At 41.3% G+C, this 71,064-nt stretch overlaps 6 protein-coding genes across 8 annotated transcripts; 4 read left to right on the top strand and 2 right to left on the bottom strand.

Annotated features, from left to right (window-relative positions):
• Positions 1-22,552: 22,552 nt before the first annotated feature.
• adora1b (adenosine A1 receptor b) lies at positions 22,553-25,165 on the top strand (the record flags this gene model as incomplete). Its single annotated transcript, XM_080031725.1, has 2 exons — positions 22,553-22,893; positions 24,367-25,165. The coding sequence occupies 2 exons, from the start codon at positions 22,553-22,555 to the stop codon at positions 25,163-25,165; spliced, it is 1,140 nt and encodes a 379-aa protein (XP_079887851.1).
• A 12,351-nt stretch (positions 25,166-37,516) lies between these two features.
• mmp9 (matrix metallopeptidase 9) lies at positions 37,517-41,952 on the top strand. Its single transcript, XM_080030519.1, has 13 exons — positions 37,517-37,843; positions 38,100-38,338; positions 38,498-38,646; positions 38,767-38,895; positions 39,015-39,188; positions 39,317-39,490; positions 39,581-39,754; positions 39,862-40,017; positions 40,115-40,319; positions 40,420-40,559; positions 40,650-40,800; positions 40,988-41,091; positions 41,209-41,952. Exons 1-13 carry the CDS (start codon positions 37,706-37,708, stop codon positions 41,331-41,333), a joined length of 2,058 nt encoding a protein of 685 aa, XP_079886645.1. The 5' UTR covers positions 37,517-37,705; the 3' UTR covers positions 41,334-41,952.
• Positions 41,953-42,981: 1,029 nt separating this feature from the next.
• LOC307253273 (zinc finger protein 335-like) lies at positions 42,982-54,076 on the top strand. 2 transcript variants are annotated; one of them, XM_080031248.1, is made up of 28 exons: positions 42,982-43,082; positions 44,647-44,842; positions 44,994-45,267; positions 45,380-45,457; positions 45,761-46,909; positions 46,991-47,182; positions 47,301-47,465; positions 47,581-47,839; positions 47,931-48,108; positions 48,219-48,331; positions 48,456-48,474; positions 48,640-48,756; positions 49,007-49,083; positions 49,279-49,439; positions 49,552-49,772; positions 49,866-49,965; positions 50,063-50,151; positions 50,273-50,529; positions 50,674-50,779; positions 50,877-51,074; positions 51,271-51,413; positions 51,558-51,697; positions 51,852-51,946; positions 52,060-52,146; positions 52,281-52,364; positions 52,471-52,530; positions 52,679-52,784; positions 53,313-54,076. In XM_080031248.1, exons 2-28 carry the CDS (start codon positions 44,651-44,653, stop codon positions 53,432-53,434), a joined length of 4,782 nt encoding a protein of 1,593 aa, XP_079887374.1. In that variant the 5' UTR covers positions 42,982-43,082; positions 44,647-44,650; the 3' UTR covers positions 53,435-54,076. The 2 variants fall into 2 exon arrangements, with proteins under 2 accessions (XP_079887374.1, XP_079887375.1); XM_080031249.1 differs by lacking the exon at positions 42,982-43,082 and adding an exon at positions 43,280-43,400.
• A 3,306-nt stretch (positions 54,077-57,382) lies between these two features.
• On the top strand, positions 57,383-59,233 carry LOC307252782 (uncharacterized protein). Of its 2 annotated transcripts, none has more exons than XM_080030568.1 (6): positions 57,383-57,463; positions 57,555-57,866; positions 58,105-58,228; positions 58,349-58,455; positions 58,589-58,635; positions 58,744-59,233. In XM_080030568.1, exons 1-6 carry the CDS (start codon positions 57,430-57,432, stop codon positions 58,906-58,908), a joined length of 789 nt encoding a protein of 262 aa, XP_079886694.1. In that variant the 5' UTR covers positions 57,383-57,429; the 3' UTR covers positions 58,909-59,233. The 2 variants fall into 2 exon arrangements, with proteins under 2 accessions (XP_079886694.1, XP_079886693.1); XM_080030567.1 differs by having other exon boundaries at positions 58,349-58,467.
• A 1,871-nt stretch (positions 59,234-61,104) lies between these two features.
• LOC307252765 (pepsin A-like) lies at positions 61,105-63,833 on the bottom strand (the record flags this gene model as incomplete). Its single annotated transcript, XM_080030542.1, has 9 exons — positions 61,105-61,242; positions 61,343-61,441; positions 61,657-61,801; positions 61,890-62,006; positions 62,100-62,296; positions 62,412-62,530; positions 63,098-63,215; positions 63,385-63,526; positions 63,775-63,833. The coding sequence occupies 9 exons, from the start codon at positions 63,831-63,833 to the stop codon at positions 61,105-61,107; spliced, it is 1,134 nt and encodes a 377-aa protein (XP_079886668.1).
• Positions 63,834-65,672: 1,839 nt separating this feature from the next.
• Positions 65,673-67,507, bottom strand: prok1 (prokineticin 1; the record flags this gene model as incomplete). Its single annotated transcript, XM_080031865.1, has 3 exons — positions 65,673-65,799; positions 66,236-66,361; positions 67,433-67,507. The coding sequence occupies 3 exons, from the start codon at positions 67,505-67,507 to the stop codon at positions 65,680-65,682; spliced, it is 321 nt and encodes a 106-aa protein (XP_079887991.1). The 3' UTR covers positions 65,673-65,679.
• Positions 67,508-71,064: the final 3,557 nt, after the last annotated feature.

Genomic DNA, 71,064 nt, shown 5'->3' with positions numbered 1-71,064 from the left:
GGCACCATCCTGATTTATAGCTTAAAGGGAAGAGAGCACTTCCTTCCTTGCATCTTGCTGCACAAGGCTGTGAGCTGATTTTTTCATTCCCCACTCAAAAATATTTGAATCCAAGTTCATCTCCTCCCATCTGTTGTGTCTGCTGCCCCTTTAAATAAACACTCTCCCTCAGTTTGAAGGCCTTTAAAGTTTCATCTTATGTAAGGGGGGGGGGGGGTTAAATATTAATACCCTCAGATGCCCCCAGAGGGTTGAGGTCTTACACAGAGGTCTTACTCCGAGTGTTAACAGAAGATTGCTATTCATTTACCGGGGGCGTGGGGGCGCACACTTTGGAGCTCACTTCATTGGAGCTAACGGAGTTTTTTAGAACTCAATCCCAAAATAGGCAGGTTATGATGAACCGATTTACTGCTTTGATGTTGCTCCCATTGAATATGAAAAATTCTCAGTGATGACGGAGAAGGTTGGGCGCACGGTTCTATCATTTACCAGACCGTGGCGCTCAGTTCAGCAGAAGAAACCACTCAAATGTCAGTGGATGAGTATTTTTTTTTCCTATGGCAGATATTGAGCCAGAGAAACACACTATCATAAATACATTGTCACAGCCAATTCTACATTTCCAGTCTCCTGCATTTTCCCAACAGTCAAACAAGCAGCCAATCTCAATCTGCTGCCAGTGCGAGCTGTGTTAGCTGTGCAATGCGTCTATCTCATTGTCAGCAGACAGCAGTGTTCTCATTACCATTTTATGAGGCCTGGTTGGCAGAGAGACTTTGGCAGAGTGCTGTGCGCCTCAAACTCTGTTGGAGTAAATCAACTTAAAGCAGGATTCAGACATTTGCCCTGGATATTTTTAGTATCTTCTTCTCAGACTGAGACTGCAGGGACTGAATGTCCAGAGCTCAGACTAAATCTGTGCTGGGACTTCTCCTGCAGGGCTGATGGTAGTTCAGTGTGAAGGAGTTGAAGTCTGTAGATTATTGGACTTTAACTTTAATGCACTTCTCTCAACAGTTCAATTCCACATTCACAGCGTCTGATTCCCGAACAGGATATTGCTAAAGCAATAAAGACCGTAAATGTTGCTATTGGTTGCTGCAGGATAAATCTATACGAGTGAGAAATTGTAGCCCGTTTTAAATGCATTAGCTCAGTGTATCTCCTTAATTAAAAAATATTGTTCCTTCATGTAATTGAGTTTTACAAGACAACTACAGTAAGTACTGGCATGCTCCCGTTTTAATGTTCTTCAGTATCAAGTTATAGCTGAGAGTCTTTATGATCCTGTTGTACGTGTTCACCTGTGAGACAACTCATGCTGTAGTTACTCTATACAAATCATCTGCAGGTTTCAGTGTGTCACTGTAGACCACTGGGAGGTGACTGTTCATCTTGCAGGGATAGATAAGCCCACTGAACAAAGGGGAAGGATGGGGGGGAGGGAGGGGGTAAAGTCAGCACTTCAGCATTCTAGGGGCTCTCAACCTTCTCTCCGTGCCAGAGGATGTCTGTGGATGGTTCAACATTCATTGAGCCAGTTATGATGCAGACAGACAGAGGTTGTGGTTTGCGTGCAAACAAAAAAGTCGGTAAGCTTTTTTTTAAGGAAGGGGTTATCCAGCCGTGCAGAACCAACATTTTCAAATATGACCGCATTCCCTGCCAAGTGATGAGCAGGAACCCCTTAGATCTTTACTTCCTTCACCAATTTTCAGTCAAATGATACATTGTGTGGAGCAACCCTTGATAGGGTTCTGCTAAAGGAAAAAATATAACTGTCCCAAAAAATCCCTTACACCATTTGACTGGTCTTCTTGCACAATTAATGTAACAAAAAGGCGAGCCCATGAGGGAGAACTGCAGTCGTGCTTTATCAGAAATCTGCCTACGCTTCAATGCTTTCCTTAAGGCCCGAATTTCTCATAGTGAGTTAAGAGCTACACAGAGCAGTGAGATAGCAGAAACACTTAGGGCTGCAATAAATAGATAAAATAATGACTACGTGTTTATCCCTTTTTGTTTTCCTTTCTTCATCATTTTGTTTGCTTCCACGTTAGGTCATCGAGTTATTCAGTTTGAGAGGTTAATTTCACCTATGCAGTCGACAGTTTGACCAAGAGTTGGAAGGTGCACTCCGGTAACCGTGAATATCCTCGTCATTTTCGTGCATCACATTCTTAGACAGAACAGATGTTGACCTGCCACCTATTGATGGTAGCAATCAGGCAATCCAATATTCAGTGTCCTTTTGCTGTCAAGCAAGGCAGCCATTTACAGTGGACTATTTCGAGAGCAGCGTAAGTGAACATGCATTATTAATGTGATCAGGAGCACCAGCTGTATGTTTGTATTTTATCTAGATTTCCAATGTATGTCGCTGTGCAGCATGTGTTGCATTTTTTTGAAATCATAAATCATTGCATAAGAAATGGAGATTACACATTTTACTTCAAACCCTACTGCTGACTTTCTCTTGCTTATTTACTGGCTGTGTGTGTGTGTGTGTGTGTGTGTGTGTGTGTGTGTGTGTGTGCTGTGCTCCTGCCATAGCAAAGTTTTAAAACACTCAAGTACCCTTTCAGTTCAGAAACTTTATTCAAACCTTCTCAACTGCAACTGCTGGTCACCTCAACCATTAGCGGATAACCTGCGCCGGTAAAGGGAGCAGCAGAGCAAGGCGATTGAACGCTGTCAGCCCTGACATGTCTCCCCCTCCCTTCTGGAGAGAGCGAGCAAGTATTTGTAAGACAAGCTTCTGGGCGACTCTTAGAGCTGTTAGTGAAGGAGCCGAGACAGGAAACAGTCTCTGGGGGAATACTGCTGCTTGTTACACATGCCACCATGTCAGGGTTCAAAATGTTAACGGTGGCCCATCTAACTCCAGTGAGCATGTAACATGACATGTTGTGTGCAAATGTTGGCTATGAGGAATTTATTTAAAAAAAGATACACACTCATTCATATTCACACACAGCATTGTAAGCACATAGAAATAACGTGGCAATTTGAAATGGGGTCTCCAAAAGGATCCGTGGTTGAAATTCCACTATCACCATTAAATTAGCTTTTCTATCATAGCATATCAGGGATTAGCTTTGACATTCATGACATGGCTAAGTGTCATCTTTGATTGTACTGTGATTGAAGGGGGCGCTTAGCCTCCTGTGGAGAGCACCCCAGAGTATTTGCATTACAGTTCTCTTCTAATTCAGAACGCCCTCATTGTCAGTGTGAGCCTTGCACCGGGTGGCAGCAGCTGGTGAAATATAAAACACAGGCTTACAAGTGAGCAGAAACTGTGGGTGGCTGGCATGGTAGGCGGCGTGCTGTATAAGTATTAATGCAGCTATGGAGTGATGGAGAGCAAAAGCCAAGAAGAATGGTCATTGAAGTGGGAGATCTGAGGCAGAAATATTTGAGTTACATCACACAGCTGGACAGGTGAAGCAAGAGAAGAAGAAGTTATACGCTGGATGTGAGAGAAAAAAAAGCAAAGTTTTATGGTGTGATAAAAAGAAACTGTAAGACTAGTTGGCAAGAGAAATCTCCACTGTGCGGAATCTGAATTTCAACTGGCTTGCTGTCAGCACAGGGCAGCCATGACTAGAAGACAGGCGTGACCCGTGATTGGTCTCGGTGGGAGCCAGGGAGCTGAGATTGAGGCTGTGGCCAAGGCCGTGAAACGCCTCAGCAAAAGGCGGACACTCGAGCAGAACTTGTCTTGTCAGAACGATAAAGAAAGATGGAGGGAGTGTAGATGCAGGGAGAGAAGGATAAAATATTCATCCACACCCACCTCTCTCCACTAAGGTATACCAGAGCTTGTTTTTTTCTTTTTAAGGGAGCCTTCTCTCTCTCTCTCTCTCTCTCTCTCTCTCTCTCTCTCTCTCTCTCCCCATCTCTAAGTGTTGCTTAAAAAGTTTTCCATTAAGAGGACTTGCACTTTCAGTTGTCCAGGTCATCTATAATTTAGCAGGTTTGTCCCAAAGTAAGGAGTTGCTTACTTTGGAGCGTAGTTGTGCTCTCACCATTATCTTTGTCCACAAGGAAACATGCCGAGTGCTGTTGTTTTGATTTTAGATCAGGTGTTCCCTCAAATGCTCCGTGGTCGAGTGTTTAATTAACAAAATTTTACCTTTGGGTATCTTAGGCAAACCTTTGTATAAGACAGAAGAGGATCAGAGTACTGATATTAATATTGAATAAATGTTAAAGATATTTCCTGTCAAGCTATGAATTGGAAATGGAAAACAATCATTGTGCTGAATAAAAAATGCATTTGTTAAATAATGGTAGGACAGTACAATTTTTCACTCGTCACAAAAAACACCTGGACAGCGATAGTGGTCACTGTTGCAACATGTTAGCAATGAGGCTGTACAGAGGCAACATGCTAACATCCGCTTCCCAGGTTGATGTTTTGCAGGTACAATGTTTACCACGTTCACCATCCTAGTTCAACCCATTAGCATGCTTACATTCGCTAATTAGCATATAACAAAAAGTACGGCTGAGGCTTTTTGGAGTGTCATTAGTTTTGCAGTTTTGCCGGTATTTGGTCATCAACCAAAAATTATGAAGAATAGGGAAATTAGGATGTGCCGAAACAATTTGCTGCTCTGCTTTTACCCTTGAAATTAAACATGGCAGGTATAGTGCAGAGAATTTGGTTAATCTAATAAAATGTCTGTGTTTTACAGTTTCCTTTACATTTTGATACAACAAATTGAGAGATGAGAATCTCAAATACTAGGTTATATGAAACCTCAAATCGTCATGTCACCTTGAGATATGAGAATCTATCTTCATGTCACTGGGTTTGTTTCTGTAAATTATTTACTGGAAGTCATCAGTATGCACAAGGACAGTAAAGACAATTGACAGGAGACCTTGATCATGACATGTGTTATTCATGAACAATGACAACAAGGTAATGAATTTGCAAAACTAAATACAGTCAGATTTGAATATCGGATGTAATAAAAGCATGTCGTATGCTAGGAAGAATGTAAGATACTAAAAATTCCAGTATTTGCTCACTTTTCTTAAACTTCAATTAAATAAAACTGGATGATGTTGAGGCTGAGACAGCTTGTGTCGACTTGATCACATCAAAGAATCTCAACTGCTACCTTACTGATACATTGGGATTACAAACATTGGGATTATCTGTATCCCAGTATTTTAATCTGTGCCCTCATTTGTCAGTAAACCACGTAACATAAATTCAGGCGAGAGAGACAGACTCAATACGCCTGACAGGGCACTGCACAATGTGCCACGCCAGGAGACTTTTATGTTTGATAATAACAAAATACTGTATATGAAGGCAATATATCACACAGTGTGTGCTGGTTCATATGATTCCCATGAGAGAAATGGGCATCTATAAAAGAAAAAGCATCTTTTGTTGTACTTTTTTTGACAGAAATATGGCAAATGAATACCTATAAAACAAAATAAACAAGCAAACAAACAAGGGATGGCAGTTGCCTCGGGATACGAGGTAGAGATCAACAAAGAAAATTCAACTCAACTGATGCAAGTGAACAAGAGCAGTGTTAAGCCCCGCCGTTGGCTCCTAGATGCTGCAATATTTATTACGCAAAAGTATAAAAAAGGCTTTGTAAATCAACAAAATATGTCAGCGAAAAATGAACATCAACATTTTCCACAAAGCTATTGCAATAGTATCCTGTATTACAGTAGATTATCGCTGCTTCTTCGACATGACGTAAAGTTTTGAAACAGTGACCTTTATGTTTACATGTTTTCTATTATTTTACTTATATCTTAAAAGATAACATTCTAGTATCATAAATATATATGTTCACTGTCTTGTACACAGACTTGTTCCATTCCTGCAGAAAAAAATAGAGTGTAAAATGTAAAAAAAATCAGAGCCAATTTTCACACTACCCCCTGGAATTAATTTCTGATGGCGCAATGCAATTCAGTGCAGCACAAGTGAATCAAGGGAAAGTAAGGACATGGGGAAACTGAATAACAGCTTGTGTCATGAATATTTATTTCGGTGCACATTGTAGGGCTACATTTGTAGGAATACTGCCTCCGTGAACCATAACTGCAAGCCACCATAACAGAAAGGAAATGCATTCATGAAATATGATTTAAATTTTGCAACATTACATTAAATATCAGTATATTCATCCCGGACTTGGAAGAATTGAAGATGACACAGGACAGAGTCAATATACAACCATAGCAAGTGATAATCAGTCAGCACATGCTGGATCCTGAACATGCAGTTAGGGATCAACCAAGCCCCAACCTCAGCGATTTTTACCGGCATCCAATAAGGAAGTGACCACAGCTGTAGTAACCAGGAAGTGCCACTGGGGGCTGGGAGCAGAAGACAGCCATCTCTCATTGACTCCAATGTTAAACATGCCGTTTTCACAGCATTATTAAACCTATTTACAGCCTGGGCCACAAAACCATTTTAGTCTGTATGTTTAGGTCATATCTCCATGACAACACTGAGGGGGGTGAATTTTTTTGGACCACGCTAGTTTTTATTCTTTTGGAGGTTAAAATGGATCGACGCGATCTCTTGAGTGACAGCTCTCCGCCCGTTGTCCCTCACTTTGCCTCGGAGGTATACGTCAGCTATCTCCCTCCCCCTCACAAAATGGCGACGTGCACAAACCAGGATTATTGGATGCCGTGTGAATAACTGAGGTCAGCCAGAATGCTACATCCATATTATTTACTATCTATGGGATCAACACCAAAATCCGTACATCTGCAAACTGAGCTCTGCTTGGTCCTGCAGGAAATCAGTGACCTTTATAATCTCAAAACAGCCATACATCTCTGGTACTTACTCTCTCCTCTCTCTTGCTCTGATCTCAGAGAAGACAAAAAAAAACCTGCTATGAGTTTGAAGTTTCTGGCTTATAAAAAGTTTTCCAGCTAATTTTCGAATTGACTCCAAGGTTTTGATAACATTACCTTGAAGAAAAAAGGTGTGTGCTACGTTGCTAGACTTCCATTTCACTATGAACAAATATATGATCTCAGATCCACAGACAAAGCTTTTCTGTCACTGGACAGAGGCCAAAATGTAAGAGATTACCAAATAGATTTACAGCTTGTGCTTTGGGACTTGAGGCTAAAAAATGTATTTCTTCTAACTAGGCTTTGTTTGTTTGTTTGTTTGATGATTTTGTTACTGTTTTTGAGGAGAGAGTGTGAAACTTTGTTTTCCCAGGGTGATGGGATTAAAGCTTGTTAGTGCATGTGTGTGTCTCTTAGACCCTGTTTCCACCTGGCATTAATATGTGGTTCTGAGGAATCCGATCGTTATATGTAAATGTAATATGCTTGTTCACACCTGGCCTTAACAATGCGTCTTCTATGCGCGTTTGCGATCCAGATTCGAATTCCCCGCGCTGTATGGAAATCAGCTTGTACATCATTTCCGCTTATACACTCCATCTTCAATGTTTTCTGTTTTCTGTTGTCTGTTTACCCATAGACATTATAAAGTCTATGTGTTTACCTGCAACGGTGCGCTTTTATGACGTGAATTGTCGCGTGAATGAGTATGCGTTTCCGCCCAGTCACTCGCCGCAGTTGAGTGGGCGGGGCCTAATGTGTATGAGATGCGCATACGCGTTTCCACTGTTAATGGGTATGTGGATAAGTGGTCTCAAACCACCTCCGAATGTGGATAATTTCAATGCGCATTCAATGCGCATTGAGCGTGTTTCCACCTGTAGTTAGCGCGATCGGATCCTAAAAACCACATATTAATGCCAGATGGAAACAGGGTCTTAGCTATTAGCACACAGAGTGGAGATTTTCAACCCAAAGCATCACCCTGAACCGAGCTGTAATTCATGTGTGGTGACATAGCCACTCTGTGATTGAGGGGTTCAGTTTAAGCCAGGCCGCAGAGCCTTTATCTTGATGAAAAGGATCTGGCAGTTTAAATTGTACTGCATAAAGATGTATTGCATGAGTGAACAAATACATAGAGAGTATTTTACATTGGCACCCAAGAAACAAGTTTGCCACGCTTATACTGTACATGAAGTTGTTTTCATGGTGTCCTCATTTAGTGAGAAAATGAAAAAGTCTGTGTTTCTCTAAAGACGTATTTCAGCATTTCTGGGACATCTCTTCCTGTTAAATAATTGAAAATATCATATAAGGTAACACAAAGCCTGAGGTTGCATCTGCAGCAGGAGCGTGTGTGTGCGTCAGAGTGGTGTCGGACAGAATCAATTCTTGCGCATGAATATGTTAATAGGGGAGGAAGATGCCACTGGCTATTTCCTAGTTTTGTAACACCTCAGCTTCAGAAACACTGAGTCAGTCAGAAGTTTGTCCTCTGCCAGCAATGACAGGGATTGGTTTTTCAGTCCAGTATGTGTCCATAATGCGTTTCAGTTAAACTTTGAGGTGACTGATAGACCGTTTCTCTCCCTCTCCTGAGCGCTTCAATAGCCACCGGAGAAGCAGCAGTCACTTAAACAAAATGCCAACGTTATTCCTCCAAGGGACAAATGTTATCCTCTGCTTTTAAACACCTTGCTTTCTTTCCACATCTGTTCCCAATTACTACCAAATAGTTTGTTTTTATCCGGGAAGCCAACTGTCCTCAAATGAGTTTAATTCTTTTTCGACCACATATGCAACCTCGTAAAAGATCTTGTGATGGCCGAAAGCAGGAGAAAACATATGAAACTACAATAAAAGAGAGTAAAAATTTATGAATACACTTAAAAAACTCTGGCCTGACCAAGCTGTCCTAGGTTGTCCTGGTTTTATCCATGATCCATACACTGATCTGATTAGATATGTCCCCTTTTTTCCTCTGAGATGATGCTAGATAACTCGCTGCTTGAAGACCGCAGTGCATTAATGTGGTAACGCAGGGACGAGGGAGGAGACTGCTAACTGCAGTCACTGACAGGAAGTTAGCTAAAATAACCATTTCGCTTACAGCACCTTTAATCCTCATTTTTGTCGTTGTGTTACTCGCTCTTGTCATGTCATGCGGTTTCTTCATTCCTCAACCCCTTTGACCTTATTCCTATGTGGTCCTTAATAGAACCATATACAACTGCAGATAGGAGGTACTACCCCCGAGGACCACCCTCCTTTTCCCGTTATTGATTTTCACAGGAAACTCATTCTCTCCACTGCTGTGTGAATAGACTTGGTTGGCCCATGCATAAAACATCTAGGTGTTTTGTAGCCATGGCCCAGCTGCCTGGGTTCAAATAATTGGGGCCAATGAGGGTTAAAATGCACATTGTTCGTTTTGCAAAAGCAGTCTCATCTATGTGTCTAGGTGTTTAACTCCTCTGACAATTCCACCGTATCTAAAACACTCAGCTTGACTTGACTTCAAAGGTTGTCCCCACTGAAAATGTTAAAATGCATTAATTAATGCATAATGCCATAGAAACAAACATGATTCCCATATGGTTGGTGGTGGATAATGGAGGGTACATACATCAGTGCAGAGGGAATGCATCTGTCCCTGAAAAAAGCATTTCATTAAGAGCTTCTGCATGGTCACTGAGTCGGAGTCCAGAAGTAATCAGAGTGAATTTCTCATGAACATGCAAAGCCATGAAGCAATCTCCCTATGTAAATAGAGCATACAAAAGAACAACTCATATAGTATGCATCCTCTAAACCCTGACTGGGAAGTAGAATCCCGTCAATCTATCCTGGTGTCAAATGTGTCAGTAAATATTCATGGTTACTGACAGATTTAGGAATAGAGTAATGTCTGACATAACTCCCAATTTGTGAACAAATCAGCCAGAATAACTTTCAGAGCCAATCAGAAACACTTGATGAAGGATAGATGGATGGTGTGATTGATTCATTGATGAATTGATTGATTGTTCAATAGATAGAAGTAATGGATGGGTTGGTGATTGGATATATGGTTGAATGGTAGATGGATGCAAGTAAGTCAAAATTGAACTCAAGCTCAGGGAAATGAGGATAAAAATAACATGACAGTTTACTTGACTGTTTACACCCTAATCTCCAATATTGCACTCGAGTCTCTTACATTAAAATTCAATCATTGCCAGTCTCATCGATTAAACTGTTCTGTGATTTAAACGCTCATAAAAACCTGCTTACATTAAATCAATCAAAGCTAAACCCAGTTAAGTCCATTTCAGTCTAAAGGTGCAGGGCACAGTGCACGCTCATGCTGGCCTTGATAATTTAATTATGACATTTCAAATGACAAATTAAACTGGTGCCTAATGCCTATACTTAATCTCGTCTGAATGTTAATAACACATCCCTCATATCTCACTGGGATTGTATCTCTTGCCCAGTGACAGTGTTCACAATACAATTTTTTTTTTAATTCCCTGGCGCTTTACACTTTACATTGCTGAAAGTCAAGTCTTAGTTCCACACACACACACACCCACCCACCCACCCACAAACACACACACACACACACACACACACACACACACACACACACACACACACACCACACACACACACACACACACACACACACACACGCACGCACACGCACACACACACATACACTACTCCAAATGGTGCTTTATAATACAAGATCTTTTTACAATGTCCTACATTGCTCTTGAATTGAAATTGGAACTGGCCATAGAGTGCTTGAAATTACCTCATTAATACACTATTGTGTTATGGGCTGAACTATGGATGGCAAGAGGCTAAGGATCCTTTAAAATCAATTTTCAGTTTATCTTTCTGCGAGAACAAAGAGGGTGAACATGTTATAAAAAACAACAGTGAAGAAATATGTCTGTGGGTTAAACCATTTGCACAAATCCCTCCTACTAATTTTTTCTGACTAGGGCGGTTGTTTATTTTCAAGTATTACAGATAGATAGTATTATATTTTTCAAGGAGGCTAACCAGTTTTAATGGGGATACCAAAGACAAAATTGGTTTCTGAAGTGTCTACATGTCAACTGGGACTGCCAAAATGAGGAAAAATTAAGGATATAATATAGTGTGACCAACAGCCAATCTAAGCGTGTACCTATTTTCAATTTCTCTAGTTTTATCTGGATTACAGGAACAACAAAAGTGTGTGTTTCTCATTGATGGAGGAAGAACAGGTAAAAAAAATATGGTGTTTTAACCATTTTCTGGCTATTTCAAAAGCTTCAGAGGACCCATTTTACTTGCTGTTATATAGTGCTACACATTTAAGTCTGGGGATTTGTATGACTGAGAGGTGGAGAATAGGAAAACGTTGCAGCAAGTCACGCGCCCTGGAAGGCAGTGTAAATGCAGCACACATCCATTGAAGCAAAAGTTTCCTGCCTCATTTATTCTGTGGGAGGATCTGATGTTGGCCTCATGTTAATGTTCCTCATGCTGTGTTTGACAAATCCATCCATTCGTTCATTAGCTATATTCACTTATCCTATAGAGCTGTTAAGCGGAAGTCCCTTACTTCCGGGGCATGGGGCCTATCGTCTCGAAAAATTACAACGGTAGTCAATGGAAAGAAATGTATTATTTTCTGGTCCCAGTCATGTGTTTTGTATGGATTTAGATGGTATTTTTTCGTGCAAAGAATGGAACAATTTAGCGAGTAGAAGCTGGATACGGTCAGGTTTTGTGCAGAGCGCTTTTGTGGACTACAGCTCTTCGCTGCTCTTGACGCTTATGATATACGTCACTACCAATCGCACCCGTTTAGCTCAGAAACATGGCTGTGTCTTTAATGCACTTTACTGCCTTCTTTCAAGGACAAGACAAAAGTCTTCAGCGTGGCGAAAACCACTACACAAGTGGACATGTGGAGAGTTTCAATTTCTCGAGTGGGGAGATTGTTGGCGTTGTCCACGCCAGCCATTAGCATTAGCATTAGCACTGTCAGTCGAGAAGTGGAGGGAATGTGTTGAGGTGACGTCACAGAGGCGACAAGACTTGTAGTTGTTCTCGTAACATTTTTTCAAAAGCCGTTAGGGGTGTCAAACTCATTTTGGTTCGAGGGCCACATACAGCCTCTCTGATTTCAAGTGGGCCGGACCAGTAAAATAATGGCAACATAACATACATATGTCAACTCCAAATCTCTAGCTTTGTTTTTCAGTAATATGCTTTATCACTCAGCCTACATTTGTAACCTACATTATCATGGATCACAAGGGATCTCTGTACCCCCCAGGAAATGTCTTAGTAAAGGTTGCTGCTGGCCATGGGAATAGGAGGTGCGGCGCGCAGCGCCGCAGAACATTTTTTGGGGGTATTTTGCTCAAAGATGCCAATATACGCACTAATGAAATACACAACTGTTTATTTGAATACACAAATACAACAGGCACTGACGTTACAGTTGTCCAATTTTGTTTACTATATGTACAGGGACACATTTTGTGCAAACATGCAGACAGTACAAAATTAAATTAAATAAAAGTGCAACTTCTACTGTTTTGATTTATTTTTAAATACAGAGGTTATTGGTTATTTTGGAATTCGTTTTTCCCAATTTAAAACATAAAAATAAAGCAGCATGGAAAATTAGGAAATAAATCTTGTAGGCCTACACTAGCATGCTCCTGCTCGTTTCGCGCGTGCAGAGCCGCGGACACATCGCGCTTGCTAGTACATTAATTGTTCAGCACTAAAAATATTTATATATTTATTTTTTTTGGTTTTTACTTTGCCATAAAGCACTGGAGGAAACATTAATAGCGGTGAAGCAAGATTGCCATTTACCATTTCCCACGTTGCTAAAATGTGCTTTTTTAAATTTTGGCTGCCCCCTAGCGGCTGGAGTGAGCATTTTGGTTATTTCTTTAAAAATTCATATCTCCTCACAGGAATGGGCTAGAGACTTACTTTTTTTTTTTAAATGCTCATAAATGTGTGCTCTACAAGTCGCGGGCCGGATTAAATCATCTCGCGGGCCGGATCCGGCCCGCGGGCCGTATGTTTGACACCACTGCGTTAGACGAATAATCATACAACATACCGCCAAACTCTTCACATGAAAAATGATCATTTAGACCCATACAAAACATATATGTAATCCAAGGCATTTAATGACTGGGACCAGAAAATAGTAGATTACTTTCCATAGACTCCCATAATTTTTTTTTCAGCCGATAGGCCCCATGCCCCGTAATTCTGCCACTTCCGCTTAACAGCTCTATAGGGTCACAGGGGGCTGGAACCAATCCCAGCTGACACTGGGTCGAGCACATGGCTGACACATAGAAACAAACAATCATGCATTGCGTGCTCACATTCACAGCTACGGGGAAGTTAAAAGTAGCAAATTAACCGAACCTGCGTGTTTTACAGACTGTGGGTGGACAAACACCACATAGACACAAGTAGAACATTCATACACTTTGTTACAAATACACTAACAATTAAGCTACGCATCAGCCATCTTGCACACATACAAATGATACAAGAGCTTTAGTGGAATTTGCAGAACAAGTAGAAAACATGTTTCTGAGATTGCACATTGCATAGAAAGGGGGAAAGGGAAGGATTCAATACAAGGTATTGATTCACAGAATCCAAGGAATACTTACTATGCCATTTGTACAACCACTGGACCTGGTAGTTGACAGAATAGTTGTACAAGCTAGAAAAAATATTGTTCTGGGAGGCATTAGCTTCATGTACTTAGGCAACCGCATGAGATCCTTCCCAGAGCTCATTTAACAAACACTGCGGTGCATGCATTTGGCCAATAAATGCAGTTTTGAGGCATAGTAGGACCCAGTAATGAGTTGCATTCACTACATTATATGAGATGCAGGTTACGGACAATTAGACAAACACTGCGGCACACACGTTTGAGAAATGATAAAATGCCTCCTACCAATCTAATCAGCAGCATCTTCAACATTTGTGTATGATGCATAATATATCAGCGCTTAATTAGAGCATCCGTAGTGCTGTGGTAGATAGACAAAAAACAGTCCACAGTCCCAGCCCAATTTCATTGTGTTCCATGGTGTATGAGGATCCAGAATTCTACACACTCTTCAGTATGCAGACTCTGCATACTGGAGCTTCCTGATGTTTCTTGCCATGGAATAAGGCTTTATTTTTTTTATTCCCCCTACAACACCTGCTCCTGACAGCCCCCAATATCACCCAGCAAAGATCAAAGAAGCTGAGGCTGTAGCACAATGTCTTCTTCCACTGAGAGCCAAACTGCACGTTTGACCCAGTTTTTTTTGAACACGTTAGGACCTGCTTTCCCAAAGCATCCTTTCAAAGGAACATCATAGCAAGTGGGCCAACAATAGCCATACGACACATTCTAAAGAGATAAATGCACCAGAGGCCACGTCTAGTGCTTTGATTCTCCATTGACCAAACACACCTCTTGAATTGATTATATTTAGGATATTTGTTTATACGCACACATCTCTTCCACCTCTCCCTTCCTTTGTTTCATCTCCTCATCTTACTATTCACTGTGCAGAGCCCCCACTGATGCCTCTCTCCTATTCTATCTAATTATATTCCCCATCCCTTTTGCTTATCAACCAGTTTTCCCTGTGTTGCCTTCATGAGCTGCGCTGCGAGAGTTCTGTACGATTGAGGCAAGAACAAGGGCGTGATTTCAAAGAGAAGTGCTGACATGTGTTTTGAAAGCTGTATTTGTTCAGGTCTGGCTATAGGGTTCTTCTCACTTCTTCTGAAAACGGAGTGATCTAATTGTGTAGATTGAGACTTGTTTATGCAGTAATAAGCACATTCACAGATCATGCCATTATACATTTCACTCCCCTAATTATCAACTTCCTAGACAAATTACAATTGACAGATTATATAGAGCATCAATATTTAATGTGCAAACTGTAATATGGAATTCATGTTATTGTACATGCCAATAGTTATGCAGCATTAATAGAAGCACATATTGGGGGGGAACACTGAATATTCCCTCTCATTAGCCTTTCAATCTGCGCAACCACAAAGAAAAATTGAGACCAATAATGAATATTTTCAACATTGTTAGCATCCCACATGCTAGGCTCATATTGGCCAATTTAGGTGACGTGGAAAAGAGCATCAAGCAGCACAACACAAGGTAAAGCCAACAAGACACCCACCTGCATGAAAACAGGATGTGGGTTTTTCATTTGCATGTCCTTTTATATAGTTTTCTATAAATAGCTTTGCATTTAATATACGTACTTTATCATTGGTGTGTGAGTAAGCTGCTGGAGAGACATCTGTGGGAGCAGCGTTAATATTTCCCCCCCAAATGAATAGCTCATCAGTGGGCAGGGTGGGCGGTTTCGACTGAATTTGAATATGCAAGGTGTGAATTATGTATTCAACCTTGATATTCTCTGAGAAGCAGAGGGGAAGCACATTGCTGCTGCTGCTGCTGCTGTAAAGATGGATGGAGTGACGCGCTGCGGGAGATACAGTATTTTCTGCACAGTAATCTTATTTGAGGGTGTTGTTGGATGACATGGAGGCGCTATCCCAAGAGAGCTTTGCTAGGGAGGCCTGTGGATTGGAGTTAGCTTCTGTGTCCCTCCTCAGAAGGAGTGGACCTCCTCTTTACATTTCATGACCTCCTCTTTACATTTCAGCACACATACATAAAAACACTATTACACATACAGAGAAAAAACACACTTGGGAATCCCCTCAACTATTTGGGGAACCACTGAAAAGAGAAAATATAATCAAATAGCAACCTAGCTAAAAACATACAGCCATGATGTCTATTACTTTTACATATGTTTGCAATATGATAATAATTTCGGAAATATGTGTATTGGTTTTCATGTTGGGAGTTAAATGAGAAGATACCACTCTTCTTTGTACAGTAAATATTAAGCTCCAGATGTTTGTTTTAAACCTTTATTTATACAGGTAAATCCCATTGAGACTGGAGACTTTTTTTCAAGGTAGACCTGTTCCCATTTCCCTTTACTGGCTTAGAGTAAAGAGGCTATAAAGGCTACATCCCCCTGTAGTCACAGTAGACATTGTTTACAAGCAGGGTCCATTTGGATAATGGTATTTGTCTGGGTAATATTGTGTGCCTCATTAGTAGCTTGTTGAGTCATTCCTAGTCCTATTTTGGTGGGTATGGTTTTACAAGTTATAATGGGTAGCTGCTTTTTTTGGATTGGAATTTTTTTTTTGTAATCAAAAAGTTAGTTTACAATTTGGAAATGTATGGAGGATGGCAACACTTGATGACTTTTGCACTATTAGTGCACCCTCAGAGGAGTTGCTTAATCAATTTACGGAGCTCCTTAACTTTGCCAACTATTATGACATTGAAATTACCGGCAGAGAAACACCTGAAATACAGAATTAAGCTCCTAAAGCTATTCTAATTGAAAATGGAATCCTGAAGCCTGCACCTCCATCAGCATCTCAAAAAAAGTAAATGATGCATGATGCATGTAACTCTACTGACCTGCACTAATGTTGGGCCATCTGGGTTTGATACAATTAGAACCATTAGATTAGTTCCGCCCTTTATAGGGAAAGATGTTGAAAAATACTTCCCTAATTTTGGACCTGTGGCTACAATATCAAAGTGGTCTAAGTCTGCTTGGACGTTGCATTTGCAAAGCGTTTTACCTGTGACTAAATGTGAATTATGTTGGTATGTGAAATGCACCAGCCACATTACTGCAAATGTTAAAAAAACATGGTAATGGAAAGGAGCTACTGATTGTGAGGCTTATCTTGATGATGAGGGGCTCTACTGGTCTCACAACGCTGCTCGGCTGGAGGAGATATTCCATAGGCTTGTTGTTGCCAATTTAGCCTCGAACCTGGCTAAGTGTGAAATTGGACAGGCATCACTAACATTCTTGGGGAGTTTTGTTGGACATGGAAAAGTGTGTCCCATTGGAGCTAAAGTAGAAGCTGAACTTTGGCGTTCCTATTCCTCGTCATCCGAACATTTTAGTTTATATTCCCTTCAAAGTAGCTATTGGTGCAAATGATGCTGGTGTTGGGCTGCTCTTCTTCAAGAGGAATCAACAGGGGTTGAGCATCCAATGTGCTATTTTTATGCCTCCACGCCGGCGATAGCCAAAGGCCTGAGGCATTATATTTTCGGGTTGTCCGTACATCCTGGCCATTCTTGTGAGCGCAATATCTCATGACCGCTTTGAGGGATTTTCTTCAAACTTTGCACACATGTTCACTCTAACTCCAGAATTAAGTGGAGGTCAAAGGTCAAGGTCACTGTGACCTCATGCTTGGAGGAGGGATATTCGTCAAATTTGGCACAAAATCACACTTGGACTCAAAGATTAACTGATTAGAACTTGGAGGTCCAAGGTAAAATGATGCTGCAACCTCACATATTTTCAGGTCTAATGGCGCTTTTCCACCGCACATGTAGCTGTACTCGACTCAACTCGACTCAGCTCAACTCGGTTTTGGTAGCAACACGGGTTGTTTTCCACTGCGAATAGTACGAGTGGGGTTGTTATACAAAGGGGCAGAAAGCAGACTTCGGAGCCAAGTAGCAAAGCACAAATTATGAGAAGTTGTTGTGCTATTAACTGAACCAACCGCCAAAAAATTTTAAGAAATTCCCCCCTTGTATCTGTTTGCTAAAATAAGTAGAAGAATATTGTTACGGCCATTAAAAGGGAGGATTGGTGTCCCGATGTGTGACTCTGCCACTCAGTCAGCTGTAGGGATGCGTCACGTACATCCCTATGCACGTAAACACGGGCATGATAAAGTTGACTGTTTTGTGCTTGTTTCAGGATACGTGTTTTCAAATGTAAGCCGTGTCTCAGCCTGAATAATTTATTGAGGTAATCAGTGCAGTCCGAGGCTTACAAGTAATGTAATCGGTCGCTATCATTTCTGTCCCAGCTGGCTACTATAGGCTAGCTGCTAGGTGCCCTACATTATTCCTCTCGTGTTGTGTACAGTATGTTGAAAATAACATCCCTAACAACCAACACAACTGGGTGAGCTTAGCAAATATATGGACATTTCATAACTTTTTTCGGATCTGTAATGCAAATCAAATGAAAGAGAGCCAGACAAGGCTGCACGCGGCAAGACAAAATACACACGAAAAGTCCTGGAGAGTTTGGGAGTATATACATGGACCTATAACAGAAAGAAGCCAGTAGTCTCTGGCCAACAGTGGTCGGCAGTCTGCCGATGTCACCCTTTAGGATTGGCTCAGCTCGCTTGGAACCTAAAGTGAGGCGATACCAAATGTTTTTGCGGTGGAAACGCTAAAAAATGCGAGTCGAGTCGAGTCGAGTCGAGTTCAGCTGATACCAAGCAGTGGAAAAGCGCCATATGTGAGCTTGTACCATATTGTAGCTTCCTAAGAGCTTTACCTTCTTTAAAGCATTGCCCACCACCACTGTACTTACACCGTTCTGCAATTGTATGCCTTGTGGAGGCATATGACCGTCAAGCGGTAGTTTAAGTTCTAAAAAGTTTCACTTGCATACGTTGAAACATTGTTCCCCCATAGAGAAAGAGGCCTTGGCCCCTTATTCTTACTCTGGACCACTTTGATGTATATGTCTCTTCCAGTCGGGGCTGCTCCGACCGTAACCCTCTTGTTTCTCTCAGTATAGGACGAAAAACTACAACCGCTGTCTCATGCAATGGAGTTTATTTTTGCGAGGCTTTAACCTATTCTAGCACATTCATGGGGAGGAAAATGTGCTTGTGGATACCCTTTCAATTGCAGCCTTTACTCATTGTAGTCCATGTTCTATTTCGGTAACTGGGAATAACCTGCTTGAGGGAGAAGGTGTTATGTCCAAAGCTGCTCTGTTTTGTTTTGCTGGTAACCTGGAACTCAGCCCTCCATCATTTCTGGCACCTGCTGGTCATGCTCCAGCCACAATTCTCTCTCTTATTGCAGCCAAAATCAGCAACATTGAAACAACCCACAACCTTTTCTTTGTTTTCTTTGGTTGTAACACAATTTGCTTTGCAAATCATATGTGTTGTTTGAATCTTTTGTTGCTCTATTTGAGCAAGGGTCATTGCACCTGGATAGTGCAAAATAATATTAATGACAAATGTGTTTGTCCTGAAAGCAAATCTGCTTTATTTCTATTCACTAAGTCACCTTTTAAATGCAATGAAATATTTAATTCTGATGTAATAAATTCTGCCTTCTGTTGGTAACATGTATTGTATATTAATTGTGTAGAGGAACGAATCTGAGTTAATTGCTGTGTTTGTGTGGGAGCAAATCATTGCTATGGACGTGATTCGTATGCTTGAGTGTTCATATCTTTTTTTCTTTTTCTTTGTGGAGAATTTCCATGTCAATTACAGACGGACAGATCCAGTCCCAGCGGCCAGAAGAGTTTAGAGGCTGTTTGAGGGCTTGCTTGATTATCCAGGGGATACATGTCATTGCTTGCATGGTCTCATATTACATCCTATCTGAGATTTTCATTTAAGGACTGAGCGAAAGAGCCAAGGCCATCCATCTTGTGCTGTTTTTACTGGAATGTCACTTCAAATAATAACACTGCAATTGTTCCCTGGTGGCCGCAGTCTTGTTTGAAATAGCTAAACTGGTTTCATAGAAGGGGTCCTGGCTAATAAGACAAGGCCTACATCTTTGTCAGTTTTAATAACCTTGTTGCTGTCTGGTTAAGCAGTTAGCTGAAAACCCCACTGCAGTTCATTGCCTGGGATTTTTTTTCTGAAACGACTGAGCAATATTGTTTTCTAACAGTTCAGCATACAAGACCCTAGGGAGGAAGATGCTACATGATCTTTTTATCATTTGAATATGGACATGGCTTGGTGGTTGCATGCAGTTGAAGCTTTCAAATTAATAGTGCTATTTAAGAACAAAAAGATTGACATGCTTTAGAAGCTGTGAAGGCGTCACACTGTGCCTGTGCCCATTAATGGGTTTCTCTTTGTCATCTGTCAGGATCAGGAAATCTACGTTCAATAAAGAGGTTTCACTAAAAGCAGTCAACTTCTCAACTGAATAACTTCCTTTTTACCAGTCAAAAAACTCTGAGCTTGGGGTTTTAAAGGCCACGTACGAACTGTCCACATTTGTAACTGCTGAAATATCTTTGATCCTGAACAGAGCAGAAAAAAGAGCATACTACTGTAGAATCCGTCTCGTAAAACTAAAGCACACTGCACTTCACTGGTCACAAGTCCTCAAATGGCAAAATCTGACAATGCTTACTGAAGCATTTCCTCATTTTCTTACTCCATGGACATGGATTGAATTGTTAGTCACTTAAGTGCTTTAGGCTTGTTCAAATCCATCCCCGAATGGCCTTAGTAGGAAAAGTGAATCTATTCCATTCTATGTGAGATGAAGTGAATGTTTGACATCTCACACATTGTTGGGTTGCAGTGATAAGAACAAACAGCATTACGAGGCTGTGTTTAGCATGATTGTGTTAACAGCTCAGCGTATCTCTAAGCTGCTGAAAGGGGAAACCCAATTATAAAACAGCAGCCTGAAATGGTTGAGTAAGGCTAGCCATTACCTAAACCTTCAAGCCTTTGCCATAAGAGTGGAATTCAGACAAATTGCTAATTTACTAAAAAGGAAGGAGATTCAACCTTGATGGATTATTTCTCATTATTATTGTATCATTTTGAATCCTAATTGACAACGATATTGGCCGAGCTGAGGTGTGGTAGCTCGCTAATGATCTATTTCTCATGCATTAACATCATGCGTATATGCTCATTAAAATGCCACGAGTCGGTCTGATGCCAATCACCGCAAGCTGACCATATGGCTGCTTCCTTCCTCAGTGTAGTATGGGCTGACCTCTTTACCTCACGCTGACATCCTTGTTTTCACCTCCTGCTGACTGTTGGCCACCATGCCTGCCCATCACACATGCTCCCCTAGTTGTGAAAGGTAACTACAGTATTGCATTTTGTTTTTTCTTCACTCTGAGTTGCATGCCAACTGTCAGACGAAGCCCAGGCCTTCCACCCAGCCTTCTCCCATATTACATAAGTTCCAGCAAGTGAGCACAGTGCACCATCTGGGACATGCTGCACATCTGGAATACACAGTCATTCCTGCCCGGATGTGAAAACAGAGATGCTGTGATGAAAGCTCAAACAGCTGCCTGCTGTTGACCTATGAGGGAGCACAAGAAGCAACTCCTGTAGCTCCTTCACGCGTGGCGGCTTAAGGTTCATTCTGTGTTTTTCTGGAAAGCGTCAGTGCAGGATATCGTGCCACCGGGATCCTGAATGGTCAAAGCTAGAAGCAGGAAATATCCTCTTCCCCAACCTCATTTAGAAAATGATGATGTTTGTTATTTTCAATGCAGATCAATAGATCTAAATGAGTCTTAATGTTTCCAGTAACGATGCAATAGATCTTCTATTCATTTGGAGGCGAGGGCTGGCCTCAGGCTCAGGGTGGAGGTCTTTGAAGTCTGAGGCACTTATATATTTAGAATGACCTGAATATCTTTTTGCAATACGGATTCATGCTTCTGTGAGTTGTTTTGAATTAAATGAAGTGTGTTGGCAACGGAGGAAAACTCAAGGTGGGATTCATCACGTTGAGAGCTTTTATAATTGAGCCACTGTTTACTCAGCCCTCTATCACTTGGGAGGGAATTGTTTGTATGCAACAATGATCTCTGCCATTTTCAGTGCTGGCTTTATCTGTGTTATTTTTTTGTCAGTCGGTGCAGCTCACTGCCTCACCTCTAATCAGAACAATGTGCAACTGAGCAAAGTCCATTAGCGTTTGAAAGGGTGTGGGAGAAAGACGTGCAAGAACGAGAGGGAGACCAAATCACCTCTGCACTAGGCCTACTTCTATGGGACCGTCCCGCAGAGGGCTACAGCGGCGTTTATTTAGCTTTGCCTGGGTAATAAAGCGCCCATCAAAGGAAATAGACGAAGTCCGACTGAGACTTAAATTTGAACTTTCAAAAGAAACGTTGACAGCAAATCCGAATGGAACCGAGAGAGGCGAGAAAAATACACATCTATTTTCGGACACGGCTTGCGCTTAGTGAAAGCACATGCAACGAGGGAGAGGGGGAGACGGAGCACCGCACTGCATGCGCATGGAGCTGCAACTGTGTGTGCTTTCATCAAGAAGATAGTTTGTAATTTGCGAAGTAAAGAAAAATGATTTGGGAAAATGAAACCCGTTGACGGATGAAGCGCCTTCTTGGATAGCCTAAATCGCAGCGCATATGGGAAGGATGCTGATCTCCACTTCACATAGGAGCAGGTGTATTCAGCCAAGCGGAGGTGCAGGGCACAGAGCAAGAGCGACGCACAACAGCGACCGGACCATAGCACCTGCTCCAAATGGAAACCATCTCACTCTTAAATAGCCTATGTTGCTTGTTAAAAGGCTTTCCACCTCATAATTGAAGGATTTTTCGTAAACTCGTGGTAACCATGGCCACCATGCAACTGATGGACGCGCACCTCATTTGGAAAATACTGTGGTGACAAAAGAAACCCATCAGGGACTCTCCGTTGTCTTCTCTGCTTCTACGAAATCAATCTTGTTCTTCAATCAAATACACACTCATCTGCAAGGATGCCCGGAGCACTTTTTTCAGCGGAGGCGCTCTACATAGTGATGGAGGTTGTGATTGCAGTCGCGTCTGTAATTGGCAATGTGATGGTGGTTTGGGCGGTGAAAATTAATAAATCGTTGCGTGACACCACGTTTTGCTTCATCGTCTCCCTGGCTCTGGCGGATATTGCTGTGGGAGCCCTCGTCATACCTCTGGCCATCACTATCAGCATCGGACTCCAAACTCACTTTTACAGCTGCCTGCTCGTGGCGTGCACGGTGCTGGTGCTGACGCAAAGTTCAATTCTTGCCCTCTTTGCTATTGCAATTGACCGCTATCTCAGGGTCAAGATCCCAACCAGGTAATGAGGTTTTGAGATGAGGTGCACATATTGACTAATTTTCACAATTTCACCACGAGGAAAGGTTATAGTGATGCTGGTGTTCAACACAATGTTTATGATATTTTTGATTTTGGTTACATTTCAGGGTGGGGTTGTATTCAGGATTTTTTTTTTCTTTGTTTCTTGATTGCACCAAATAAGTCAGGGTTTGCTGTTATTTTTACTCTCAGTCATTGTATTTGATGCATGCCAGGCTGAAACAAAGGACGAGCCAGATAAGCTGAGTAGAAGAGGGTAATTTATTGTCTGAGAATATTGCCTGTGGTAGCTTCACATTTTAATCTCCCGTCAAAGATTTAACTAAGCTTATGATAGCAGTTCATCAGGATAGAACTGTAGCTTTTGAGTGATTAGTCTTATTATGCATAAAATCATCCAGGCTTAGTGGTGTATGAGTCTGCCTTCTGCCTCTCCCTTCACACAACTTACAATATCTTATCAGGAGGGAGAATAGTTCAAAACACAAGTGGAGCATCATGGCAACTGTTTTTCTCTAGAAATTAGATTTTTCTTTAGCATATGGTTAACTTTCCATTGTGTTTTCCCTATAGTAACACCACAACAAGCTGATTTTCTCACCACACCTTCCCTATACTGCTTGTTGTTAGGCCAGTGTATGATCTCTTCCGCACAGGCCGGCTCCCAGGCTTGCTGTGTGAATAATGATCTACTGCTGGGCTTTAGACACCGAACTTTACACATATCCCTAATCGATACTAAACCAAGACATGGCTCCTGTGACAGCCAAGCTAAATTACTCTTTTTTTCAGGCTATACTTCAGCAAAGGTCAGGTTATTGTAATGTTAATATTTCCGGGTACATAAATATTTCCCGGTAGATAAATATAATATATCGGTACCTATCCACCATTAGTAACCCAACAGGGATCAATCCTTGCTCTGCGCCCTTTCAGGTCACTGTTTTAAGGTCTGTGCCATTCCTTGGTCCCAGCAGGGATAAGATTTTAGAGCCTATGCAACTAAAATGCAACTAAAATGCAACCTCCTCCTGCACCTTTTCCATAAAACACAATAAAAAAATGAAAGAGCCAAACCTGTAAATCCAATTGTATCCTGCCAGGTACGGCAGCCTGTGTCCAAAGTTGTAAGAAACTAGAAGGCAATATTGATCCCATTTTTAAAACTACATTCATTCATTCTGAACAAAAGTATGAAAATCAACAGTGCCAAGGGCAAGGTTTACTGATAAGGCTTTGCAGAAACATGTTCAGGTGGATACATGTGTTGTGTGTGAGGTGTCCAGGGGCTTTTGTATTTTACAATGATATATTTTCTTGTGAACCAAAGCTTTTGTCAGTGCACTGCCAAGATGAAAAATTAAGCAAATAAAAAAGTGTGCATGCCCTCGCGGCGCTGTGAGAGAACGTGTGCTGATATGACACTGATATGATGTGTTGTTTGCCCCTGAAGGTACAAGCAGGTGGTGACCACACGGCGAGCGGGGCTGGCGGTGGTGGTGTGCTGGACTGTGGCTTTCATCGTGGGGCTCACACCGATGTTGGGCTGGAACAACCTGGGGCACCTCCAGCAGAACGGCTCCATCAGCGCTGACCTCATCATCATCTGCCGCTTCGAGAACGTCATCAGCATGGACTACATGGTCTATTTCAACTTCTTCGGCTGGGTGCTGCCTCCGCTGCTGCTCATGCTGCTCATCTACGCCGAGATCTTCTACATGATCCACAAGCAGCTCAACAACAAGAAGTTCTCCACCAGTCACACGGACCCCAACAAGTACTATAACAAGGAGCTGTATCTAGCCAAGTCGCTGGCTCTGGTCCTCTTTCTCTTTGCCGTCAGCTGGCTCCCTCTCCACATCATCAACTGCATCACGCTCTTCTGCCCCGAGTGCCAGACGCCCATAGTCCTCCTTTACATCGCCATCCTGCTCACCCACGGCAACTCCGCCGTCAACCCCATCGTCTACGCGTTCCGCATCAGGAAGTTCCGCACGGCCTTCAAGAAGATCTTGCAGCAGTACTTCTGTTGCAAGGACACGCCGCCTCTGGAGATTCAGCCCAGCGACAGGAAAGAGATGCCCAATCCGGGACCACCGCAGCAGCAGCAGCAGCCGCAGCCGCAGCCGCAGCCGCAGCCGCCTCATCAGGACAACCCAAAGTCTGATCCGCCACCTGAGCAGCACCAGAGGACCGAACCACCGCAACAACCTAAAGAACATCCGCCCTTACTGGAGCAGAACTCGGTCTAAGCCAAAGAAATGGAGCCGGTTTCTGGCCGGGGAAGTAATTGTCAGGGCGCAACCATTGGTACTCTCCTAACTTTGAATGTGGTCTCACGTGGAGCATGAAGTGCTACAGTGCGGTGACTACAGTGCTGCGGTGACTGAGGATCATACATGTCAAACATTGGAAGAGCGTTTATATTTTCTCAGCGGGAGTGGATTTGGTCTGAGAAAAAGAAAAGGAGAAGGTAAAAAGGGATTCTATAAACTTGCATAATAGAAGTCTTTTTGAGAGTAGCTGTCAATCTTAGTAACAGTGACTGAAGACATTAAGCTTTAATGTTCCTTTTTAGGATGGTCAAACAGTTTGTGTGAAAACAATTTTAAACGTGAAATATAAGTTATTATGGTTGGTAAATGTTATAACTTGCTATAGAATGACGGTTTCTACCCTAAACAGAGCAGGTTAATCTCACTTCTGTTATACTGCGTGTGTGTTTAACCTGACAGTTGCTGAAGATTATGAATGTAATAATAATGTAAATAAGGGACTGTGGCAGCACAGCTCATCTCTTCTTCAGGGTCTTAAATCGCACAACTGTGGTAGAGCAAGTGCCACTATGGGAGGGATTTGTGCAGCAAGGGTGTGTGCATGTGCTGATAGAAGTGGTTTTGTAATCCCCTAACTCTTCTCCGCTGGAGCTGAGCACCTCAGCGACCCAGCGGCACTTGTCCATTACAGAGGAGACAGAGAGGGATAAGAAACAAGCACCCGGAGGGTATGGTGGCTTTTTAAACTTCTAGAAGCTGCCTGCAGGAGAATCATGGCTGCAGGAAAAACGCTTCTCTTGGGGGAGAAGGACAAGATGCACTTAAAAGTAATTTTTATCAAGCCACCATGCCACCTTGGGGTAGGCTCTGGGTTCTTCTTTCTTTCCCCCTATACATGGACTGACAATAACCCTATCACAACTTACCACTTGACACAGCCGCTTCCACAGCCTTATTCAGTATTTTAATTTGTATGAACTACACTAAGAAACCTGAAGATTGTGAAGTGTCTCTACTGCACTGTAAGCTCAACATTTTGCATAATGCCAAACTGAGGCTTCTGTAGATTAGTAATTAAACTATGTACAATGGCACAGACATAAAAACTGTATGAGAATGTAAAGTTATTCTGTTTTGTCCCTTGTAAAGACTCTGGCCTACACTGTTCACTGATGTTCTCCTTAGTGTGTGACAATCTCTCATGTAGGGTTAGATATTTTTTTATGTAAGACGGTGTCAACAGAAACCTATACCTGTATAGACCAGCTGGAATGTACATAACACACATTAGGAAAATAGTGGTTAAATAAATGTATGACCGATTGAGCCACTTCTACAGTTTAGGTCAGGCTACTTACAATGCAGGTTTACAGTTTTGATTCAAAGAGAATTGTCAAATTGACATATTTAACATTTTATTATAATAATATTATATTTGATGGATGGATGCCTGGTGCAAATGTGACTACCAGCACACAGCTCAAGCTCACCTAGAAATACATTTTTTCAAGTGGAGGTTATTAGCAGGACACGCAACACTGGGCAGATCTTGTTTTCTATTTGTATAATGAGGAATTGCTGTACATTAATGTATCTGGAAAGTGACAATTTTCAAAACGTTGATATTGACCATATCAGAAAAATATCCAATTAGGCAAAACAATATGTAGCAACCACCAGAGCCGGCCCGAGGCATTTTTTAAAAAAGTTTGTATGTTTGATATTGACATCATATTATGCAAATGTAAGTCATCATACAAAAAAGGAATACAATATTTTGGTCTAAATAATTAATAGCCTAATAATTGAATACATTTATCTGGGAGGTAATCCGAAATTAACTGATCATGTCACTTTCACGTCCATGCACAGTGTGTATTGAGTTAATTTAAAAACATTTGGAAATGGGGCTGCCCTCAGTTGCCCATGTTGCACTGTGTATAGTCTATAGCCTATTTCAGCCTTGTCTGTAAAAAAAGAAAGCTGACAACAGAGTTCTTCTGCTTCGTTCCTCTCACTGCATTTAAATCCATTCATCATATTACAGAGAAATATGTCCCGTAAAAGATAAAGAGCTCCAAGCCCATCCCAGAGGACCATCCATAATATTTTATTTTAAATTAATATTTTTATGGAAAATCCATGTGCCTTTCTTCAATAGCTTCTAATTCATCTGACCCAGTGTCTCCAAATTATTTGTTCACACTAAATTTCTCAGATTTAGCCTCTTAATTTTTCTCTCAAAGTGCACCAGATTCATGCATTTCACTTCAAAAGCTTAAAAAAAAATCTCGTTTACTTAACGTTATCGCTTTAGTCGCACCCCTCTTATCAGATATTTTTCTTAGCCTGACCAAAACAGAGCTAAAAGAAGAGTGAATATTGGGCTTACATTAATCCACTAACACATCTCCAAATGAAAGATTGGTTTGCTATGTATCTTGTGGCAGCTGTGCAAATAAGTACAGTACTTGTATGACAATTTCACCATATAAAACCCTTAAAGGTGATTATAGTGTTTCCAATTTGTTTCTGCTTTGAAGATAAGCGCTAATAGCCCTTATCAGTTTGTTCATTCTTCACATAAAGTCAGAAATTCATGTATTCAAACTAAGGACACACTCAAGTACAGCCACCCATGCAGTACATCTGTTGGTTGAAGTATGATAAATAGGTCATTTTCAACCTATTTGGTCCACTCGGTGTGTCAGCACTTCCCGAGATGTAATTATTCCAAAGCAATCCGCACCTTAAGCCCGGAAAATCTTCACTCTCTATTGGTACCTCTCTGTAGCTCGGCTGGTGCTGTCAGAATGTCATTACCGCAGTGCAATAATGCAGCGAGTGGCTCTCAGATAACAGTCGAGAGTTGTCACAACTCTGACAACCCATTTCTCCCCTCACTACTGGAGTTCCTTTGATATTTGGCGCCTATAAAGTTCCTGGAAAAACCACATAATCCTAGTGAGGGCTGTGCACGCTTGCTGTGCCTGTGAGGTCTCCACCTCTTCATTTGAGTCAAGAGATTCACTCTAGTCTCCTTTTTTCAGATTGAACTTGTCCAGAATCCATACTGCAAAAAATACACACATACAGTATGTGGACACAATATGATAAAGGGCTAAAGCAGAAAACCTAAATCAATAGTGTGGTTCAATGATAGGAATATTATACATTATGAAACTAACAATTCAGTCTTGGAGGCTATTCTTATCATATCAGCTTGGTTTCCTGCAGGGCAAAAGATGAAGAAGAGTTTCGGGGGAAGATTGAATTTCAAGTCCAAGGAGACTTCAGATAAGACTACAAATAAGAGGAAAGGAAATACTGGAGCCGTGTAATTCCGATATACCAGCAGCACACTGCAGAGGTGACCTTTCCCTCCAGCGACCTCCTGTCCTTGGGGCTAATGTGAGAGTTAATCGTAGACCACGAGGGAAGGAGAGACTCTCCTTCCGTTACTCACATCATACAGTAAAATCCACTCATGTTCAGAAATGTGAATTGTGGTAAGCATGTGCTGGACTAAAGGTGTTTTATTATCAGAGTACTGCAATTACGATGGTGCAAGTGACCTCACTTCTGGACAGTGCCCTCCAGTGAAAATGCACATATTTGGTGTATATTTTGTATTTCCTCAGGATGGTCTGTTTCAACCATTTTTCAGATCAATACTTAGATCATTAGCTGGTGTGCTAACCAACACTGACCTTTCAATCCCCAACAGATTCCCTTCCACCTCCACTAGGGCAGGCTGGAGGCAACATGAAGGCTTAATATTTATGTCCCAGTAAAGGGGCCTTTTTTCCATTAAAAATAGAAGAGCGGTTAGATCTACCTGCGCTCTGATCAGGGGTCATGAATAGGCAAGTGTGTTGTTGCCCCTGGTGCTGCTGCACAACAGGAAACAGGGCTCCTTGTCAGAACACTTTAAACAACATTGCAACATCTGTCCTTGGGAACAGCTGTAACGCAGCTCTAGCGCAGAACTTTGTAGGAAAAAGGATAATGTGTAAATGACAGAAGCCCTTTTATCCAGTTGCACCAGCATCCACAGTGCGATGGCGTTATACAGGGAAGCGCCCACTATCACACCCAGTTGACTTCTGGCATTGCTCTGCATGTTTGATTTCACACAATAGCAATCAGTCATAAAAATTAAAATCTGAGAGAACATCTGTGTCAGCCTCGTCTGGGTTATGACACAGCAGCGTGGGAACATCAATTCCTAGTTGGCATCGCAGATAATGAGAGGCTGTGTCCAAATCGATGAGCATAAAAATGTGTGGATGCAAATTTGCAGCAGAATGAAAATTTGCATCCATTTACAACTGAATATGGGCTATTAAAATGTACTGGCATGCAACATATGTACGATAAACAGCATAGCAGCATCCTATCGGCATGCAGCAAAGCAATTGCACAAAGAAGATTAGATGTCATTATCTTTAGTTGTGAATGTAACCTTAAGAGGCTGTTACAATAAAACTGTGATCCGTTGTTTTTTACAATCCTTCAGAGGCGGTTTCATCCCACTCACTAAGCCCCAGAGACGAGCAATAAGGGCTCTCAGCAGGCCTTGAAACCCTTCAATAAAACAGCATTAAGATCTCACCAATAAACAAACGTTTCCCCAAACAATCAATTCTTCCCAAACTGGCTTTCAAAATGAGAACATAATTGATCAATATTTTATCCTCCTTTATGTCTTTTTTGTTCTTTATTTTAGTTTCAGTTTTGCCTAAAAAAAACACAGCCTTGAAGGAAGGCTGTAAAATGTAGTGGAAGACTGCCTCCTGTGTGACCCCTGCCTAAAGAGAAGATGCCATAAAACGGTTAACAGGATTTCATTTTAAGAGGAGCTTTTAGGGAGCAGATCGAGCAGAGATGGTACTACGCTTTGTTTAGGAGCATAATTTACTCCCTTGGGTAGATGAGGTAGATTGAGGTAGATGTTCCTAGATGCTGCATTTTCTTTCCGACATTAATTCCCTGCACCAGAGCTGCATTTCCAGCTCTCCTTTGACCTCATTGACTGTCCTTATGGCAGAGTGCCACCTGCTGGTAAAGCATATTTTGCTATGTTTGATTTGACCGAGCAGTGCCAGGAGGACTCGCGGTTGATCTGGCACTCAGATGGAGGGCACAAGGTCACATCTGAAACCTTCATTAAGCTTCTCCCACAGGTCCTTACAGCCAGTTTAGTGACTGTCTTTTACTTCAAATATTCCAAAGGAAGTTCCAAGGAATGGATGAGCTCATTATATCCTCAACGCCCTAGAATTGATTGGGGGATAAAAGAGACTAAATCCAACTGCATGCATTTGCATATCGGATGCAATGCACAATTTAGTCACATGTTAGACTTTCCTCAGAAACAACATCAATCCCCTGATTGAATAATTGAACAAAGGGCATATTTTAGCACCACAATACAGTCATTATTCAGTATTAAAGCTCCCATATTATACACTTTTCGGTACTATTATACACCATATTATATGGTCTTAGTGGTCCCTAATACGTTTTTCTTTAATTGTTTGCTGAAAAAAACTTTCAGATAATTTATTGTACTATGCTGATGTTCAGCTAATCTCACAATGGCCTATTTTTTTAAAAAGAGCTGCAGCTCCCCTCGTAAATATACAATCTTTGAGCTCCCCCCGCCCCCTGTCCGGAAGCGAAGCCAGATACGCCTCGCCCTCTGTCTGTCAGGGCCGTGGACCAATAAGAAATAGGGGTGTGGGCTGCACAGTGGAAGCTTCTGGCTTTCCAGTTTGTGAGGTCAGAAAAGGGGAGAATTCTGACTGGAGTATATTGGGTGGGGGAGGGGTGGGGGTTTCAGAAAGGGGGAGAGTGAGAAAAGGAGAGTGTTATTTTTTAAAATATTTTGGCAGTCTCTAGGCACACCGTGGACCCATGGATATGTTAGAACACATTTAAAAAGTGCATTTAGCATAATATGTGACCTTTAAGGAAAATGTGCTTGATTAAACTGGACTTCTGTACAGTAAAAACAAGACAATGCATTTCAAAAGAATGCAAGGTTGAATTGGCAAGATAGTACATCGTCTGTTTTAATCATAAACAACATTTTTTTTTATCGTCCTAGATTTGGGAGAATGAAGCGGTTGTTTGAAGAAGTTGATTATCTCACAGAGATCCTCAAGGTATGATCTAGAAAATGGTCCCACAGCCACATAAGATCACCCACATACTGAGCCAAAATGTTGTTTCTGTGGTCTTCAACTTTTGAACTTCAGTATACTTTTTGACTCATTCCTCTGGCATTTTAAACAGGTTAATTGTGCTTGAGATAATTTTATGTTAGATGTCCACTTAAGTGACACAGGCTGAGTCGTCAGTAAATATTTATATATAACAGTAATTTCAGGGTTCAAGTGGTTTTGCTGCATTACAGGAAACTGTCAAAGTATGTACACAACAATCTAGGTTTTTGTCCAGGAGGGAAATGTTGCATTTATCCTAAGCCACACAAGTTCAAACTCCGGCAACCCAAGGTACTGTTAACAGAGATTTGCAACTGAAGTAAACACACATCAAAAGGAGGCATAATTGCCTGCCTCAACAAGTCTGAACCAAAATGTGCAGAGGCAGCTGAAGTGCTGAGCCTGACTCACTTCCCGCCTGCTATCAGCTGCTTTTCCTTTATCAGGAAGGGGAAATTCCCATCCCTTCTCCCATTTTCTGAAACGGTGGTTTTAAAAAAAAGTGTTGATTGGACTTAACCATACATGAACTCCTTATTATTCTTTTGTTTGGGGTGACAGCTCACAAAATGCTTGTAACACAGCAATTTCTTTGTTTTGAAATCCTTGTGGTAGATTTAGAGAATAACTCTTTGAAAACTTATGGAGGCGTTAATCCATATGGAGTTAAACAAGCAATAATAATATTTGGAACAATCAGGGCTCCCACCCCGGGTGCATGCTGTCACTTCCCTGTGGCAGTGCTTTGGATGACAGAGGATGGAACGCCCATAAAGGCCACTGCTTATGACTGGCAGTAATTAGCTTTTAACAGTGCTGGTGAAAGATGGCTGTCCATAAAGTCAACACAGCTCCGCCTGCCTGGATTTGCTCTGCACTGGCAGCCAACGCCTCAGCAGACGCAGTCTACCCCCATGCGTGGCACTCGGCCAAAACCGCCTGCTGTTTTTAGTGATATTACATAATTACATTAACTCGTCTACAGTATTAATTAAAGTTCTATCTCCCTGAGGTGGCCTGGTGGCTGAGGGGTGAAGGCGCCAACCATGAACCACAGCGTCTACGCTTCCTTTCCGGCCAAGAACCACTTCACTTCTCATTTCCTGTCATCTCTCTCTACAGTCAATGTCTAATAAAGGCAGAAAATGCCCAAAAATATATGTGTATATTTATACACCTCAGTTATGACATGTCTTTATAATTTCCCATTCTCACATGTGACCCATGTACTGAACTAACATGAAATGTTTGGTTCTCATAAAGCAACAGGCTTTGCTTAACAAAGAACCACAAATGTTATAATCATGTATCAACAAAGTCATTGCATAAGCACCCAATGTATCCCTTTAACTTTGGGGACACTCTGTAATATCCTGTTTCACTACTCAGAACCAGAGTGTCCCAAGCCTGTAGTACCTGAGTGGAAGAACAGGAAGTGTGCAAGTTTGGTCTGCTGTAGCCACTAAAGACTTGGTGCTGGAGCATTGGGATAGAATACATGGATAAGCAGTAATAGTTTATATGACATTCATCTTTTTACAACTTTGATCAAGTCAACATGGTGCTGCTCTTTGATCCCTGGCAGTGCAGGAGAACATCGTTTCCTCATATCAGAATGAGAAAAAGTCGCTGTCTGCGTATTTGAGCCGGATGAAGTCTCAAGACCGCAAGGTTCGAACAGTATCAGATGCACACAGCTGTTATCTACAATTCGTTTGGTTCCTTTATTTAGTTTTTTTCCAGTATCTGTGTGTCATCTCGGAATGACCTACTTTAACCCAACCTTTTTTTAACTGTTCATCTTGGGAGGGATGTGACAAGGATGACACTTCTTTATGACGATTATGATTGTCACTATTATTGCCCTTTGGGCATCTGAAGGTACTATATAATGCATCTTAAAGGTGCAATATGTAACTTTTGATGTGTCAGAGAAGTGAACATTTTCTAAAATATATTCTCATAACTGAATAAACAAACTTTCCTCACAGGAAAATTGGATCCCTGTATTGGAACACTGTTTGAAGTTAGAAAGCTTCCTGAAAAGTTACTGTTTCACTGTTGTTTACAGCAGCAGGGCCCACAGTTTTGTTTACAAACTAATTATAGTATTACATTTGGTTTAAGGTGCCTCAAAATAATTTAATTTTGATTTATGATGATAGAATTATTAAATACTAAGAATTACATCTAGAGTAAATATGTAAATAGGCTCTGCAAATGTAAACAAATCCCTCTCCCCTGAAACTGCGTTGTGCACCTTAACATTTAAAAAAATATATTTGTAAGTTGTATGTCTGATATCTTTCGTTTAGTCTCACTCTGAATCGGGATCGCATAACCTTTGCAGCTGATAATAAAGGTTTTTACACTAAAATAATGTATGAGCAAGTGTTGGCACAGTATGCTAGTAATATTCCTAAATGTGACTAATCGTCTAGATTTTGATCAAATGTTTGATGAAGCAGAAGTAACACTCCTGTCTGCTGCTCAAGGGAGAAGTGAGTCAAAGCAGTGGCCTTGTGTTGTCCTTCGGCCCCGTTCATATGACTGTATACACAGCTTTATGGCAACTGCTTAAGTTTTTTCATGGAATTATGGCTGTCAAATGTATCATGCTGATGAGTCCTTACAGACAAGCTGTTATATGAGTGACACTTGATGGCTTGGGGGCCATAACATGGTTTACGCCCTGGAAATTGGTTGTTTTGATCAGTTTTTTGTTTTGTGTGAGTCATTGCTTTTGTTTGTTGTGCTCTAAGGAGCTTAGCATCCCAGTTGCACCCACACACATGCAAAGTATCTTGCAAAGACAAAAAAGGGTTACAAATATAGAGAGACAATTCATTAGAGATGCTGTTTATTTCTGTTTTGGTCATAATACTGAGGTGAAAAAGAAAACACAGAGGCAAACTTCTTGGAAAGCCTAAATGAAGTGTTTATGTGTGAGTTTAGTGGGGTATAAAAACAAAGCTATTTCCAGAATAACTACAAGGCACAGCAGACTCAGCAGGGCTGGGTAAAGTACCTGGACGTGGCGGTGGGGTAACACTCCCTCCACATCAAACACAGTGACAACTCTACGTGTTGCACAGTCTCTGTGTCCCACCACAAAGTCAACAAAACCAGCCGTCGTAAAACGCAACGCAGCTGAGCAAGGAAGCTGGCCAAAGAACCACATCAACTACGGCAGACAGGAAGTGAACTTTGCATTTATAACTGCCTGCTAGAAACATACCATAAGACATAAACAGTTTGCTTTAACAAGACAGTTGGAAACTAAACAGAGTCTGTCACAATTAAGGATGAATTTGCCAAATTTTTTGCAGAATGCTGAACTGTAAATATGAAGACAGTAGGCTAAAAGAGAGCTAAAAAACAGAAAAAAAATCTCAGCATAGAACCTGTATGGTTTCATTCATATGATAAGCTCCATAATCAAGGTTTTCACCCAAAGCTGTCACGGACCTTAGAATAGCAACATGTAGACCCTGTCGACTCGGGACATTCAACAGCGAGATGGGAATGTTTTCACTAAGCAGCCCAAGGAAAAATAGAGAGCGGTCACAAATGACGACTTTTGGATATTACAGTACATGGTTCTGTCGTTGGTTAACTTAATAATAAAGATCCCACCCACGTGAGCTGTGAGGGTCCTGCTGCTCTACAGTGATATTATCCAGCTCTTTGGTCACGCAGTTGGCCACGTCATACCATTATACAGTGAATGCCAACGGGCTGTACTGTGATTGAGGGCAATTTTGGGGTTAAACGCGACACTGACAATGTGTATTTTTTGAGGTTCTGTGCCAGACGTATTTTTGGAAGCAGTGGCGAAAACAGATGAAATGTGGCATTTGTTAAAATGCATGGAGCCATATTCATTAAGCCTTTGACGCCATGTAAAATCAGTGGCAGATGTTTTTTCAGAGGAGGCCTTAGGGTGCTCTGAGGAGCCCAATATAAACAGAAATAACCTTATACTTGTGTCTGAATGAGCATCAAATGAATAAGGGTGTGTGCACTTAAAGCTGGATGGAGCTGCGGCTTTAGTCTGAATTAAATGTAACATTTATGACCAAAAATATGTGTACAATAATGATGTGTGTAACTGTGATGTAACTGCAGAAAAGCTGTTATTCTTTTTGTGCCTGTTTTAAATAAAATCTATTAAAATTCCAGAGAGTCAGTTAAGGGCAACAAGCATCATAAACAAAGGAAATGAACAATCCGCCTTAGGAGCATATGTGTTCTGTATCACTGTCAAAATCTGTGTATTATCAGGACTGGAAACATACTCGATAGATTTATACTTCATCTGTGTAGACACACTGATCCAACGAAGCAAACTATTTATATTATCACTGTTGCTGCTCCCAGCATGAAACCACAACAAATAAGGACATTATAAGTCTGAAGTACTCTGTGGGGAGGAGATATGACACCATTTTTCAAGTGTCTCAATAATAAGTTGAAAACGGGGAATGAGTGACGTTCCTGATCAACCACATCAGGAAACCATGTATTCAAATATGAGGAAGGAGGTTGAACACTTCACACCTCCTCTTCATTAGGAAATTGATACAAGATGAACTTTCCCATAAAAGGCAATTCAGTAAAGAGTCTGTAAAAGGGGATCCGCTCTTAAATCTTCGCCTAATTAATAGTCAGTATCGGTTGCAGATATTTTTTTGCCACTTGTATAAATAGTATAACATACACCTTACTCTGCGGGGTGATGGACAGCAACTACCCTCTCTGCTATACAAGGGGTATTATGATTCGGCCCAACAGTGAAAGAGAGCTGTTTATTGTCATGCTTCGGAAAATGCAGCGGAGCACCTAAGCAAACATGTTTGCACGGGAAGAAAGGATGTCAGCAGTGTACTCACTGAAAGAAAAAGCCCCTCATCTGCAGCTTCTTTGGCCATTTGTGTGGGATCGCAGTGAGTCATGATATGCTGGCTGAGACACATCCTTGCCCACAACACCTTGATACTCACATACCCTAAAACATACTGTATAATCAGCACACTACTACTACACATAGTTTGTACTCTCAAGATAGTAGATTGGCCAATCGCACAAGTTCTTCTTTAGAATTCAAGTAAAATATGTTGTTTTGTGTTTTTTTTACACATGGCTCAAACTGTTACGCAATAGAGACGTGTAAGATAGAAGAGTGAGTTCTGAAGATTGGTGGGAAAAATACAGAAATATTTGGTGCAATAGTCATTGCTAATGAGTTGGGTCATTTTGGGGAAGGACCCAAAGGACATGTTGCATCAGCATGAGTGTATAATGATGATTAAGGAGGTAGTTCCCTGTTGGGATTACTCAATCTCACCTCAATCATTTGACCAACAACATTTTAATATTAATTAAGTTTAATACGCTTGAGAATACAGTCAATCACAGTAGAGCATATTTCTTGTCCAAGGTCTCTGTAATCTACTTTTGGCTTGACCTAGTTTGGCATTTTCTTCAGTATCCAAATATACACCAAGAGGGAACAAATGTCTATTTATGAAAAGTGGAACCTTACTTTTTTATGTCATTACTTTGAGCATAGAAATAACCAAAGTGTCTGGCTGAATCCCATCATGAGTATGTTTTCCTCAGATAAAAATACATTAACCAAATGTAAAAGGTTGACAACGGTAATGTACACTGAGCATGTCATTATTGCGTTCGTGGAAGCTCTTTATACACATTTTAATGATGTAAATTCTTAAATAAATAGCAACTTTTAAGAGTGTAGGTTTTCAAGCACTAATGGATGACTTTATTAACTTGAATGCTGCCATAATATTTGCCATCGTTTGTCTTATCTACCACTGCCAGTATTGACTCAATACCGCGCCCTTCCAGCTTGAAATATCTCCAAAAAAGAACAATTACTTAACCAATCATTACCTCTTAGGTAAATCTAAATGTGGATATTTTGGAAATTCCCAATGTCTTTTAAGCAACACAGTCTGTCAAAATGTAAGTGGGAGGGTTGTGGTTAGTAGTAGGCGGGATCGAGGTGAAGTGACTAAGATGTTAAATTGCATAAAAACAAGGTCCACAACCCCAACCAAGGGCACAAAGCAGAGACAACAACAAGAGCCACCAGTCAAAACAAAGAGGGAAGCCAACACTGAACGAGAAGCACTGTTGTTTTTCAGCTGAGACGCTTTTTCATTTTTTTTCTAACTGAGCACTTGTTCACTGCAAAACTACAATTATATTATTTTTTCAATATTTATTTTCCATTTTGCAGTTATCAACTGTAGATCTCATCATGAGATGCTGCGCTTTAGCTGTGTGTTTAGTTTTGGGGATAAGCATTCAGGATGGATGGAGCCTTCCCCTCAAGTCCGTCTTTGTCACCTTCCCAGGGGACATCATCAAAAACATGACTGATACGGAGCTGGCAGAAGTGAGTAGCAGATGGTTTGTTTTGTCTTGATGGAGTAAAATACCCAAAAGCACTGTGCAGTAATGCTGTGCGGGGAGGTAATTACCCAAACAGAGATCCCTACCAAAATGTTAATGACAGGAGAAAATGTTTGTCTTCTAAATTCAAGCTATATGAGACACACAACCTATAGAATTTAATTTGTGTTCCAAATGATTTACTTCATACCCACTCTGCCATGCTCATCACATTAAACAATTGTTTGTCCTCCTGCCAGAGTTATCTGCAGAAGTTTGGCTACATAGACACGGTGCAACGCAGTGGCTTTCAGTCTATGGTATCCACCGCCAAGGCTTTGAAAAGGATGCAGAGGCAGATGGGTCTGGAGGAGACGGGACAGCTGGATAAGTCCACCCTAGAGGCCATGAAACAGCCCCGATGTGGGGTTCCTGATGTGGCCAACTATGCAACATTTGAAGGAGACCTCAAATGGGACCATCAAGATGTCACTTATAGGTGAATAGACAGAAAGATTTGTTTACTAGAGATAATGACATTATAATGCATGCGCTTTGTAATGGTATCCACTGATGGAGACATATATCAACAATTAACTTCCCTTACATCCCCAACCATAAGTCTGAAGGCAGAGTGCCATGTTGTTGTTCTCCACAGGATCCTCAATTATTCCCCAGACATGGAGATGTCTCTGATTGATGACGCCTTTGCCAGAGCCTTCAAGGTGTGGAGTGAAGTGACCCCTCTGACTTTTACCCGCCTCTTTGATGGGACCGCTGACATCATGATATCCTTTGGAAAAGCCGGTATGTGTTTGTGCTGTGGTCATTTCATCTCTGTTGTGCTGTAGCATGAATGAATTGTAATTTTGAACTGAGTACAAGTCTAAAATCAAAGATTGATGTGAAATTGCATGTTCTGTTCAGACCACGGAGACCCATACCCATTCGACGGTAAGGATGGCTTACTGGCGCACGCTTATCCTCCTGGTGAGGGTATGCAGGGAGACGCCCACTTTGACGATGATGAGTACTGGACTTTGGGAACAGGGCCAGGTAATCAGACATGCCAAAATACACACAGTCTGATGTGCTTCACCATCAACAATTATTGAGAGGCTGTCTCCCCCTAGTGTATACTTTATGTAGTTCAATAATTGTGTTTTTCACCACAGCTGTGAAGACTCGCTATGGGAATGCGGAGGGTGCCATGTGCCACTTTCCTTTCGTCTTTGAGGGGAAATCATACACCACCTGTACAACTGAAGGCCGGACAGATAACCTGCCATGGTGCGCCACCACAGCCGACTACAGCAGAGACAAGAAATTTGGCTTCTGCCCCAGTGAACGTAAGATTAGCTATTTATTCTGCAAAGGAAATCATAGGTCAGAGGTCAGCCAGAATAGGACATTTGCTTGTTTGGCACTCTGACCCATTTCAACCGCTCATCCTTGCCCCCTTTTCTCATCTTGACAGTTCTGTACACATTTGGGGGAAACGCGGACGGAGCAGAGTGTGTCTTCCCCTTCGTCTTTCAAGACAAGGAATATGACAGCTGTACCACAGAGGGCCGCAGAGACGGCTACCGCTGGTGTGCCACCACAGACAACTTTGACAAGGACATGAAATATGGATTCTGTCCCACTCGCGGTGAGTGACATAAACCACAATGCATAAATGCAGTGGAGTGCGGCCACAGTGGCTTGATTTCTTACTGTTGTTTTAACTTTGTTTGGCCAGAAACCGCTGTAATTGGAGGAAACTCTGAGGGAGAGCCCTGCCACTTCCCCTTTGTGTTCCTGGGTAAAGAGTATGACTCCTGCACTAGTGAGGGACGAGGAGATGGCAAGTTGTGGTGCAGTACCACTGACAACTATGATGAGGACAAGAAATGGGGCTTCTGTCCGGACAAGGGTGAGTAACGAATAGAAAAAAGAAGATAGCAGAGTAGGTCAAAGCTATAAATATATACACATTTACCCTTATCATTAATATTCCTTACTCTACTGTTTGTGTGTCAGGTTACAGTCTGTTCCTGGTAGCAGCCCATGAGTTTGGCCATGCCCTTGGCCTGGAACACTCAAACATAAGAGACGCTCTCATGTACCCCATGTACAGCTATGCGGAAGACTTCTCCCTGCATGAAGACGACATTGAAGGCATTCAATATCTCTATGGTGAGGTCATGATAATCTGCTTCATCGTGATAAAAATTATTTTACAACTTCTGCACAATTAGTTCTCAACCAACACCTTATTGTTTTTATTCTACAGGACCCAAAACAGGCCCTGATCCCACCCCACCTCAGCCCAACCCCCCCACCACCACTACCCCATACCCAGACCCTGATGAGACTACAAAAGTACCCGAACCCACCACCACCACACGACCTGTGGATCCGACTGAAGACGCTTGCAAGTTGACCAAATTTGACACCATCACTACGATTGAAGGAGAACTAAATTTCTTCAAGGACGGGTGAGGAGAGCAGTCTATTCTCCCTAGTGAAATAAAGAAAAAGCAGCTACATTAACAAAAAAATTGTTAACGTGTTTTTATTGTATGCATTAATCAACAGACATTACTGGAAGATGTCCAGCAGGAGTAATGAAGGGCCAAAGGGACCAATGTCTATTTCTCAGAGGTGGCCAGCTCTACCAGAAGTCATTGACTCATCCTTCGAGGACATTCTGACAAAGAAATTGTACTTCTTCTCAGGTAAGAAAGCCCCATACAGCGCATTAGGGAACATAACAATTCCAGCCAAAAGTGGCGACAATTTTCACAATGATCATTTTCTATCTACAGGGACCCGATTCTGGGTGTACACAGGGAAAAGTGTTCTAGGTCCTCGCAGCATAGAGAAGCTCGGCCTTCCCAGCAACATTCAGAAGGTGGAGGGAGCACTGCAGAGGGGCAAGGGAAAAGTGCTGCTCTTCAGCGGGGAGAACTTCTGGAGGTGAGTTAAAAAATTGGGCATATTGAAATCTGGTTTGGAAGCATGTCTGCTGCTGGAATATTGTCAGCTAAAACTCAGTGAACCACACCCATAACCAAATCAAAGTCTGCATCGATTTAAGACCAGGGCGACTGATTGGTTTTGCCATTTTTAATGACGTACATGATTTTATGTTTGATTAACACAGGTTTGATGTAAAGGCCCAGAAAATCGACAAAGGGTACCCTAGATACACAGACAGCGTCTTTGGTGGAGTTCCCAATGATGCTCATGATGTATTCCACTACAAAGGTAAGGAAACCTTTCAATTTCAAATGTGTATTGAGCTATATAAACAAACTGGGCAAACAGCAGTAGACTGTTGCATTTAAGGATCCTAGTCATTTAATTTCAATATTTCTGCCTTAGGTCACATCTACTTCTGCCGTGACCGCTTCTACTGGCGTATGAACTCCCGCAGACAGGTGGATCGTGTGGGCTATGTGAAATATGACCTCCTCAAGTGCACAGATCCTTCAACCACTTTCTACTGAGATCAACACACAGGGATGAGCTGGAAATCGTCTGTGATGTGGAAGCAACATTTCCTTTCTACTGTGCAGGTGTCGGGGAGAATGTGATGCAGTATTCGTGTAAAGCGCCTGTTGTATGTGTGTGCTTTTTGGGATGTGAATAGTTGGCTATCCTTGATGTTGGCCCATTCTGAAAAATACAGCATTGGACTTAAAATGAGCCAAAGGGCCAAGGAAAGCAAAGCAAATGACAACCTTTGCACTTCCCTGCCTTCCGTTTGATTATCTGTGAACTGAATCTGGTGGTCGAAAAGTGTAAGACCCAAAACCACAACAAAATATTCTCAAAAGCTATCTCTGGATCAAATTCCAGATTATTCATGTCTGGCAGGTTCAGACTCTTTTAACAGTATTGGATTATTTTTGGTATTTATAGCAACATCTAATATTGTTATTATTTTGTGTCCTTAAGCTTGTTTGTTTTGTATAATTCATTGTATGTAATTCTGAAAATGGCTTTGACGCCTGTTACTTGCACTGGAAGACAATGCATGTCTTCTTCACTGAAATTATTTATGAGACTGACAAGTTTTGTATTTAAGTTTTAACTTTCGATGCAATAAACATAGCTTGTGAACTACCTAGTCTACCATTGTCATCTGATCTGACTCAATCGTTCATTGAAACACTTGGTACAGGGTTCCCATTGCTCAAGGCAGTAACACAAATACTTTTCAGGACTTTCTAAATTAAATTAAACCCCAATTTAACAATAACCAAAGCTGTGAAATAAAACAACATCAGGGAAGATGTTTCCCCAAACCTTGACGTCTTTGCTAGAAGATAGAAAGTAAGATGATAGGCTACATTGAAAAATATGTTTTTTTTTTATATGATGTCGTTCAATTTCAGATCATACAAAACACGACTAAAAATCCCCAAATACAAATGTGTAAATGTTGCAACGTGACCGTATCGGGTCATATGATCGTGACATCAATGTGATAGGCATTTGTAAATTATTTGAGAATTAAATGTAATCAATTAGTTTTGAAACTGCAATGCCAGAAAAATAATACTTATAAATCTAACTCTCCATATATTAGCATTTGTAAGACTTTAGACAGGTAGCCTATATATCATTGACATATCAATAGTATAGCCTACCCTTTAATGCCTTGTTGTGTGATTAATTTAAGGATCTGTAGGAACCCCGTTGATAAACTGACGTGTGCATGAATGATCTAACCTTGTATTATTATCCACGTCCCCAAAACAGAGAATACCTTCCTGTATTTGACACCACCTGGGCTATAGAAATGTAATTTAAATACTTTCTGCTGTATCGACTACCGTCTGTAGCTGTAAACCATAGATAGTAGTAGTATATAAAACAACATAGCTGTAAACATCTGCCATGAGAAGATTGCATATTACTCCGCATTCAATGGCGTACTACGCCTTCCTCTTAAAACAATAGTCCACAAAGTGATTATTAACATAACATTTTCCGGATATATTAAGCAATTATGTAACGAACAATCGATCGGTAGGCACAAATATTTAAAACTGGAAAATATATCAATGCCAGGCTACAAGCAATTCAGTCGATTTTCCATAAACATAATAAATAAGATCCGGTTGCACGGACAGGAAGCGATGAGAGTCTCATGGCGCCCGACTAGAATGAAGCAACAATTTTCGGTTACTAATTTCTGGCCGATTTAGCGCATCTACACCAACGGATACATTTCTACTCGTAAACACAAGGTAAGAAAAAAGCGTGGAGATTATAGGGGCGGGGGGGATAAATGTTTTCATTTTCTTCAGGGAGAGCATTAGGGCGGTCTGCCGCAGTTGAGGCCCTCGAGGTCCCCAGTAGAGCTTTGAGAACGCCTGAGTGTAAAACGGGGTCTGCTGGTGTAAAATGGCGCCGCGGAGCAGGCAGGAGGAAGGGCAGCTAGGCCCAATTTAAAACGGCTAACACATTATGTTGGAGGCTGTTGCACCTGAAAGTTCAGCCTGGTTACATCGGTGACATGTCTTCATTCAATAACGTTGTCCTGCTCGACCATTCCAACTACCACTGTACGAATTAGAGACATTTAAGTCTATTTTGCAGGCTCGGCGAACAAGATACTGAGCTGACAACAATGCTAGTTGACAGCTACAAGCTAACGTTAGCTGTTCTTGTTCTTACCCAACGTTGGCAACATTTATGTGCAACTATGAGCAGCATGAGAAACCTTCAATACATACCCATGTTCACGTCATGGACTGAAAACAACGTAATAGTAGACTGACACCAAAATCACTAGCTAAATACTCACGCTGCTTTTGTAGACAGGGTTCGTACATCTTGTCAGTCTTTAAAGGCATTGAATAAGTTCATCTAAAATTGTTAATTGTTAAAATGAAAATAATATTTAAAATGTTGAGACATGAGTATTTAATTTACTTTCTTCTGATGTTGCAATTTAAGACTTAAACTTTTTTCATATAGGCTATAATTTGCAAACACTTGTGTTTGCAACATTTAAGCATGGACCTATTATAAGCATTTAAGTGGCACTTTTGTTGGTTGCTCTTGTCTTTAGTTTTGTATTTTGAATGATCTGAAATAAAATGAGTAAATACAAACATTTTTCAACATTTCAAGGAGATCCTCTTACTTATTCACTGGACCAAAGATGTCCTATTTTATGCAGAATTGAAACAAAAGTAATTGCCATTTTTCTCTACAGTTTTAGTTGATGTAAAATTGGTATTTCATTTTCTTAAGAATGCATTAAAAAAAGTCTTAAAAACCCTTAAACCTACCTTGTCTCAAGCTGTAGGAACCCTGCTAGAGAAGCTCCTGGAGCATTTAGTTCAAAGTATGAATCCTAAATATTCTTCAGTGCATTTATTAAATGATGAATAAGGAACTCAACATCCCTGGCTTAAATGAATGTAGGAAAACTACGGGCCGGTTTCACAGACATGGATTAAGCCTAGTTCTGGACTAAATTGTACTTTCAATGGACAATCTCCATTCAAAATTCCATTTAGTATAAGACTAGGCTTAATCCATGTCTGTGAAACCGGCCCTACATCTCCTAAGCATTTAAGTCTAGACATTTTAGTAAATTGTACATATTAACAAAAAATGAACACTCACAGTGGAGTAAATGTTCAAAGGTTCACTGAATGAAACATATCCTTATTATATCAGAACTTTTCAAGTGTTCTGGAGTGCATGTACTTTGTATGAATTCTCATTTAGTGAACATATTCTGCAGTATATTGCAGTTAGATATTTGAACAGAATTTATCTTTATTTTTTTTTGTACAGAGTTATGGATTCGGAGGAGAATGAGGTGGAGAGCAGTAGTGATGCGGGTCCCTCAGGGATGGAGGAGCCGTCCGAAAGTGGAATGGGTGTGGAGTCATCAGAGGCCATGTCTGCAGACAGTAGTGATGCTGCTGCCCCTCACGCACAGGCCCCAGAGTCTGACTGTCATGTGGGACAGAGTTCAGAGGGACTTGTGGTAAAACTTTTTTTTAATAAACAAAGAAAAACTAAAACTTTTATTTTAGGCATGTGGGGAAAATAGCCGTGTCCTGAAGGCACCAAAACTGCATATAACAGTTAGGCTTTTGTCATTCCTTGTCTTCATGTCCTTGCCCCTCCATGTCAAGGTGTTCATCCCAGAAACCAGCTCCAGTACCGACGTGAGAGTTTCATCAGTCCATCTCCCAGACTCCTCCTCAGTGGCCCAGTCCACCAGTGTGTCCAGTGTGTCCACAGTCACTCAGTCAGTGCTGGTGTCTGAGTCGGCCCAAGTGCTGGTCCACTCCAGTGCTGCGTCTGAGGGAGCCATGATGGTTTCTGACTCAACTGCTTCCACCTCGTCAGACCTCGGGTCTGCCATTGACAAGATAATAGAGTCCACAATCGGCCCCGACATCATGGGTATTTCCACTGATACTCCAATTTCTGTTACATCCTTGTTCAAACAGCGTTACTTTTATTAGTTAATAACAGATTGGCAGAGATGTGATCCTGTCTGTTCATCTTCTATTAGGCTGCATAGCTGTGACCAGTGCAGAAGATGGAGGTGCAGAAACAACCCAGTATCTGATATTACAAGGGCCAGATGATGGTGAGTGTACTATTGTTATCGCAAATTCATTAATTCTTCAGCCGATTTAAAAAAAAAAAAAAAAAAAATTATAGTCAAGAACATGTACTGAATACTGGGTGGGATGTTTCCCAGACAACATTTATTATAGAGCTGATACATGATGTAACCGTTCTCTGTCAACTTCTTATGAAGCATTTTGATTTATTCCTCTAACAATTTTACTTGTATTGAAGTAATTTAAAGTCCACTGGTAACACACACAGTATGAAAATCCCTTTAAATTAATTTTACCATCCATTTTTATATATTTGTCCGTTAAAGGTGCTCCTAGTAGCCTGGTAGCCCACATGTCATCTTCAGCCCTCTCTGGTCGTATAGCCATAGAAGCTCTAGCAGAGGGCCCCACGTCCACCTGTCGGGACCAGGGAGACATGCACGACGATCAGCCTGGCCACTCGGGTTACCCAGAGGACAGCAGTCAGCCTGACCAGCCGCAGCACTCCCACCCTTCTCAGTACATGGACTCCAGTGCAGACGGTCCTGACCAGACGGGGGAGTCTTTATCTTCCTATGTGGAGTGTTCAGGTGAGGAACCCGACCAGACACGCTCCCAGTCAGGTTTCCCTGACTACAGCGGGGACAACAGTGACCAGGACCTTCCTGGGTACGTGGAATGCAGCGGTGCCGACTCAAACCCCACCAGCCGAGGTCACTACGTGGTGGAGTGCAGCGCTCGCTATCTGCAGTGTGCGGTGGACGACGGAGAGCGACCGCATCATTCACGCAGTTACATTGACAGTAGCGCAGACCACCGGACCCAGATGAGTCGGCAGTATGGGGCAGGGTACGGAGGCGACTGTGTCGCAGCTGCTGACTCTGAGCAACCAGGTTGCTCTCAGTATCAATTGAGGGATGATGATGATGATGATGATGATGATGATGACGACGATGATGAAGATGACGAGCAGAACCAAGATCCAGATCAGCCGCAGCACTCCCAACAGCAGCCCCAGCACTCCTGTTACATGGAGAGCAGCAATGGCCCAGAGGCGTCACTCTATGCCGATGACAGCTCCTCATCAGATCACCCTCTGGCGGACACTGCATGTTCAGGAGGGCTTCCTGAAGCCTTTGAGAGCAGCGAGAGCCAGTCTGGGACTTACATCAGCAGCAGTGGGACATACACAGCCAACACAGAGCCTGAGCCGGCACAACAATGCTCACCCAGCCAAGAGCAGCCCCAAGGCTCCCAGGGGCCACAGGCTGAAGCTATGCAGGTCAGGGAGATGGAGATGGAGGCCTCAACAGTGGCAGGAGGCTGTGGAGACAGACCGCCAAACCTTGCTGAGTTGGAGGAGATGATGGAAGTAGTGATTGTACAGCAGTTCAAGTGTAAAATGTGTCCTTACAAGAGTGCCTCCAAAGACACACTCATAAAGCACATGAGAGACAAACACTTCAGACCTGCAGGTAAGGTGCCATAGTGTGGTTGGGGATGAATCACATAGACATTTAGTTGTAAGTTCTCAAATAATTCTTCTGTGTTTTCAGGGGACGTGCCAAAGAAGCGTAAGCGTGGACGGCCTCCTAAAAGCGAGACGTTGGCCCGTCGCCAAGCAGAAAGGGAGGAAGCTGAAGTGAAGAAGGCGGCACAGCAGAAGGCGGCAGAGCCCCAACAAGCAGCAGCAGCAGAAGAAGAGGAGGAGGATCTCGTGGATGCTGGTGCTATTGATGATGCTGAAGGTCAGGGAGACAGATTTTCACTAAGCTCCAGAGCAGGTTGTTGACTTGGTGAATCATTCAAAGAATAAAAATTGTATTCGCTTATTATTATTCTTCCTGCTCCCCTGTTCATCTCCAGAGGATAGTGACTACAACCCAGCAGCTGAGGATTGTAATGGAAGACCACCTGCTTTTATAAAGAAGCCTGCTCCTCCTATCTCTTCCTCCTCCCACGGGCGTCCCCGTCGCAAGGTTGGCCGTCCAAGGAAGTACAGCCTGTTAGATGAAGGCTACAACGGCAAAGGTCGGTTTTCATTAAAAAAAAACAGACTCTATGACGGCACAGGAGAAACTACACCACAAAGCTTACACTTGAGCTTGCTATGTTTACATTCCTCTTTTTCAAATGTTAATTACAGAAGCAGAAAGTATTTCGAACAAGCCCAGGGTTAGCGCTGATGCAAGTGCACCTGAAGAGGGGAGCTCATCTGGATTGAACAATGGTCCCGCTACGGTGGCCGATGGAGACACAGCTGAGGCAGTGATAAGCCAATCAGACTCTGAGAACAAAGACCCTTCATCCAACACACAGCCAGAAGAGGAGTTCTTCCACAGGAAACGAGGCCGACCTTCCAAGCGTTTTCTTCGTAAGAAATATAAGAAGTACATCAATCGAAAGTAAGTATCACATTATTCAATAAAGGTGTTAAAAACAGTATACAGCTTTAACAACAAGCAACCTAGCGTCTTCCTCTTCATTATCTTCCAGTCGATACTATAAATCTCTCAAACCTCTCCTGAGACCTCACAACTGCTGGATCTGTGGCTCACGCTTCCTTACTCAAGAAGATTTGCGCTTCCACGTGGACTCTCATGAAGGCAATGACCCAGAGATGTTCAAGTGTCTCCAGTGCAACTATCACTGCAAACGCTGGTCCTCACTCAAGGTCAGTTGCATCTTAAGCGGTCACCACATTCAGGCTGAGCTCAGATTACCAGTTCCCAATGCATGTTTGCACTGTGTCCTGTCCTTAAAGTCTTGCGGGCTGTTTTGCAGGAACACATGTTCAATCATGAAGGAAGGAAGCCGTTCAAGTGTGAAGAGTGTGATTACTCAAGTGTCTACAAGAAAGATGTCACCCGCCACTCAGCAGTCCACAACAAAGACAAGTAAGTTACTCATACAATAATGACATGCGAGACATACACAATAAATCATTACTCATACAGATCACGATTAGCAAGTATTTAAATGTACTTACAGATTTGTTTGTTCTTGCTTTGCACTCTACAGGAAAATAAAGACAGAGGTGGTAAGTCATTCCAGGTCTCCCATATTTGAAAGGGCGTTTATTGCTGACTATCATGCTTGTGGTATAGTAATTATAATATTATTATACAATCGGAATTTTGTAGGATAATTACTGCAGTTAAATTCTTTTTCGTCAACTTTATGGCTTTTGTGCTCATTTTTGCAGGCACCGACGGTTTCAGAGTTTCTCTGCCCTGTGTGTCACAGGGTTTATCCCTTGCAAAAGAGACTGACCCAGCACATGAAGACCCACAGTTCCGAGAAACCACACATGTGTGACAAGGTCAGATAACAAAGATTTGACAGTTTAAGAACTCTTATATTGAGAATATTATGAAATAAAATTGTGGTTGCCAATAATCACAAGTGACGCTTGTGACCATGACGCTTGTTATTCCTGTAAGATGCTTGTTTTATCGCTCTTCCTTCTTTGAATACATGATTTACCTGCATCAACAGTTTTGTAAGGTAGCAATGTTAGAAATACTTCTTTTTATTTACTAGTTCTCTACAATGCCCCTCTGTCTTTACAGTGTGGCAAATCCTTCAAGAAACGTTACACATTCAAAATGCACCTTCTGACCCACATCCAGAGTCTTGGTGACAGCAAGTCAGTATTAAAAACATTTATTCCACCTTTCCCCATTTATGTTATCAGTCTGTATATGAAAAACATGAATGCAACAGCATTGTGGATAAGCAATTTGCTAGAATATTCCTCAATTAATCAACATTGATCATTTTGTTTGATTTTAGTCATGATGGTATAATTTAAATAAATAACTGTTGCATTTGCATGTGCCAGGTTCAAGTGTGAATTTTGCGATTACACTTGTGACAACAAGAAGCTGCTGCTCAACCATCAGCTGTCCCACACCAACGACCGGCCCTTCAAGTGTGACTACTGTAAATACTCCACTTCTAAAGAGGAGTTCCTTGTCTCTCACCTGGCCATCAAACACACAGGTTAGTGTAGCAGTGACAGGCTTAGTTTCATTTATACTGAGCGTGTTTTTATCTTACTACGTTAATGCAATCCTGCCTTATTAACACTGCTAAACATGTGTGTCCTCTACAGGAGACAAGCCTTTCTCCTGTGATATGTGTCACTTCATGACCAAGCACAGGAAGAACTTGCGTCTACATGTGCAGTGTCGCCACACTGAGGCGTTTGAAGAGTGGTCTATGTCTCACCCTGAGGAGCCTGTAAGGAAGCGACGCCGACCCTTCTTCACCCTGCAACAGATAGAGGAGCTCAAACAACAACAAGAGGACTCACAGGGCATGCAAGACACTATTGTGAGTCTGCCAGAAATGTGCTGTTGTTTATTCTGTGCCCAATCTGGATAACATTTAAGTATCCACTAACATTTCACTTTCACCCTCCATTAGGTTGCAGTGAATTCTGCGACACTACAAGCCATGCAGGGTATTGAAAATGCCTCAGTGTCCCAGGACGCATTGGGAAACACCACCATCATCTATGAACAGGGTCAGACATCTTGCCATTTAAAATACATTTTTAGTATTTTTGATTAGGTGTTTCACCTTAAGGATGAATGCTGACCTTTGCTCTCTGTGTTCCTCAGCTGGATCCAGTGACCTATCTGCCCAGAATGCCCTTGATCTGCTGCTGAATATGAGCAATGCACGCGAATTGGTTGGAAACACTTTACAGGTTGGTACAATGGCTCATTAAAAAAAAATATATCCATTTACGTAAGCGTGCAACATGTGGAAAGTATTATTTCATATTGGAAATAAAAAACAAACAAAATGGGACTGTTTTTGCTTGTCAGGTGGCTGTTCTGAAGTCAGAAGGCAAAACCTTGGGAAAGGGCACGTGGAGTACGGTGACCTCAGCACCAGGTCAGGCCAATAAGGTGGTGACCTTCCATGTGTCTGAGAACGGTGAGACGGTGCTTCAAGAGGCCTATGAGACAGCCACCTCTGAAACAGGAGAACTCACCCAGATCGCCATCGAGGCCTACGAGGGCGGAGGGGAATTCAGTGTGGTGGAACAAGCTGCAGAAGACGATCATATCCCTGAATACAGGTAACGGAGTTTTCTCTCATTAGAACGGAAGTTGTAAAATTGGCAAACTCCATCACACAACTAGTTTAATTATAACAAGATTGAATGTACCTGTTGTTGATGTCTCAACTGTCTATGGTGCCATAAAACACTGTGTCATTGCAGTAATGGTGATAGCAGTCCTTCTCAGGCTGTAGAAGAGGAGAGCCTGAAAAGTGAAAAGTACTACCTTGCTTCTGCACTGCCCGATGGTGTTTTGGAACAAGTTGAGGTAACTGAAAGATATCAGTTTCTTTGGTATGTGACGATGTGTGTCTACCCTATCCCGCCTCTCTGACTGTGTCTTTTGTTTTTTCTCTCTCTCTCAGCTGAGTAGTGAAGCTCCAGCCTCTCCTTCTGACCTGGGCTCTCCCAGTCCTAGCACCAAGAAGTTTTCCTGTCGCATATGCTTTGAGTCTTTCCACGGACGCTCTGACATGGAGAACCACAAGAGGGCGCACGTGGATCCCAACACATTCAAGTGTCCCGACTGTGACTTGACCTCCAGCTCATGGCAGCAGGTCAAGGTGAGTCTCTATACATCGTGCAGCACTATTTTCCACAATAGTCCCAGGCTGCCACAAATCAATTGAATATTTTTCACTAGTGACAGTTTAAACGGTCATGAATATCTAACAGCTCATGACATACAGTATGTGTTGACAGAGTGAAAGACAACATAGAAGCTTTTCCCTCTCATATGCATATTTTCTTCTTTTTTAGGCTCACATGGAGCTGCATTCCAATCTGCGCCCTCACAAGTGTCCACATTGTAGTTTTGCCTCCAAAAACAAGAAAGACCTGCGCAGGCATGTGATGACACACACCAATGAGAAACCGTTTGCCTGCAAACTGTGTGGACAAAGGTGGGAACCAATTTTTTAATCAGAACTAAACTTTTATTTGGTGAACATTAGGATGTCTGATGTAACATTCCTGTATGCATTAGAATAGTAATATAAAAGCTGTCAATGTTGATGTTTTTTTTCTTTTTCTGCCTAATATCTCAGGTTTAACCGCAATGGCCATCTGAAGTTTCATATGGAGCGTCTTCACAGTCAGGATAATCCCGCTCGCAAGAGCCGTAACCCCACATCTCAGCAAACCATCATAGTCAACAGCGATGAGGAGGCCCTGGCCACACTACAGTGTAAGGACACAGCATAACACCAAACAAAACGTATAAAGATTAAAGATGAATTATTGACACAAGGTACTGGGGTTCAAAACCTGCTTATAGGATACAAAGAGCAGCAACATTCAGTGTGAAACCAAAACTCAGTGTATGCGTTTGTTTTTAACAGCTCTGCAGGGACATCAGACAGTGATCAATCCAGAGCGGTTGCAGGCTTTGGGACAGGAGCACATCATTGTATCACAAGAACAGGCATCAGATCAGGTACTAGTGTTCACTGGACATATTTGAATAATTTTCCCATTTTTATTTTTGCACAAAACATATATGCCATTCTGCATGCTATAACTAAATGTATGAATGTGTACATTATTCAGGAGGAGGGCACATACATCCAGCAGATAACCACCATTGATGGACAGACAGTTCAGCACCTGATGACGGGAGAAAACCAGGTGACTGAGGTAAGAGCCATACCACGTTATTTTCTAATGTACATGATGATAATGGAATTTCGGAAATGTATACTATACATACAGAGCCCTTATTACAGTACTTTGCTTTCGTCTCAACTCATTTGTCACTTGTCCTGTTTCAGGTTCAGTATATCATCTCACAGGATGGAGTGCAGCATTTGCTCCCTCAGGAGTATGTAGTGTTAGCTGATGGCAACCACATACAGGTCAGTGTAAAACCTCCATAAGAAGTCGTCCATAGCTGTTGGATGAACGCGGTGCTTAAAGGCGATAACGTTTTAGTCTTGTTCTAACTGCTCTCCTGTTCCTCAGATGCCAGATGGACAGATCATCCAGTATGAGCATGAAGGGGGCTTTCTTCAGGAGCAGCAGGTGATGAAGATATTAATGATGTAGAGAATTCCACAGAAAGATGTTAAAATGGTTACTGACAAAGTGGGGCAGATACCCTCAAAATGCTCTACAGTGAGTTGTTTTTCTTTTCTGAAAAATAATTGTTCCATGTTCTTTATGTGTTCAGATTGCTGTAAGCCATGACGGTCAGATCCAGTATCTACCAGTGAGCTCGGAGCAACAGATAGTGAATCCTGAAGATCTGGAGGCTGTTGCCCACTCTGCTGTCACAGGTTAGCTCCAGAACAGATGGCACTCCACTTTCCACCCGTCTCTATGTTTACACATTTCCTTTAAGCCGTTGACTGCCTTTTATTTTTTTTGTCAATCTTTCGCCATTATAGCAAGTTAATGCAGTTGACAACAGCAGCACTATTTAAAAATTCCTCCCTTATGGTGTATTTCAGGATGCTCCCATGCAGCTGCCAAACAACTTTTCACTCATGCTGTTTTAAAGGGAATTTGCTGGAGGTTGTTCTTTAGAACACAAGTGAAACACTTACAGCATGTCGATGCTCTCCTAAACACACCAATAAGTTGGCAACAGCAAGCTCTCTGCTAGCTTATTTTCCAACCTTAGTGAAATTTGAATGGAAACGTATTGCTTCATGAGATAATGAGCTAAAATATACTGCTACACCTGTGTGGTCCATTGGGTAACTAGTTCCTCATCTTATCTGTAATGAAAAAGTATAAGCTTGATTAAACAAAAATGAACTATGAAAACTGGCATTATCAAATGACACGTGTTGTTCTTATAGCCGTAGCAGATGCAGCCATGACGCAGACCCGGACCGTCTACACTGAGGCCACACCGGAACAGCTGGAGCAACTGCAGCAGCAAGGCATCCAATATGACGTCATTACCTTCACAGGCGAATAGAGGGCTTTTTAAATGTACCACGGTACAAACCTACACAAAGCAGGATCAACACAAACCACTATGAGCTGACAAGTACACTGACCTCAACCTATTTATGCATTCAGCAGCCTGTAAACTAAAGCATTGACTCCCCCATAGTGTCATCTGCCCATGGGGCCATTGCACTGTCAAATAAGATCAACAGCCTTTTGTAAATTCAAATTATTTCACCGATTGCTTCTAACTTAATCATAGAGGCTGTGCATTTATATGAGTTAATTTAAGCAAGGTAGGTTGGTACTGTCAAGCAAATTATTTGTCTTGACGTGCCTCAACTGCTTTCATTTGCAAGATAATGTTATCAAGGAAAATCAAATGGCTTATTATATTATGTTTTCGAAAATATGCAGAGCGTCTAAATGAGCGTTTTTGGATGGAGTGATATGAAAAGGGACTGTTTATTTTTGATCTGTAATAAGATATGTTAATTGTTAGAATTCCACAACATTGTGTTTACGGAAAATTGATATGTACATAGCTTTTGCATTTGTCTTCTGTCCAGTGATGGAGGATATGTGCTGATATGGTGAATATAAAGTGTTTAATAAGCTGAAAGCTGACACCAAATAAATCACTTTGTGTATACCTCTGTATATTCTTCAATGTGTCCATAAATGTGCAGTTTTTACAAGTATGGACTTTTTTCCTAAAGTTATTTGTATTTACTTTGAAATACTGTGGACTCAATGAAAACAGTCATTACGGAAGAATCACTGTTTGCAAAAGGCAAGGCAAGGCAAGTTTATTTATATAGCACAATTCAAACACAAGGCCACTCAAAGTGCTTTACAGGGGCAAGATTAAAATACATAAAACACATTAGAAGACATTTAAAAGCGAATGAAAAGAAGTATTAAATAAAAAGTACAGGTTAAAATGGAAACAGAAAAGTCTTCAGACTCGATTTAAAAGAACTGAGAGTTGCAGCAGACCTCAAGTTTTCTGGGAGTTTGTTCCAGATATTTGGTGCATAAAAACTAAAAGCTGCTTCTCCTCGTTTAGTCCTAACTCTTGGGACTGTAAGTAAACCTGTCCCAGATGACCTAAGGGCTCTGGACGGTTCATAACGTATCAGCAGATCAGTAATGTATTTTGGCGCTAAACCATTTAGTGCTTTATAAACCAACATCAGTATTTTGAAATCAATTCTTTGAGTGACAGGAAGCCAGTGTAAAGACCTCAGAACTGGGGTAATGTGATCCACTTTTTTGGTCCTAGTGAGGACTCGAGCAGCAGCGTTCTGAATTAGCTGAAGCTGTCTGATAGATTTTTTTGGAAGGCCTACAAGGACACTGTTACAGTAGTCAAGTCTACTAAAGATAAATGCATGGACAAGTTTTTCTAAATCTTGCTGAGACATAAGTCCTTTAATTCTTGATATGTTTTTAAGGTGGTAGTATGCTGATTTATTAATTGATTTAATGTGTTTCTTGAAATTCAAGTCGGAGTCTATGACAACACCAAGATTTCTGGCTTGGTGTGTGGTTTCTAGCATAACAGATGTAAGCTGTGCGCTGACTTTTAATTGTTCATCTTTGGCACCAAAGACAATTACTTCAGTTTTGTTGTTGTTTAATTGAAGGAAATTTTGGCACATCCAATCATTGATTTGTTCAATGCACTTACTCAGTCCTTGTATCGGACTGTAGTCTCCTGGTGATATGGTTATGTAAATTTGTGTGTCGTCTGCATAATTATGGTAGCATAATTTGTATTTATTCATAATCTGAGCTAGTGGGAGCATGTAGATGTTAAACAGAAGAGGCCCAAGAATGGAACCTTGGGGGACCCCGCATTCAATATGTGTCCGCTCAGATGTGAAATTGCCTATTGACACATAGTAGTCTCTGTCCTTTAAGTAGGATTCAAACCAGTTTAGTACAGTTCCAGAGAGTCCAACCCAGTTTGCTAGTCGATCTAGTAATATGCTGTGGTCAACTGTGTCAAAAGCGGCACTGAGATCCAGTAAAACTAAAACAGAACTTTTGCCACTGTCTGTGTTTAAGTGGATGTCATTGAGGACCTTAACCAGAGCAGTCTCAGTGCTGTGGTGTTGTCGAAATCCTGACTGGAAAACATCAAAGCAGTTGTTCATTGCTAAGTAGTTATTTAGCTGTTGATAAACAGCTTTTTCAATGATTTTGCTTAAAAATGGTAGGTTAGATATGGGCCTATAATTGTTCATGAGCGATGTATCTAGATTGTTCTTTTTTAGGAGTGGCTTGATGACTGCTGTTTTCAGGGCCTGTGGGAATACACCTGTCCGAAGGGACATGTTGACAATTTGTAGAACATCTGAGGCCATACAGCTAAAAACAGTTTTAAAGAAGCCTGTGGGCAGAATGTCAAGGCAACAGGAGGAGGAGTTCAGGTGTTGTATAATGTCCTCCAGGTTTTTGTGGTTTATCAGATAAAATTGTGTCATTGCATTTGTATTGATTTTAAGTGGGCATAGCGATGACACATATGTTGAACTTTGTATTGATGCAGTGACAGCTTGTCTAATTTTGTGAATTTTCTCAGTAAAGAAGGAGGCAAATTCATTGCAGGCCCTCGTGGAGAGATGTTCAGACGCTACTGGTTTGTTAATCTGTCGACAGTAGCAAACAGGGCACGTGCATTGTTGTTGTTTTTGGTGATGATGTCAGAAAAGAAAGACTGCCTTGCACTTTTCATGTCTGAGTTAAAAGTGCAAAGTTTCTCTTTGAAGATGTCATAATGAACCTGGAGATTTGTTTTTCGCCACCTGCGTTCCGCTTTACGGCACTCTCTTTTTTCTATTCTGACCTGCGGGGCATTTCTTCAAGGAGATCTTTTCTTACCAGAGACAACCTTCATCTTAGTGGGCGCAATAGCATCTATAACACTTGTAATTTTGCCATTAAAGTTGTCTAAAAGCTCATTAACTGAGTTACAGGGGAGGGGTGGTATTAAAGAAAATGCTTGAATAAATGTTTCACTGGTATTTTCTGTAATATACCGTTTTTTGATTACTTTTGATTCATCAGTTGTGTGCACAGACATTTTACTCTCAAAAAATAAACAGAAACTCAACTATATAGACATTGTTAGGCTGTATTTTGTGGTATTATATTGCATTTTAATTGTAATAGGCTAACGGCAATTCCAGTATGAGTAAAATGTTTTTGTTGCAAAAGAGTAGTGCAGGGAAGGGTGCAATGACAGGAACACTTGAGCAATGGTATATAACCCAATACAAACACACCCAAAACCACAAAGACAAAAGGAACTGTCAACAGTGTTATTGTATTAGGCCCTTCAGCTCCACCCTCTGTATATTTGCATTATAGTTAGTTTTTTTATTCGCACGCCATCATCATATCATGATACACTTTATGGCAATGCAGGATGCGTGAAGTGTGGAAACCCAAATAAAGCACTGAAAGCTTTTCGAAGGGGGTCCAATAGAACAGAGAACAAAACCAGACATTAAAACACAATTCACAATAGAGTCAATACAAACAAATACCACATATGATCCCAGTACAAGTACATTCCACAATGGACAATCAATAATTATATGTTAACAGCAGATTTGTCTTAAAGATGGAGATATAATTCAAAGGTTTCAAGCTTTCACCAAGCCTTTTCCAGATCTGTGGTCCCCTGCACACTAAACTCAAGCTTGTGCACTTGAACATACTTTTTTTTGGCCAATGATGAGATGTTTTTCCCTAGTGTCACAGGTGTGCTTGGGACAACAGTTAACATGTACTTAACACAATAAGTTAAAGAAATAAAATGTATCAGACAGAATTGTGCCTCAACAAAGGGCATAAATAGCTTGCTGCCACATGAGGGAAACATCTGTCCGTGCCCTCCAGCTGATGAACTGACAAGTTCCTCCTTTCTCTGGCAAGGAGGGGCCTCAAATCCTGCTGAAAGAGTGGAAAACTGTCCGAAACCACTGAGCCTCGGTGAGAAGGACAGCGAAGATGAAGTTTTCAATTATCTTGTTTCTTTTAATAGGTATGGTAAAAAAAAGAAGTGAAATTTAAACAAATGTGTGTTCTCAGGTGTGTGTGATGACTTCTTAATAAAAACTTTGTTTGTTTTCCAGATATCCCTCATCTTAAGGGGCAGCAGAGGATCGAAGAGTTTGAACACATTCAGCTAAGACTCGTCTTCCCTTCGTTTTACAATAATTACAACAAGTCCTGCTGTAAACTGTATCCGGGAGGATGCTACATGCTGCTTGACAGTGCAGGATATACCTGTGATTCACTGAAAGGACGAGTTACCAAAACTGAGAATGACGGCTGGATAGAATTTAAAATATCTAATGTGCAGTTTAGGGACGGAGGCTATTACAGATGTTTTGTACAGGGAACTCAAAACCACATCTACAGTGATTACTATGTTGAGGTGTCTGGTAAGCCGTCTTATAATCTTCATGTAAAGTAATGTTATAAATGTCTATTTGTAACAGTGTCTAGTTTGTACAACAGTGCTAGGGCAGAAAATGCATTATTATAGCCCCTCAACATGAATGCTAACATGCCAAATAATATTTTTGTGTAGTTTTTCCCTCATAAAGTAGTAAAACAAATGTGAAGGTTCATTCTAGCCATAAACCTGGGGAGCTTATGTGCCATTTTTACATTTTGCAGAGGCTTCAGGTCACCATAGACAGTCTCAGCCATTGACAACGACTATCAAAGCCCCGCACATCTCCTCAACACCTCCAGACTCCCCTGAGCCTGCGGTGGCACAGGACCACAGTGATATGCCCAGGTATTTACTCTGCAGGTTTCTCATGCTTTGTAGCTGACTGGCCGAACAGTGCAGTCAGATTGAAACAATATATTGTAGGTTAAATGTGAATGCAGTGTATTTCACTTATTTCCTTTCCAGAGTTCCCTGGAGTTTTGGCCTGTCACACGCTGTTATTGTGACCATTACAGGGATGCTTTTGATTACTTCCGTTATCAGTGTGGTTTGCTGCACAGTCAAGGCAAAACGTAAGCAGTCGGGTAAGCGGTTTCCTTACAATGATGATCCCAGAGTGTCTACAAATGTTCCTGGAAAAACAATCTTGTGCATTTGTTTTAGGATGGGTAATATAACCAAACTGATGTGTTTTTTTCTTTGTAGACAAATATGGAGAAACTCTGTGTGAGTCACTGAAACAAGAGGCCCCAGTAAGTGCTAAACAGGGAACATGGAGCCTCTGTGATTCATTGTCACACGTTATTCACAGCACATTGCGTGTTTTTGTTTCAAACTTCCTCTGTGTGTATCTTCTCCAGGAAACGAGCGGCATAGTCTACACAACCGTGGACTTCAGAGCGCGACAGAAACCCACAGAGGTGTATGCAAACCTAAGGGAAGCCAAAGCACCTGACATGAGCTACAGGCCAGAGCTTGATGGGATGGTGGAGTACTCCACACTGGCAATCAACCTGTATGATTAGTGTCCGATTCTAATGGAACACATTTGTCTTATTGCTACACCACTGTGTTTCTAAAGGAAAATACATTGATTTTACTCATAAATGTCAGTTTACCAGTCATGGTAAGGACGACTCAGCCTGCATGGAGATTGAAATACATTTAGCCTACCAGGCAGGGAGGATCTGACAGAAATATGCATTTTGTTTCATTATGAGATCCGGCATTTATTTTTATTTTTATGAGTTTTGACCTTTGACTCTGCTTTGATTTTAGGTAATGTTTTGTCTGTTGTGATTTCCCCATCTCCAAGGAAGTCCAGTATTAAATCATCAAACTTTCCTTTTATGTTTATATAGAGTGTTATCTGTGATACTTACAAGACATACAAATGAAATGATAATGCCATTAAAGCAGTGTTAATTTTGGCAGCAAATTCTGATTTAGTCTTAGTCTTTTGAATATCACACCATTTAGTCTTAGTCCTATTCTAGTCATCTAAAATATTTTAGTCTTAGTCTAGTCTAGTCTACTAAATATAAGCAGATTTTAGTTTGACTAAATCTACAGCGGACTTCGTCGACTAAGTGTTTTTCTTAATTGAATGGTATTAAGGTTTGAATATGCAATACAGCCACAGATTTAATGGTTGTAATACAAAACATGTATTCTATTTCATTAGTAATAATCTCACATAAAATCAGTGTACCTGACTGGATAGGGAGGAGGGGGGGCTTTAAGAGCCTGTGCCCGGGGGCCCATTATCTCATGATCTGTCTATGAACCAACTGGATTCCACAATCTTTTTTCTTTTTGCGGGGAGCATGCACAAGCATTATTTATAAAATAAAGAAAATATTTTAAAAAAGTGGGGGGCCCCACACTAGGTCTTGAAACGGGCCCCGAGATCGCTAAGGCCGCCTCTGGGCAGCAGCACGCAGTTGAGGTGCTGATAAATTTGAGCAACTGCGCCTTCCTTTTAAGCAACACTGCTGCCGCTGTGTGTGTTCGGACTTCTTTTGCATCAAAGCCTTTAAGATAATACAATTAGAGGTTTTAATTGAACGCTGTCCATGCGTCGGAGTTGATTGTAACTTAAAAACAGAAACTAACGGACGGAGGCGGCAGTTTCACATGGCTCTGTGTACTCAAACTCGAGACAGAGCCTACTACAAACAGATCGCGGAACGCTCCGTTCCCCTAGACATCGTTAACGGGCAGGATATCCCTGACTATAATTTTTGTCCATCATACCGCAGAGTTTTTCAGCACAGCGGCTCACTCCACCCGCTCACACCTGCGCGGTCTCCCGTCGATTTTCACCGACACAGGGTTGAATTCGCTGCTTTGCACTGATTGGATTTCTTCCCAACTTGTCCCACAAAAAGAGTAGTTCTGATTGGATCTCTTCTCCATTCGTCCCGCCCTAACAGTTTCGTCTAGTTCCTATTCGTAGACTATAGTGTCAGTTAAATTAGTCTCAGTCTTCGTAATCACATCTGCCTTTTTATTTAGTTTTTATTTAGTTTACGTCCGTGAAAAAGGTTCGTAGACGAATATTTTTCGTCATAGTCTTAGTCTACGAAATTAACACTGCATTAAAGAAATTAACCCTGTATTGAAAATGCTCCTAAACTGTTAAAATGAAGACCCCACACCGGCACAATCCCTTCCTTTTGTTTCAGTGTGGTCCTCTACAACTCTATGGACCTATTTACAGTATAGGTTTATATAGCAGCAGTTCAGTTGTCAGATCATGTCATTAGGTTATCTTGTGTTATTTTCAATGTGTGTCCTTATCGGTTTCTTCTCGATTACAACCTCAGAGGCAACCTGGCTCTCTGCTGTCTGAGAGTTGCTCGATAGTCTATTCTTGGCCCGTTCTTCCTTTACACAAGAAAAGCTGGTGGCAATCCTCTTTGTATGCGCTATAAAAGGTCAAGTTTCTTTTGAGAGCAGCGGAATGAATAGACTGGTTACATCCTTTTTGGGTGTAACATTGTACCACAAAATTCAAGACGTTCCAGTTGTTCTGATATTTGATCACCGCAGGCAGACATGACAAATAAGACAAAAAACTGGATTATTTGTGATGCTTTAATATATTTATTCAAAGATTCTCAGATTTGCGCAATTTGTCTTGTTCTTGGTCTTTAATCAGAAGAAATCCCTAAATGGAAGTTCTCATTCATAGACTATCCATCAGTTGTCTCATTTGATTACACAGACTTGGCCAGACCAATGTACTGAGACTGGGAATCAAAGATGGAGTAGTACTCCCTGATGAAGACATCTCCCAGGATCCAAAGCTGGGAAGTGCCACCCTGGCCAAAGCCAGTGTAGCAACCGTAATTGCTCTGTGGACAGACAAAATAATTTAAAATACATTACTTCAGCCAACATGTTCATTGTGGTGTGGAAAACTCTTCTGCAGTGGGTGGTAGGGGGCTAACTGACCTGACGGACGTAGGCAGAGGCAGGGATGGTGAAGACGTGTCCACTGAGAGTGAAGGTGATCTCAGGCATGTTCTGGATGTTCTGGCAGTTCACTGTACCCTGTGAGAGGAACATCACACACACAGTTGATGCGTGGAGCGGCAGGAGTTGTATTTATTAGTATTTTACTGGTTTTCCAACTAAAGAAAGTAACCAGGTCCGCCTTTGAAATTTTTATTTGAGGGTTTTGACGTCAGAGTATTAAATGTCTGTTTACTCTGGGTTTCAGAATATGGGAAAATGTACTCCAAATGGTTTGTTATGGTATGACTCACCTCTCCATACTGGTTGGTTGTGGCTCCAACCCAGGAATTCATATTGCTGATGTCAGTGTTTGGGCCAACGATCATGGAGGTACCAGTGTCAATGATGGCCTGGCAGCCACCAGAGCAGGCGACGGTCTGTCCATTGACGGTAACACTGTGAGAAGGAACAGCAGAACATGGTTTACATTAAAGAAGCTAGGAGGCTTTGTGCAAACCTGCTTTCATAGTTGTTTTCTTTGTACCTGTCCATTTTGATCTGCCAGTAGGTGGCAGAGGTCAGAGGGATCCAGGAAATTTGTCCAGTGTAGTGGCTGCTGTCCACACCACCAAAGACCACCTCACTGCCCTGCTCACTCTTGCTAAGGGAGTAAAGAACAACAAGTGTGAATTTAATGTCACAGGAAATGACACACATGCCCTCAAACCAACAGATCTCCATCCTGTTTCAGTACCTGCTCAGGTAGACAGAGAACATTGCCTGGGAAACCAGGTTCTGCTTGACCATGTTGTCAAAGACAGGCACAACGTTGTCAGCGGCCAGGCTCTGGAAGGCAAGTCCCAGGATGCCATCAGCCTTCATGTTAGCCATGAAGGGAGCCTCTGTCTGGCTAATACCAAACACCTGGTTGGGCACAGAGATGCCGCCCACCTAGACACACAAGACAGCTGTCAGTCACAGTTCAACAGACTCCCAGTTGACTCCTGAGCATGCTTGTTTGAAAACTAAATAGACTATGACATTTTGTTCCAGGGGTTTTGGTTACCTCAACAGTGTCGCTGGCCAGATATCCGGTCATGCTGCCGGTGCCGTACTGGATGGACAGAGGCTGGTTGCCCCACTTGAAGGTGGAGGACTGCCCTGCATTGAATTTCTTGTGGTTATCTGCAAAAGAAGGGTATCTTTTTCAAATGTGCATTTTAGGAATACCAAGAAACATTGTTACACTCACTGTTATACCACAGCTTGCACTCTTATTGTTATTTAACAAGTATTTAAATCTAAAAATGTATTTACTACGTGCAATTGATAAGAAACATTTTAATAAAATACTACATAAGTAAAATGACTGAAATCAAACTTTTAATTACGTTGAAGAAGTAAAGACCAAACTTTACTTTAGTATCAAACCTAAAAGTGCTTACTTCAGAATGGCTCATTATTGCACGGCTAGGCTATTATTACTATACTAAACATTTCAATGTTGCAGCTAGCCAGCTAGTTTAATCTATGCATTATATTTAATCTATGCATTGCTATTCATAAGCTGATTTTATGTTTTGTATGTAAAAAGTAGTTTCAAAACACTAAATGTATCCTTGCATACAGTACTTTAATAAATATTAATTCCTTTACACCACTTTGTACAAAGGTTTGAACCCCCAGAGTACTCTGGGAATGCTGGTTTTGCAGTAACAGTGCATAGTGTCTAGTGTCTAGAGTAATACTCACTGCAGGCCAGGCTGGAGCAGTAGGTTGAAGGAACCCACAGGTTGGATGAGCCGGTATCAAAGATGACGCTGAAGGACTGAGGAGGGGTGCCAATGGAGATCACACCATAGTAGGACAACTAGAGAGACACACAAAGACAAATGAAGGGAGGAATATTAACATGAGATTGACTCGTATGTATCTTAAAATATGTGGCTCCCTGTGGATTAAGATGTCCTTGAACCAGAGGATACACAAGGCAAGCAATAAGATAAACCAAGTCTAAATCTGTTCCGTTCTGGCCTCACGTCAGCATCGTTGGTCATGGGCTCAGAGCCAGACTGGTAGAACTTGCCCATTGGGTTGTATGGGTGTTGTTTCCTGACCTCGTCCCATTTTCCCTGCTCATGAAGTGCTTCCCTGGCAGTCTTTCCCTTGATCAGGGGAATCCTACACAGAAAGAAAAGGGTGAATAAAGAATCAGCAAACTATACAGATGTCCAGCATTTTATATCTGGAGAAATCAGGAGGTAAGCTCTGAACTGAAATGTATGCAGTTTCGAATGGTGTGACAACTCGAAGTGAGATGGCCTTTAGAATTTTCCTCAGGGATGTGAGAGGGCGAGGTCTTCTTTCAGCAAGTCAGCGTATTCAGGTGGAGGAAAAGGTGGCTCTTCAAGCAGCCCGTTCAGACTTACTTGTGGAAGCATTCAGCGAAAGCCACAAGGGCCAGGACGACGACGAGCCACTTCATCATGTTGCTTACTTTACCGTTAGACTCAGAGGAGTGAAGGTACTGCTGCAGAGTCCGGCCCTTATATACAGTATGTCAAGGTTGTGTCTCCGAAATGTCCTTCCACATGACTTCATATCATGTAACAGCTGGAGATAAGAAATATGCATTATGGTGATGAATGGCTTCTTATCAGGGAGCAAATATAAAAACATGCCAATCATCAAATGTCAGGAATTATATAGAAAAGAATTACAGCGTCAATTTACTGTAAAACAAAGTACGTTTGATAAAGTGGAATACATTTGTTTGTGCATTTATATATTGTTTGTACAGGTTATTGTTTATTGTTGTAAAAATAACCTTGATTAAGAGAAACTTAATGCTTGATGTTGTGTCACAGCCACTCATTCAATGCTTTGCGTTGTAGTGTTTCAACTACTTTACTGAAGTGAAATCCTTCATGTGAATAATGTAGTATAAACATTGTTGCTTTATATCCCTTAACCCAAATTTAGAAAACAGTACAGGAAATAAGTCCTTTAAAATCACATGGCAGATAATTGAATTTTTATCATGAAAAGGGACCATTTGAATATGTTGTAGAGCAAGGTAAGCATTTAGGATACGGTGCCCACTGAATGTGTTGATATTCAGATCAGGGGTTCGTCGTCCAGAGCTTCTATTTAATGTTGATATGAAAACTTTCCATGGGTTTCCAAGGGTGTGAACCTAGATTACAGGCTAATCTGATAACAATGTATTGAAAGAAACAAAGGTAATTGGCTTGGTGCAGTTTCAAAAGCTTGCTCAAAAGCTAGTACATGCTGTAGTTTGACTATGAATTGAAAGTTCATTATACATATTTTATTTTATTAATTATTATTCAGAATTCCTTCCAGAACCTTGAGTTGCATGTAGTCTGTGCAAAACCCACGCTTTTTTGCAGTGAATGTATTACATAAAAAGTAACCTTCTTCAAACATCAGTGGTGGAAAAAGTATTAAGATTTCTTACTTTTAAACCTGAAAGAAGCAATACCGACATTAAAAGCAAAAGTAATGCATACAAAATTTGATGGTTAATACGTATTAGCAGTACAATAGTCTAAAAATGTATAGTAATACATAGTAAATGTACTTTTTATGAGGCATGGCCCCTGTCTCTGTTATATGTATTGTAGCCTATTCTTTGATTATCATTATTAGTTATTGAATAATGTTTATTCAGCTATTTATGATCTTGATCGGAAAAGCAATCTGTAACCACAGTTGATAATGTAATTAGGATAAATGTAAAACGTTTCCATCATAAATGAATTGCCCTTTAATTGACCTCAGTGTTAGAAAAATGTTTGGCACACAGTTAGTAAGTTATGTCTCAAAGCCATGACTTTGCTCATGAGAGACTTTGAATATAACCTTCATCATAATCGGACTGTGATTAAAACCGCTTGACACTTCCATCCCATGGCACACATTATGTTTAATCAAGCAACATAAACTGCAATGTTATATTATACTTTTATTGACAATTATATTTAAACATTTGTCTTGATAAATTAACATAAATTGAGCACAAAAACAAAACAGCAAATGTGTTGGTTATTCACAAACAGCCTCCTTGGTTTTATTGAATGAAAAGTCTAACGTACTGCAGCTCAGGTTACACTGTCTTGACATTTATTTGTTTCTGTCCTTGCTGTGTGGATTAATAGCATCCAAACTGTATTACAGTGCATAGAGTACACAAATGAAGAATACAGTCAGTGAAAGTAACATGTGTGTTTCTGATCCACAGCCTGTCCACGTCTTCACTCTGAAACGTGGTTCCTGCTGTGCTCTTCTTCATCTTAATGTTTGGGCGTCTGTTAATAGTCTAAGTTTTTGAAGTCGTCAGTACATCTGTACTTGCTTTCGGTGTACCTGGTGCACAGCAAGTGGGGGAGGCAGGGGCAGGTGTGATGTTGCCTTTTACCTGGATAGGGAACCTGAAAAGGAAGGAAGAGGGGGAAGAGGGGGAAGGGGGAAAGGGGGGATAATCGGATGGTTTAAATCCTTCAACAGCTGACAAGTGGAGCTGCAGGTCTTAAAAGTCTGAATTCAGAAAATGGATGTGGTGTTAGCAGAATGTATTGTTGCCATCTCCAGACGATCACAGTGATTCATGGCACTGATTGCCCAGATCACTGTTGAGGAGATCAATAGCCTTTGCAGTTATCAGCAGCTTTCAGCCAACCAGTCAGCACTTGATATAATCTGAATGTCCACTAACGCAAGTGTGAGCAAGAGTCACAAGAGTATGACTGTGTGTGTGTGTGTGTGTGTTTGTGTGTGTGTGTGTCTGTGTCTGTGTGTGTGTCTCGAGTGTGTGTTGAATAACAGGGCGTGATGTAAGTAGATTAGTGATATCACATTCCTGCGCACCTTGTGGCTATAGGGGTGGCATTCATGCCCTTCCATGCCTCTTGGGACGCACATCCTCAGACCCCTCAGCCATAGACTGACGGCACAGCAAGAACCCAAACCACACTGCACGTCTCTATCACAGGCCTGCAGGAGAGATAGAGAGACAAAGTGGTGGAGGGGCACGCAGACAGAAAATAAAAGATTGGCAGAGTGACAGACGAGTTCTTTTGTTGCCAGTGAATCAGCTTTATTTTTATTTTTTTATTTTCTTTAACCTTTATTTATACAGGTATATCCCATTGAGACCGAAGACTCTTTTGCGAGGGAGACCTGTTTTCCTTCCCCACGTTACCATTCACACACACATTCATACACCGATAGCAGGCTAACTATCGCCATTCACACGAATTATGCTAATAGATAATAGAGATACCATTTTATGTTTGAATCTATTTGATATGTACTTGTTTTAATAGAGATGTCCTCTTATGTAAGCGGTGCCCGTCATTTCCCTAACTCATTTACAAATGTATATCAATCAGAGGACGATGATAATTTCCCTTTAATCTTTCCAGTTGACTTGAAGCGGGGGAGGATGTGGTCTCCTGTCAGTCATGGCTAATCAAATTTTGCAACATTATCCAGACAAAGTGAACTCTGCTGTTTGCATATATAGTGTTTTATATATTTAAAGCTTGAGAAGCTTATGAGAAAATCAAAAATCTAAAGCCAAGGTCTAGGGTTCAAAATACGCACAGAGGTTTGAATGCAAGTACAGCACACTTTTCCAATGCACAAATGACAATGACAGAATAAGTGTTGAAATGAGTTAATTGGATAAAATCAAGCAAAAATGCCAAACATTTGCTAGCTTCTGATTCTCAAATCGAGGACTTTGAAATCATTTTGGTGTTTTTCATTCAAAAACAAGCAATCTGAAGACGACACCTAGGGCTCAGGAGCCTTGTGATGGGCATTTCTTGTTAACATGTTACAGACTAGAAAATGTATTGGGTAATCAAATAAAAAATACACAAAAATTTAAAAAGTGATTAAAAAAATTGCCCTAGTTAGGCAGTAACTTTATTTCAAGAACATAATCCCATAGTATTAATAAGTTATTTAAAGTATTTATACACTATAAAAACTGATCAAACATAAGTGTTTTAAACTGATAAAATGACAAGACGAAAATGACTTAAAAATCTCACTCACCCCTGTAATGACGGCTCCTCTGGAGCAGCTCAGAGACACCATGAGGAAGGACAGCAGCACCGCCCTGTAGCTCATGGCAGCAACAGGAGAAATGGACTCTCTAACACCCTCAATGCTGGACCACGGCTGCTAACACTCTCTCCTCCAACTGGATCCCCGGCTCTCCAGTCAGTGATGAAGGTTCCCAGAACTCCTCAGGGGGGGGGGGGGGGGGGGGCGCACCCTCCCTCTCTTTATCCACCTCCGACCCCCATCCTCCCTCCCTCCCTCCCCATGTGTGAGATCTCCCCACGCCCCACTCTGCCTGTCTCCTCAGAGGCTTCGTCATCTTACTCATCTGGCTGTGGGCTGAAGGAGGCTCATAGAAGTCCCTTCTACTTGTGGATCTTTAGGGTTTCACCATACATCTGCTCAAGCCTGACATAGTTTCCATGACTCAAATGATAACAAGGTAACACACAAAATATGGAAAAGTATTCAGCAGTTGATGACGTTCATGTGAACTACTGTAAAATAAATCAGAAACCTCCTTGTGAGAAAAAGGGGCATAGGGGCCATGAGAGCCTGGGTTATTTGTCAGTCTGAGGCAGCCAGGACAAATCAGTATCAGAGCCATATAATGAGTTTACTGGAATTACCGCAGGCTAACTCACCGACTGCATTGATAGGCTGCAAAGCGATACTCCTTATTTTATTATGGATATGTGTGCCATTATGCCACTGTGACAGCCGTCATCAGCTTAAGCTGCACATCACCAGTTGATCCACACAGAGAGAATAAGGCACATAGGTTAAAAAAGGTGATGGGCTTTGTCACATACTCTGTAATGTATGATGATGTGATGTAAATTATCTTAAGAAGGCCCATTAATTTGTTGTATATTTAAAAATATCAATTTTGACAGTTAATGGTGAGTCAGCGACTCAGCAGAACGCTTGTTGTCAAAATAAATCTTTATCAAAATCAGTGAATATCTCCTAATAATACCTGTTCTGTACTGGGTGCACGCTCACAAAAAGCTGGTGTTAATACACAGCCTAGGCTCTGTAAAGGGGCATGTTGCTGGTGGGCCTCCATACTCTTTGTTTACATACTGGTTTACAGAGCCGAGCTGTGTATTGGAACCAGATTTCTTTTCAGCACACATACCGAACAGACAGGTAGAGGATCGTGAGGAGATATTTACTGATTTTGACAGAAAGTGATTTTGACAACAAGAGCTCTCCAGATTCGCTGACTCCACCTTTAAATGTATCAATTCTGCAGATAGACGTTTTTTTTCAGCCAAAGAATAACTTCAGATCTACCATTATGCTTCTTTAAATTAGCATGTGCTTTATTTAAAAAAAAAAAAAAACGACAATAAAAGTTTGGAACCATACATAACATAAAAGTTTGCTCACATAGCTTATGCCAAATAATGAAAATAAAAGTGAAATCCCTTAATTATATTGACCATTATAATGGTATATGGCAGGTTGATGATACACTGTCTGTAAGTCAGATCTCTATTTTGGGTTAAGCTCATTTGGAGATTTACTGCATTGGTTGTAAAGTGGCAGTATGCAACAAATAAAGGGTTGTAGTCTATATGCCAAAGTGTGATACTCAATCATGCATGCGTGACTAGGGAAGAAGATATCACGTGTGTGTGGACCCTGTACATTTTCTGCTTGCATAAACTTGTGCTTACAGGCTTTGTGTGTTCCTCGGAGAGTGATGGGCAGCAGGTTGTCAGCAGAAGCGTCCCGGCGCTGATTTAGGCTGCGAGAAGAGAAATATGAGTGTGTATAGTATATAGTTTATTTTAATGGCGAAAGGAGGAGAGGTAGCGATAGAAGAATTAGAGGAGGAGAGAGGGATCATATCCCATGGGAACGCAGCAGGACATTATCCGTGCTGCTGTGCCTGCAGGTGATGGATTCCTCCAATGCAGGGGCCACATAATTACACTCAGCCATTCCTGCCCCGTCAGCAGGAGCACTGAAGCCTCACCTTCTTTGGACAGGCAGCACAAATAATGCAGAGGGGTGAGCCCATCAGGCTGTGGCCCTCCTGCTAACTTTTGGAGGCAACACACCAACAAAATCCCTCAACTAACTGCACAAAACAAGACTCCTGTTTTATACTCGTGCAATAGCATGAGTATGAAGCAGGAGTCTTGTTATTTCAAGTTCAATAAAGAACCTACTTTGTTAGTTCACATTATTGGTAAATGTTATCAGTGTTTATCATGCAGAATAACATTCATACCTAGGGGGCAAAACCCCTTTTTTTTGAAAAACAGACATGGAGCGTTGTAAAAGGTTGTTCACCAGAAATGATATCCAGGACCCTCCACGATCACAACCTGGGTGGACAACCTTGTCAACAAGCTGCTGGAAAGCTACAGCGGGCCGACATAGAGCAAATCAGAACCACTGTTTAAGCGAATGGGGGTGGGCTAATAGGGAATTTTTTAAACTTATATATATCATTATGAAACTTTGCAAGTTGATTACTGACATTAAAACAACAACTTTTTGTATTACAGTATTTTCCAAAAGGTTTGAATAAATATGAAAAATCATCAATATCTTACTAATGATGCGTAAATTTGCATATCTGCAAAGCCCCAAAATCTAGATGTTGGACAAAAACAAAGTCAATTTATTTTAAAATTTTGAAAACAAAACAAGTGTCCAACTGCCTGAAGCCTTTCCTAATCACAGTTCAAATTTGATCAATAACCCATAGAAAATAAATTTTTTACACTGTTTTTTCCAAGGGAATGTCTAGCCGTTTCCTAAAATGCCAGCTGGAGACTCCAAAAGGACACTTTTGGTCCATGGCACATGAAATGTAACTGTGTAAAATTTTTATTTTCTATGGGTTATTGATCAAATTTGAACTGTGATTAGGAAAGGCTTCAGGCAGTTGGACACTTGTTTTGTTTTCAAAATTTAAAAACAAATTGACTTGGTTTTCTTCCAACATCTAGATTTTGGGGCTTTGCAGATATGCAAATTTTCGCATCATTAGTAAAATATTGATGATTTTTCATATTTATTTAAACATTTTGGAAAATACTGTAATACAAAAAGTTTTTGTTTTAATGTCAGTAATCAACTGGCAAAGTTTCATAATGATATCTATAAGTTTAAAAAATTCCCCATTAGCCCATCCCCATTCACCCCCATTCACTTAAACAGTGGTTCTGATTTGCTATGTCGGCCCGCTGTAGCTTTCCAGCAGCTTGTTGACAAGGTTGTCCACCCAGGTTGTGATCGTGGAAGGTCCTAGATGTCATTTTTGGTGAACAACCTTTTACAACGCTCCATGTCCATAAAATCACTTTTCCCCCTGGGTATCAGCTACGATGAATCTCAGTTGAGTTCTCAGTGTGTCCAACAAAAACTTTATATTTCTCCAAACAGACAGTGCATGAAATAGGCCACGCCCATTGTGGGGGAAACCGTTGAACACCGTTCCATTCACTTTGTATTGAAGGAGACCTGTCTTCTGCAAACAAACTTAATTAAAACTTAATCAAACATCCATTTAACAAAAAAACGTTACTTTGTCTAAAGCCACGACTCTTGTCTGTTTTTGTGAAAAATGATTGAGTCATTTTCAATATTGAGGTGTTTTT

This window comes from Ammodytes marinus (genome assembly GCF_949987685.1).
Source record: "Ammodytes marinus genome assembly, chromosome: 7".
In the NCBI taxonomy this organism is placed as follows: domain Eukaryota; kingdom Metazoa; phylum Chordata; class Actinopteri; order Uranoscopiformes; family Ammodytidae; genus Ammodytes; species Ammodytes marinus.
This window is presented reverse-complemented; position numbering and strand designations above follow the sequence as displayed.

What these genes read in the sequence shown, in the direction of transcription:
- mmp9 (XM_080030519.1), top strand. Translation starts at nt 37,706, where the DNA reads ATGAGATGCTGCGCTTTAGCTGTGTGTTTAGTTTTGGGGATAAGCATT. An exon ending in TGGATTCTGTCCCACTCGCG is followed by an intron (nt 39,491 to 39,580) that starts GTGAGTGACATA and finishes TTGTTTGGCCAG; the next exon opens with AAACCGCTGTAATTGGAGGA. An exon ending in GAAATTGTACTTCTTCTCAG is followed by an intron (nt 40,560 to 40,649) that starts GTAAGAAAGCCC and finishes TTCTATCTACAG; the next exon opens with GGACCCGATTCTGGGTGTAC.
- LOC307253273 (XM_080031248.1), top strand. Translation starts at nt 44,651, where the DNA reads ATGGATTCGGAGGAGAATGAGGTGGAGAGCAGTAGTGATGCGGGTCCC. An exon ending in ATTACAAGGGCCAGATGATG is followed by an intron (nt 45,458 to 45,760) that starts GTGAGTGTACTA and finishes TGTCCGTTAAAG; the next exon opens with GTGCTCCTAGTAGCCTGGTA. An exon ending in GCTCATGGCAGCAGGTCAAG is followed by an intron (nt 51,075 to 51,270) that starts GTGAGTCTCTAT and finishes CTTCTTTTTTAG; the next exon opens with GCTCACATGGAGCTGCATTC.
- LOC307252782 (XM_080030567.1), top strand. Translation starts at nt 57,430, where the DNA reads ATGAAGTTTTCAATTATCTTGTTTCTTTTAATAG. An exon ending in TATCTTGTTTCTTTTAATAG is followed by an intron (nt 57,464 to 57,554) that starts GTATGGTAAAAA and finishes TTTGTTTTCCAG; the next exon opens with ATATCCCTCATCTTAAGGGG. An exon ending in TTACTATGTTGAGGTGTCTG is followed by an intron (nt 57,867 to 58,104) that starts GTAAGCCGTCTT and finishes TACATTTTGCAG; the next exon opens with AGGCTTCAGGTCACCATAGA.